The 72,089-nt window shown below is 43.9% G+C and overlaps 1 protein-coding gene across 5 annotated transcripts; it reads right to left on the bottom strand.

Moving 5' to 3' along the window:
* Nucleotides 1–14,564: 14,564 nt before the first annotated feature.
* Nucleotides 14,565–58,598, bottom strand: LOC128835634 (B2 bradykinin receptor-like). Of its 5 annotated transcripts, none has more exons than XM_054025212.1 (3): nucleotides 58,505–58,598; nucleotides 22,285–22,368; nucleotides 14,565–19,023 (listed from the first exon to the last, which is right to left on the bottom strand). In XM_054025212.1, the coding sequence occupies exon 3, from the start codon at nucleotides 19,014–19,016 to the stop codon at nucleotides 17,883–17,885; it is 1,134 nt and encodes a 377-aa protein (XP_053881187.1). In that variant the 5' UTR covers nucleotides 19,017–19,023; nucleotides 22,285–22,368; nucleotides 58,505–58,598; the 3' UTR covers nucleotides 14,565–17,882. The 5 variants fall into 5 exon arrangements, with proteins under 5 accessions (XP_053881187.1, XP_053881190.1, XP_053881188.1 ...); XM_054025215.1 differs by having other exon boundaries at nucleotides 14,565–19,020; XM_054025213.1 differs by lacking the exon at nucleotides 58,505–58,598 and adding an exon at nucleotides 37,243–37,261.
* Nucleotides 58,599–72,089: the final 13,491 nt, after the last annotated feature.

The following is a 72,089-nucleotide window of genomic DNA, read 5'->3' as shown; positions in this document are numbered from 1 at the left end:
TAGATACACTGGAGGGTAGGGATAGCATACAGAGGGACCTCGACAAATTAGAGGATTGGGCCAAAAGAAATCTGCACTTGTCTGTGTTGAACCTCATCAGAGTCCTGCACTTAGGACGGAAGAATCCCATGCACCCCTACAGACTAGGGACCGAATGGCTAGGCAGCAGTTCTGCAGAAAAGGACCTAGGGGTTACAGTGGACGAGAATCTGGATATGAGTCGACAGTGTGCCCTTGTTGCCAAAAAGGCTAATGGCATTTTGGGCTGTATAAGTAGGGGCATTATCAGCAGATCGAGGGACGTGATCATTCCCCTCTATTCAACATTGGTGAGGCCTCCTCTGGAGTATTATGTCCAGTTTTGGGCCCCACACTATAAGAAGGATGTGGAAAAATTGGAAAGAGTCCAGCAGAGGGCATCAAAAATGATTAGGGAGCTGGAGCACATGACTTATGAGGAGAGGCTGAGGGAACTGGGATTGTTTAGTCTGCAGAAGAGAAGAATGAGGGGGGATTTGATAGCTGCTTTCAACTACCTGAAAGGGGGTTCCAAAGAGGGTGGATCTAGACTGTTCTCAGTGGTAGCAGATGACCGAACAAGAAGTAATTGTCTCAAGTTTCAGTGGGGGAGGTTTAGGTTGGATATTAGGAAAAACTTTTTCACTAGGCGGTGGTGAAGCACTGGAATGGGTTACCTAGAGAGGTGGTGGAATCTCCTTTCTTAGAGGTTTTTAAGGCCCGGCTTGACAAAGCCCTGGCTGGGATGATTTAGCTGGGGATTGGTCCTGCTTTGAGCAGGAGATTGGACTAGATGACCTCCTGAGGTCCCTTCCAACCCTGATATTCTATGATCTGTAATGCAAGCAGAAATAGGAGCCAGAAGCCAGAGACTTTTACATCTGCTTAATGCATTTATAAATAAACACTTTGCTTTGCCCTCATTGGTATTGTGGATTAAATCTATTGATCTGAGACTCCACTAAGTACTGTATAAAACCATTCTATTTGCAGGAAGCTAGGAAATCAAATTGTCATTTAAAAATCCCAGAACTAAACCGTTCATAAACATGTTAATCTCACACTGTTTGGTAGCTATGTACAGCTGAAACAAACTGGGCATTCATTTAGGGTTTGATACAGTGTCCATTGACATCAATGGAAGTCTTTCCCACTATTCTTGGGGACCTAACAAGGCAAGAAACTTTCCTCTTTTCGGGCTGACTAACCCTCATATATTCATGTATATGTAGACATCTAAGGGGGAAATGCTTCTTACACAGAAGTTAGGGAAAGTGACACATCCATTCATACCTTTTTTTTTTTTTTTTTTTTTTTTTTCCATTCTTTCCACTTTTCCTTTTCTCTCAATGATGCTCCGTGAGTAAGTATCCCTTCTTTATTTTTAACTGAATGCAGTGTATCTGGGTGGACCAGAAGCAGATTTTTGCTCACAAATGACTCACTGGAACAAGTGAGCAGTTCACATTGATCTCACACATGCCAAAATGAGTAAAATTCACACTGTTATAGGTAATCCTCATTCCATGATCACTTAACCCAGTCTAGTAATCAGATAGGTTTCAGTTGTGGGGCTCCCCCAACACCTCCAAAAGGCTTCCTTTGCTGAAATGAAAAAGGATCCACAGGAAATGAATTAGGTCAAGATTTAAAAAACCACAAATCAATGGAATTAGGGGAAGCTGGAGAGATTTCTTAACCAAGAACCATTGGAATCGTTCTCATGAGTTACCATTTTTATTAAAAATGCTGATTACTGCTGTGAGTAGAAGGATGTTTTTTTAAACTGATTTCTTGATCTGTTGAACACATACAGCTGTATTGTATTTGCCCTTTCTCCTCTTTGCATTGTTCTGGGTTCACAGACTTATTTTCCTTTCATAGTGATGCAGTTTAAGTGGTTCCAAGCACATAATCTATTTCTTTCTATGGCTTGTAAATATATAACCTTCTACTATAATTGGGTCAGATCTCCCAACTGGCAGCTTGTGCCTGTCCTACAGGGGTACATGACTGAAGAGAAATTTCCCTGCTGCCCAGTGCCGATTTGGGATATAATTACTATTTATTGTGGTAACACCTAGGGACTCCAATTGTAGACTAGGACCCCATTGTGCTAGGTGCTGTACAAACACAAAACTGCCTTTTTCCCCACAGAACCAACCATCAAAGTATAAGATGACATAACAAATGCAATAGACAGGGAGCATAAGGAAAGAATGAGACAAAGTACATTTTAATTTTGATTCATACTAACAAAAATAAAAGTGCATATCCAGAGCTCTGGGTGTCTTTACCAGATATTAAGAATATAGTAAACTATTACGGAAACAAATGCAACGGGTACAGATTTCTCCATCTAGACTTTGGAGAAAAATCAAAAGAATTCTTGTCTAGCTGACAAGCCTTTGAATGGAGTCCTTGGTCATATTAGCAAAGTACTAGAGTGTGATCTTCAGCTGGTGCATAGAAACATCACTCCATGGACTAGAGTGAGCTCCCCTGATTTACACCAGCTGAGGATCTGGTCAGAGATTCTCTTTAACAGCACAGTTCATCTTTGTAATATTACAAATATTTTGTAATTTTTGTAATAATTCAAAATAATAATTGAATAATTCTTCTCCTGCAAGTAGTCATACTTGCTTCATTGGGGCTACTCAGATGAGTAAAGTTACATAATCAAACGCTTAAGGTTAGGATTTCCAAGAGAGTCTAAGTGAATTACAACAGAGGGTCCTGTGGCACCTTTAAGACTAACAGAAGTATTGGGAGCATAAGCTTTCGTGGGTAAGAACCTCACTTCTTCAGATGCAAGTGAGTTGCATCTAAAGAAGTGAGGTTCTTACCCACGAAAGCTTATGCTCCCAATACTTCTGTTAGTCTTAAAGGTGCCACAGGACCTTCTGTTGCTTTTTACAGATTCAGACTAACACGGCTACCCCTCTGATAAGTGAATTAGGTTCTCAGTGCCATTGAGTTCACTTTGAAAATCTCGGCCTACATCTCTGTAAGATTGGCCCCCAAAAAGGCCATTTGTGTGTGTGTTTTGTTAAAAAAAAGTCAGGTATGCTCACCTTATGGAACACTTTCATGTAGTGTACAATATTTATGTATCAATGATATTAGAAACAACTATCAAACATTACATCACTAAGACTATTAGTAAAAATAGCAAAGATTAAAAATAACAGAGCCACATCCTTAGCTGCTGTAAACTGTCATAATTCCTTGGAGCTACACAGATGTATACCATCTGTGGATCAACTCCATAATTACTTCTACCTGTTTGTAAACATTGTACAGTTTCACACATTGCAGTTCAGGTGTATACAGTGGTTAACACTGAACTCTACCAAATGGTCAATAGACATGATGCAGTACAATTTTTAACCCTTTGGTAATTTTTCATAGGTAGACAATTGTTCTGATTTCCAATTTGAGGGATTTTCCTTTCCTGTGACTGATAAATGAGCCAGCTTAGATCAATGGTGTTTTTCCATGGTCTCTCTAAGAAGCCATCCAAGCAGAATGTGACATAAGGACGAAATACCCTTTTTTGCTGTGGTACAGTGCAGATGGCATCTTAACTTTCATGCAAGACAACTTGGTGGGCTCCTCATCAACTCTTGAAATGTCCCCCTTTGCTATCTACCTGTGTTTGATAGCTAAATTCTGTTTTTGTCTTCCTGTGAGCTAACTACTCAGTTACAGAGGCTGTGCTGGGTTTCCTGACCAGAGAGGATTTTAAAGCATCCTTCCAATATCTGTTGCATATGAGTTTCTCTTGGGTGACACTGTGTTAATCATCTATATTGGGTGAAAATGTGGTATTTGTTCATTTGGACACATAGCATAGAAGTTGAAAAACCATGGAAAAATAATTAACCCATGGGATTTACTCTAGTTAAATATGCATTCAATATTTACAGGCCAAGCTAATCCTGGGCAATTCATGTCACATTTCTCAGATATTAAAGAGATTAACATCAAAATGAAGCAGAATTCTTGTGTTCAGAACTTGTTTCAAGCTGGATGTAAAATATGAAGATTTCTCTCGAGGTGCTAGGCCTTTTCAAGGAAATCAGCTGGGAATAAATTGTATATAAACTTTAAAAACCTTCTCCCTGCAGTACTTCCCAACAAATACATAAATCCCAGGGTTAAGGCAACTCTTGGTGAAAGCAGGAGAAAATTAGGAGCCAAAATTGAACAAGTCTCGGGAACAGCCCTTGGCAGCTTCCATTCCTCAATAAGAAAACAAAAATGTGATAGTCCAGCAGAAAAGAAATGTAAGCATAACTGTGAAGATCAACATGGTGGCTGTTGTGTTCTTGTGGTCCCTTGGCCTCTTGTGTTTTCTCGTAGAGGATGAATGATGTGGCAGTTAAAGATGATGATTGCTAAAGATGGCAAAGCAAACCCCATGATGTTTAATGTCAGGTGAGCAGTTGTTTCCCAAGGTTTGCTGGGGAAGACTAGTATGCAAGAGAAGATATTCAAGTCTTGTAGATATTTCAGACCAAAATGTAAATGTTGGGATACTCAGACTTCTAGAGACCCAGGCCAGCAGACAGATTGCTTTAGCCTGAGCATTACTTCTAGTTTCCCTCTGCTTTTCAGGGTGTGAACGAAAACTAAATAGCAATCCATGCTGATTGCCACTAATGAAGATGCTGGTGTATGTGTTCATCTTGATTGATGTGTTTGGTGCTATGACAAAGGAAGTACCAAATGGCCAGTTGTATTTATTCCTGATGGTCTCAGCCCAGAAAGGGAGGCGCACAAGGAAGACCACGTCAGCAGCTGCTAGATTTAGAAGGTAGATTTTAGCACCCTTATGTAGCAAATAAATAGAAATGCCACATATTTCAAAGAACACCTGCACCACAGACTGTCAATGTCAATACTATACAATACACATCATCCTACCACTCCTCTAAATCTGGACAGTGTGTTAAATTGCTCTCATTTTCACTCTGGCTTGAGGAAATGAAGGTCTGCTGGAGCACTTGTGGCCATTTGTATTACTCTGAAGTAAATATGAATGTCATTGATATACTGGAGTAGAACTGTGCTTTGAAAGAAGAAAAAGAGATGGGGTCACCTAGGGGCAGGGAATTCTGAAAACATTCTCCAAGTAGTGATTCCTGATGGCTATTTTCCACTAAAAATTCCTTAGAGGTCATCCTGTTTTTATAAGCTAAATCTGTGTGAATCAGAGATCATATTCCTAGTACTAACACAAGCTAAACTCCCTCTCCAGTCTGTGATATTTCCTCTTTAAACTGAGATTGTTTCCAATTGCACAACAGAAGGAAAGGGCCCATTTAGTATGTGTCATAACATACAGCCCTCCCAGGCTGAGGGCAGGAATAGATGTGGCAGTGAACCACGGAAGTGTCCACCCCCTCATTAGGACATAAGGTGGGCTCAATGAATGCCATTAGTAGATGCCTAATTGCTACAAACTGTGCGGAGGTTTAGCAGAGTCTGTCTCTGTGCTGACCGATGTATACATATGGGCTTTTTAAAAAAACTTTTTAATAAGGAAGGAGCTAGCTTGATGACCCTGGAGACCAAGCTCTAGCTACAGTACTGGGCTTCCCTACACAAGTTTCCAGGGGTTAAGCCCAACCCACCTTCCCTGCCAATGTGCCTCATCCTGCCGTGGAGAGTGGGCACAATTTTGCATCTTGCTGAGACGCAGCCACTTCAGCAGTGCCAAGGGGCCCTGAAAACAGCAGATCTCCCCATCAGGGAATGTCACTTGCAAAGGGTATTCCTTGGATGAGCCAGTGCAGCTGGTTCTGTATTGCCCCCACAACCACCGGCATGGTCCAGCGAGATGGGGGTGGGGGGTCAGTTGACAACTGCATTCAGGCTGGTCTTGGTTGCAATGGTAGCCAAGTGTATGCTAGAGCAGCCCTAAAGCTGCAGTAATTTACTCGAGGCGCCAGGTAGGCTTCCCGATTTGCCCCAGGACATAGGGAGGCACCATAATGACCTACAGCCACCCTTTTCCGCCTCCTCACCCTGCTCCATTCCTGTGCTGAACATGTTTTGGGCAGGATCTCTCTGCTAGGTCTAGTGACATCATAACCCTCCCTCCAAACTCCTTCCTACCCCCTCCTCAAACACTCGGAAGGATGATGGACTGTGCACCGTGTCTATAAGCTCTGGAGGACCAAGGAGCAAGAGACAGGATATGATCCCATGCAGATTGTCTGCCAGCAGGCTTCTCCCATTTATGTAGAGGGACCTGCTGCTCAAGGGCCTCTGGTCATCTCGGTCTGCTCAGGTCTAATTTTTAGGCCCAACCGAGACCCAAGCCCACCCATCCTGAATCCAAGAGGGTAGAGTCATTTTCCGACCTGATCTCGACCCTTCCCCTTGACCCTGAGTTAGTGCTGATGCCTCCTCCTGCCATGGGATTGGCTCTCCTCCTTCTGCCCATGGGATCAGCGTGGTTGCATGCCCCACTCCTGCTGTCCATCACCTCCTGCTGCGCCATGTGCTTGCTGCGACTCCTTGGCACACTCACTCTGCCGCGCACACAGCACAGTGAGGTGCTGCTGGCTGGGGAAGCAGGGCATGCAGCCTCTGTGGTGCCACCCCCATGGGCAGGACTTGGAGAGTTGACTCATTGTGAGAGGGTCCAGTTGTTTTCCCACGTGGACCTGACACTTGCAGTCTCGTCTCATGGGGTTTGGGTTGGGTTGCAGGGCTCTAATCTCAGCTCGGGTGGTATGACACTGAGAGAGAGGCAATCTCTCAAGTAATTGAGTTCCAAACCATTTAGCCCTTTCACCAGTGACAATACCTTTATCTCCACCTAGCAATTTACTGACAGCCAGTGTAGAACCTAGAGCACTGGTGCTCTGTGCTCCCCACATGAAATTTTGCTTCATAACCAGGCAGCTCCATTGTATTGTCTTTAGTTTTCTAGGAGTCTTATTATAGTTATCTAATCTCAAAGTCCTATTACAGCAATCTAGCCTCAGAACTGTTCTATAGGAAAAGAGTTTGCAGATTTTAGGGCAAGGCAAAGAAATATTTATCTGCTTCCTACACAGTCACAGATTATGATCTCCAAAGGAAAAAAAAAAAAAGTCAGCCAATCTTAATATAAGCTTTCTGCTGCTATTGTTTTAGCTATGTCCCTTCTGCCTGGGGCATCATCTTTAAACCACAGAGAGATGGTATTGAGGGGCTATTGTACATCTAAGATATTTATGTGGCCCCCTGTCACCCTCACAATCTCTAATGTAGTTGTCCCCACAACACCCTGTGAGGTGGGGAAGTGCTAATATCCCCCTTTTACAGATGGGGAAATGAGGGTCAGAGAGACTGTGGCACAGAGGCAGACCACTTGTGGAACTGAACTGAACCTGGGTTTTCCCCAGCCTAACCACTGGCCATTCTTCCTTTCATGACAGCAAACAAGGGTGCCACAGAGATGGTCTGAAAATTTGTCAAAATGAAATTTATAAGAAAAATTGAGTAGGGGAGAATTGTGAAAAAGCTCACAAAAAGTTGCAAAACTTTCACTGAAACACAATTTGACTAAAAAATAGATACAAATAATTTGCTTGTTTTCCCTCCTTCTTTGTTTTCTGACCAGTTGTTGGTACCAATTAGTGCTAATCATGCTGGTGTCTTTTACATGTGAGCTGAAACCTCACATGCATTTACTATGGACTACTGAAAGTAACTGCAGGAAAGTAACTTTCTGTTACAACCTGAGTTTAAACCACAGCTACAATTGACTTCGTATCCCACAATCAATTGGAGGCCTATGCGCTTTCTAAAGGCTCTGTGGAATCAAGGAAAGCACCTCAGATTCCCCAGAGCCTGCTTGCTAGCGAACAGCTCCTAGAATTAGCACTGCTACAACATTTATACAGTATAAGGTTTAAAATTCCATATGTTTCACTGAGAATGAAATAAATGTTCAGCTACTCAATTCCTTTTTTTATTTCGTCCAAGGTAGTTTTTCTTTTTTCTGTGAGTAATTTTAAATAGTTTGGCTCTGGCTGACCACAAATCAGAGGAGTAGTTTTTAACCAATGAGTTGAACACATTCCATAATTACCTCCTTTGCACATCATGGTACAGTGGAATCCACCTATTGTGAACTCGGTTCTAGTGAAATTCCATATACAGTGAAGTTAGTATTGTGATGGGACCCCCCAGAGTGTAGCCTGGGACTGTGGGACTGCTGTGCCCCCTTAACTCTCTCCAGCCTGGGCTGTCTCTCACAATGCCTTGCTAGTGACCAGCAGCAAACCCCACCAGGCACTGTGATCACTCAGCACAACAGCATGTGGAGCCCCACACCCAGCTAGATTGCATGAATGCTCCCAGAGCCACTCATGAATCACACAGAGAAAGGCACCAGAGTCAAATCCTCCCAGCATTGTACCTCAGGAATATACCGTCTTGCACTGCTTAAGACGAGCAATGCAGATTTATTAATTGGTTCACCACTTCAGCGATGGAAAGTGGACGTACATCAGCCTTTGCAAGACCTGAGATTTGCCACACACTTCATTCAAACTCACTGGTAAAGATAAAGAGTTAAACAAATTCATTGACTATAAAAGACAGATTTTAATTGATATTAAGTGATAGACAAAAAGTCAGAGTTAGTTGCCAAAAGAAATAAAATATAACCGTGCAGTCTAAACTCTCAACCCTATTAGATGGGCAACAACTAGATTAAGCAGTTTTTCTCACCCACTGGATATTGCAGTCCTTAATATACGGATTGGCCCAGATTTCAAGGGTGAAATCTCCTCTATTGGAGTCTTGTCTTCTTCTCAGTGTCTTAGTTGCTTGCAGCATAGGTGGGGGCAGGAGAAGGGCCACTCTGTTCACTCTGTCTGTTTTATAGACATATGCTTGGAAAACACCAGTCCAGGCATGTCTGGGTGGGCCTTGCTGAGTCTCTAGGCAAGGCTGAGCAATTCCTCTGGTGTGGCCTCATGCAAGTGAGTCATTGCATTGTAGCTCCCTTGCTGGACAATGGCTGTTGATGGGTTGATTGATAAACCACATGGGTGTTGGCTACTTTCCTTGCTGTAATCCCTGGGGAGCTGTCTGATTCCCCAATTTACAGCGTGTTTTAGTGATAACCATACAACACAATTCTCATAACTTCACACGCATTAATGATATACACACATGGATAGAGAAATGACTTTCATCCAATCATAACCTTTCTCCTGATACCTTACAAGACATGCTTTTTGTGTAAGATCACAATTATATAAAAATGAGGAATATGGGGGTTCCAGGATGCTCCCCCAAGGCATAGAATGTCACAAGTATTTATTGGGGTAGTGCCCATTTTAGGCTGGGTGCTTGGAAATGCCCAAATAGGCTCTGAGGTCTCAGATACTCACAATCTGAATGTAAACTCAGGAATAAGATATATCTTTGAGAGTAAAGATTTGCAGATCAACCAAGCAAACAAGGCCTATATATACATGGGGTCCTACCAACAGCAGGTTCTTTGTGTCCTTTCCTTGCCCCCTGTAGGCTCTGTGTGTTTCCTTCACATACCCAAGCCGGGAGCCCTCTGTATCCATCTGCTCCCACATCCCTCCCCTTCCACTCTAGGGGCTCTTTGCATCTTCTTCCTGCTAACAGTGGTTATTTGTCTCTTCTTTGTGTCCCCAATGAGGGAGGGTCTCTCCTTTCACCGAGGTAGCTGGACTGGAAGGTTGCTTAGGGAGAAGGGTGGGATGGACTCAGTATTACCAACCTCAAGAGATCAAAAATTATGAGTCAGACTGTCCCAATCATGATTTAAAAAGCATCCAATAGCACGTTTTAGCTTGTCTTTTGTCTAACTCCCCTCTACTCCTCTGCCAATGGGTGCATGACAATTCCAGGTTGAAAAGTCAAACTTTAATGCACTCAACACCACCTTTCCCTGGCTACCGAGATGGAGGCTCCATTTACCCTCTCCTCACCTGTAAGGTAGGGGAACTGCCCTCCATTCCCTATTACTCTCTTGACTGACTTTCTCCCCTCCTAGCTTATTTCCCTTGATAAAAGAATGGCTGAATGGTATAGAGTTTGAGACCTACTGACCTAATTAATACATCACGAATCACACTCATACATAGAACTTATGTTACTTTGTAGGGCTGGTGAGTTACAGATGCACATATTAAGGAACTTTAAACTTACGTCAACCACTCACATAAGTGAAAATATCACAGTAAACACCATGGGATTGGTTTAGCCTTTTGCAAGAATCAGCACTTCCCTAACTGCCCCCTTGATATCTCTGCCCAAGGTTGGCCAGTGCAGCCTCCCACACTCCACCTCTGGCTACTCTGAAGTCCCCTCCTCACACTGTCCTGCCTCCCCCTTCTTTGGACCCCTCCACGCCACCTCTCCCTCCTGCACCCCATTCCCCTGAAACCACTAAATCTCCTTCCTGCTCTTCCAGTGCCTGTTCCCCTTCATTCTCTCCCTTCGCCTTTCCCAGTGTCTCTGCTGCTCCTCGCAGTCGGTGTCCTGTCCAGCCCCAGCAATCATAGAGTGGCAGCTATTTTGCCTGTGGGTGTGCCTTCAATCTGACCAAAACAAGTGGGACATGGCAGCCACCTTTATTAAGGTTATGCATCTCATGCCCACATGTGGATCAAGGGCAGGGAAAGGGCAGCTATCTTGCTCGCCTCAGCCCCATTGACAGTAATAGAAGATGGTGGCCATTTTGAATAAGGGAAAATTTGTGATTTGGCAGCCTTTGATCATGTTTTCATGAGACAGGTTAAAAAGACACCCCCAAATTGGTAGGAGCATGTTAAAAGTGTGAGAGTTGACAATACTGGGGGTCTGGCTGGCCAAAATCCATTCTGTAACCCCCCCCCCATACCTAGGAATGTGGTTCTCCACTGTCTCCCCTGGTAGCTGAGCCTAGCATTGCAGAGCAGAGCCCTCATCTCTGCTCAACAGCTGCTGGGCAGGGTTGGATGAAGTACAAAGAGCAGCTGGCCGTGGGGCTCACCCTCCTCCATCCCTCTAAACTGGCTTGAGAGCTGTGGTGGGAGAAGCAAGACCATCTTCCCTTACCATGCTGAAAGTTGGAAGGGGGGGGATGGTCCTCTGTCCTTCCTAGAATTATATTTCAGACCCCATCTTTCCCTTGCCCTATGGAAACCCTCATATGGGGAATAGTTTGCATAGACTTTGGGCTCAGGGTTGCTGGAATAGATGCACTAGAGTTGAGAAGCAAAAGGTCAGGAAAATTGGCTGGGCTCCTCCCAATTCTTCCCATCCCCTCAGCACTGGGGAACACAATGCAAGGAAACACAGCCTGCCTCCCTGCCTTTGCTGTGGGACTTCTCCCTTTGGGGGGAGCTGTGTGTGACACTGCACCCCATATTCTTTACAGTAATATTATTATAATATGATTATGACATAATCATGTATTTTATGCAAGGTAGGTCATGTGAGGTGTCATTGGAAAGATTATGATGTACTGAATATGATTATCCTATTTGTATACATGTATCATTTTTGTATCTGAAGTTAGGAATATTGACTATATATCTGTATTAAAAATGTGTTTACACCTGGGGAACACCCACTAGACAAAAGACTGTCAATCTAGATGGCTGGCTGGGAAGGGCCCATTCAGGTTAATGAGCCATTAGAAAAAAACTATAGGCCTTAGAAGAAGTTTATCTCCCACTGGGGAGCCGTCCTGAGGATGCTAGAAACAGCCTCTGTCTCATGGCTGCTAGGACACTACAGGGCCATGTGATCAGGTCAGCTGGTGCTGGATTCCATCTTGGGATAGCTGTGTTTTTCCACTGACTGGCATGGGGACCAAGCTTGGAAACAAATGGTTCCCACCATATGCAAAGGCTATATAAGGCAGAGGAGTGACATCATCATGGTTCTTCACTGACTCCCTGCCCAAAGAGACTCCTAAAAATACCTGAGGAACAAAGACTGAACTGGGGGAAGCGCTGGACCCAGGCTAAAGGGATTTTTAGCCTGTGAATGAAACACCTGGGGATTCCAACCTGTAAATTACTGAAGCTTGGCCCTTAAGAATCTCTGCAGCCTGTTTGAATCATCATTTGGGGTGAGAATTTGCTACTCATATTCAATCTTTTCAGTATATTAAGCTTAGTTTGTGTTTTTTGTTTATTTGCTAGGTAATCTGCTTTGATCTGTTTGCTATCCCTTATCATCACTTAACATCTATCTTTTGTAGTTAAGAAATGTGTTTTGCTTTGTCTAAAGCCAGTGTCTATGGAAATCATAACTTGCAGCAGAAAGCTGTTGCATATCTTTCTCCACATTGAGGGAGGGGGCAAATTTCATGAGCTTACGCTGTACAGTTCTCTGTGCAGCACAAGATGATATAATTTGGGGTTTACACTCCATGCCTTAGGGACTGGGAGGTGCCCTAGCTGTGCCTTTCCATGCAGGGGCTGTGTAAAGAACCTGTGTGTATGTAACTGCAGCTGGGTGTGTCCCTACCTGTATGTGTGCTGGTAAAGTGCAGGCTGGTCACAACAGTACAGTGTAAAGGGAGCCCAGTGGGGCTCAGTGATCCTACCCTTTCAGTGGGACAAGTCCCTCATCTTCCTATGCATGGGTAAGAGTGGCAAACCAAGCCCCCTTTACCCCCTTTCTCCCTCAATGGAAACATTCAATGTGTTACCCTGTGACAGAGAGCTAGCTGTAGCACGGAGAAGGCTACAGGCACAACTGGAGCCAATTAACCTGTTTCTAATGGGGATTACTAACCCTTGGTGGTAACTGTTGGGTTAATGAAGTAATTGGTTTAGTAACTGGGAGGATACATATTTGGGAGGAACAGAGAGCTCAGAGGTTGAGCTGGGTGGAGGAGAGAAGCTGGGTGGAAGGTGGCTTCTCCTGTATACATGTACTATGCCCTGCCCTGTTTGAAAACAGAGGATTAAAGATACATGTGGTGGAAAAGAAATAGACTGTATTTGTTTGTGACTGGGGACCACGGAAGCAGACTAGACATACCCTCTGAATTCCCACTTCCCAGTATGCTTTGCTATTGGGGAAGCAGTTGGAAATATTATGAAAGATTTTATGTCATTCATGGCTGTGCAGTGAGTTCTCATGATTAGAGCTGGTTGGAATTTTTCAATGAAACTTTTCCATTGGAAAATGCTGATTCATCAAAAACAAGACTTTTTGCCGAAACATATTGGTTTTGATTAAATTTTCATGAGGAAGATTTCTGAGGATGGAGTGTTTTGATCACCGAGAGAGCAAGAGTCCAGAATAACCAACAGTCCAGTGGTTATGGCACTCACCATTACAGAATGAGAACAAACGTCAAAACATCGCCATTTTTTTGCGAAACAGAATTCTTGTTTTCTGGCCATCGTGACTCACTAAGGTAAGCGTAGCACAACCAGAGTCATGGACTTTCCTATATTTCCCTTCACTAATGTTGGTTCATTTCTAAGTGCAGTCATTTTTCAGAATGTAAGACGTGAATAATAACATGTCAGAGTTTTAAATGGCTTTTGAGTCTTTTTGGCCTCATTTGGCCAGGAATCTGTGTCTGAGAGCAGCCAGTGCACATGCACTGAGCATTACGCATTGCAGCTGTGTTTGAACTTTTACTGACTGAAAAAACATTTCTTTGTTCATTTTCTAAACTGGATCAAAGAATTATTGTTTCCTGTCTCCTATTAGTTTTATTGTAACCTTTAGAATTTTTTGTGTCACACTCAGAGGAGGAGAGTGATTCCAATGAAAGATTAATCCTGGGGAGCATGTACAGAAAACCTATGTGTAGGGTAGATTGTTGAACCAACACATTCTATTGGCATCTACTGATCAATAGGCAGCTTATACTGAACTGTAGGGCCTATGCTACAGATTCACACATAGTGGGCCTGCTTATCTACTGCTTTGCACCTCCTGTACTCATTTAAAGTTGTGCCGAGTGCATTGTGATTGGGTAGCATTCCACACAGATATAAAGACTTTACAAGGCATGGGCACTAGAAAGAATCATGTCCAGTAACTTCTGCATTATAGTGTATGATGTGAAGGGTTAAGAGCACTCCTTTGGCTACAGTTTCATAATGTAACTGGCCATTGCCTTTCGTCTAAGATGCATATGTATAATACATTTGTTTATATCTTATGCTTATACAGGCACTCAGATAAAATGAATTAGGACTTTCTTATAAAGTGCTCATGTCATCTGAGGATCTAAAAGCACTTAACAATCATTATCTGAACCTCAGAACATTCCTATCAAGTTGGTAAACTGAGACATAAGTTAACCTCTTTGTCTCTACTTATCTATTTGTTTAAGTTACTTGTCCAAAGTTTACAGAATTCAAGTAGCAGAACTGAGAAAAGATCCCAGAAGTCTCAGACCGATACCCGAATCATTAGAAATGATATTCCTTCCTAATAAAGGTCTTGTGAAGCTTTTATGATCTTCCATATAACATTATTGCTACAGTATAACAAAATGATGGATAATACTATGTTCTTTATTAAGATCCTCTTCAAAATCCACTTGTGACAATTTGATCACTTATTCTATGCCCAGTAAAAAAAGTTTCCTGCATACACACATCATTTCAAACACAGTTCTTAGCCTATTTAGATTTCCATACACATACAGCTATGTGTCAATGTACAGTAATGGTTGAGAACTTAAATGAGAAATAATAATACTTAACACTTTTATATAGTGACTTACAAACATTAACTAATGAATATTAACCACTTCCCAATGAGAGAATAAACAAATGTTATCCTTATTTTACAGCTGTGGAAGCAGAAAGAGAGAGGTTATGTTATTGGCCCCAAACCACACAAGGAGTGAGTGGTGTATAGACAGGAAGGGTAGCCCAGTGGCTAGTGTGATAGCCTGGGTCTTGGAAGACCCAGAGTGAATTTGCTGCTCTTGCTACAGATCTCCTGAGTGACCCTGGACAAGTAATGTAGGCCCAGATTTTAAAGATCTTTGAGTGTTGTTCTGCCCAGCATTGAAGTAATTTAGATGGCTAAGATACTCAGACCTTGCAATGCTGAGCAGAACAACACCTAAAGAACTATAAAAAGTGAGTCTTGATCTCTTTGTGCCTCAGTTCTCCATCTGTAAAATGGGATGACAGAGAAGTACTATCTCACAAGAAGGTTGTGAGAATACATACATGAAAGTTTGTGAGGTGCTCAAATACTGTGGTAACAGAGGCTATATAAGAGCTGAAACAGATAGTGTAAGAGCCTAGAATAGAACTCCCAGTCCTGTGCCCATTATGTACTGTTCATGGCTTTTATTTATATGACCAATAGTAAAACTGTGTTGATCCTGCCCACATTTTTCTCCATGAACTTGGTGGACAACAAACATAAGCTTATTGAGATGATAATAGGGCTCTGCAGTTATTATGGGCAAAATTCTGCCTTCACTTTCTCTAAGCAACCCCACTAAAGCTACTTTGACATGATAGACTCTAATGGTTTCCAAAGGCTTATGGCAGAAAGTTCTGTGGTCTTTAGTGACGTCAGTGAGGATGTTAAAAAAAAAAAAAAAAGGGATATATTTTTTTTCTTATCATTAGAGATGGCCAAAATGGTTCAAGTTTTGGGCAAAGGTTCAGGGAGATTCTTATTTTATCAGAAACAAACCCAATCCCAAAGAGTTCTTAAGGTTCAAAAAAGGGTAGCTTTTTTCCTGTTTTAAAAATAATAATTTTCCCCACCTCTGCATAAATTATTCCTCATCTTACTTCTCTGGAAATTCTTCCTCTCACAAACCTGCCATGCTGCTTCTGCTTTTATCTAGGAAGGTAATCAGAGAAGAAAACTTTCTATTTTGATGTCAGGCTAGGGTGTCCTTCAGTATTCTTTCATTTAGAGCTAGTCCAAACTTGGTATATCCTTCCCGTGGGAAATTTTGACATTTCAGTATTTCCTGTGAAATGAAATTTTCAAGAACAATTTGTTTTCAGTCAGTCAAAAAGTTCTGTTTTGATAAAACTGAAACATTTCAGTCTGATTTTGACTTTTTTATTATATTATGGTTTCTAATATAATATCAAGCAAAATACATTTGTAAACAATAAGCTAATAAACAAAAAATTGAAAATATTCCATTGCACCATTCTTGAAACAGTTTAAATTTTTTTAAATGAAATTTTGTCAGAATTGACATATTCCCACAGCACATTTTACATTTGTTAAAAAAAAAAAAAAAAAAAGGCATATTCTGAGGGAAAAGCTTTCCATCAGAAAATTTTGAACCTGCTCTGCTTTCATTGTAATTTAGGGCCACTCTACTTATGCTTTTCATAATATGCATCTTGGCTCCCAGCAGCACTGGAGTGAATCCACTGTATGAGTAAATAACACTTGCTACTGCATAAGGACTTGAGCCTGCAAGCTGTTGAGCACTTACTGAAAAAGGCTGAGTGTCATCAATTGACTTCAGTTGTACTCTAATGTCCAGAGCCTAGTTCTGCAAAGCGCTGAGCACTCTCATCTCCAGTGTTAGCACAATTCAGCAGCTGCTAACACAATCACTCTGTGCAGCTCAAGACTCGTTTTGCAGTGTGGCTGCTTTCACTTGAGCTAGGCTTACTCATGAGGAGTTAACTCATGTAGCTAAGTTAACTCTACAGTGCAGATATAGCCTATATTACATGATAAAGAATATGCTCATGCATTCCTTAATCATTCAGGTCTTCCACTAGCATCAGTTTGATTTCAAAGGCAGTTATTGTGTGTTTTTTTTCCATTATACGTCTGTTTTTCTTTTTTTATGAGTATACCTCACGTATGTCTAATCTGTAATCTCATGTATTAATTATACAGCATCACAGACGTGAATTATTCTTTACAGACAGGTATAAAATACAAGTCTTTGCTCCTGAACAGTTTACATTTCTACATTGTCAACTACATTCATTCACTCAAATTGTGCTCTCAGTTACACCTGTGCAACCCTTGTTGTTGGGGGTTACACAGATGTAAAAGACTAGAAATTGTCCCACTCTAGGGAATATAGGATTCCACTCCATTCCTTTCCACCCCATCAAAGTCAGAGCAATCCCCAAAAGGTATAACCTGGCAATCATGTAAACAGCAATTTTTGGATTGGAGCATTTGGAACATCTTATTAACCAAAGGGGGAAAATAATGTGGACACTAAACATCAATTTAAATTGAAAGGGGGGAGGTATAGCTCAGTGGTTTGAGCATTGGCCTGCTAAAGTCAGGGTTGTGAATTCAATCCTTGAGGGGGCCATTTAGGGATCTGGGGCAAAAATCTGTCTGAGAATTGGTCCTGCATTGAGCAGGGGGTTGGACTAGATAACCTCCTGAGGTCCTGTCTAACCCTGATATTCTATGATTAATGATCCTATAAAACCTTCCATTCACTATAGTCTCATTCAAAAATGTTCCTTATATTAAAAATGTATTCTTTCAAATGTATGGGTACTGTGGTTAGCTTCATAATACTGACAATAGCTGTTATAACATGGCTTTACTTAGAGAACTATATTCTGATGTCAGACACTTATCTTCATTAGCAATATAAATATTTAAAATGATAGTGTGTCAAATATACTTCAGCCATGAATATATAAATATATCATGAAATGTGATTCAGTCATGAAAAATGTTATCCATTAGCTGGTAGAAGTAGGTGCCTATCATGGAGTTTTGTATTGAGATTGGCTCCCCAAACTTTCATGCATCATGAATGCAGCCAGTGCATACAATGGGGTGCCATAATCAATGGATATTAAGGACAGTTTACGCACTGATATGTTGAAAGGTTTTCTTGTAACTTTGCAATAAGCAAAACAGTGCTATCGTGCTAATGAAGAAGCAGACTTTTTCTTTGGGCATTCAATCGAAATGGACGTTCTCAGAGTATCCAAAGAATTCTCCATCTGGAGGGACTCTGATTTGTTGAACATCCTAGGCAGGCAGCATTTGTAGAGTTCCCTGGATTTCTTTCTGAACTGCTTGCCTACAATGACATACAATACTGGGTTAAGGCAGCTGTTGCTATAAGCACAGTATGTAGCTACCTGGGTCACCAATTCACTGACATCTTTAGTAATGCAGTCAGAAATGATGTGTACTTGAATTAGTATGTCAATGAATGTGGTGACCTGGAAAGGAAGCCAGCAAATGATAAACAGCAAAAGGACAGCAAGGACCAAGATGGTGGCTCTCTTCTCAGTCTGGGTTTCTGTGAGTCTTTGTATTTTGTTGTCTCGTAAGGCTTTGATTATTTGAATAGTACAATAGGTAATTACACAGAGTGGGATCAAAAAGCCCACAGTATTCAGCAAAATGTGTGTTGCAGTTGTCCAGTGTGTGGATGGATACTGAAGAATGCAGGCTCTGCCCTTGGCTTCTTCCACATAACTGACAGACCTGAACACTAGAACAGGAGAACATATGAGCAATGCAGACACCCAGATGACAAGGCAGTTCCATCTGGCACATGTATCTCGTCGCATACGTCCAAGAGACATGGTTTTCACCAGGGCCAGGTAGCGATCGATGCTCACCATCATCAAAAAATAAATGCTAGAATATAAGTTCATGTAAATGATTGCATTGACAACCTTGCAAAGGAAAGTGCCAAAAGGCCACTTAAACTGATTAGCAATATTAATGGCCCAGAAAGGTAAACCGCAAACTAACATCAAGTCGGCAACTGCCAGGTTTGCCAGGTAAATTTCAGCCACCGTGCAGCGACTCTTGTGGAAACACAAAACGCTGAGGACAAAGCCATTCTCTATCACTCCCAGGACAAAAATGATCCAGAGGAACATAGGCTGAAATGTATATAACCAATCCCATGCATCCAAAATAATGCAGGTAGAGCTGCTGCTGTTTTCTGATGTGTTGTGTGAAAAAGACTGATTGATTCCAAGCTTCCAGGTAGTCATACCACTGGAAATATTTTCTGCTCTGATGGAATCCATTTCTCTGCTGGAAAATAAAATGTGAAATAAGATAATTGTATACTGCACATCACTGCTAAAGACATGATAAATAAAGTAAAATCGACTGTTTATACTCCGTAGGAGCATGTCTTTTAACAGAATACAGACTGACAATTAATTGTATATAGCATGTGGTTTACCCTCTTACAGATACTGCATATCTGCAGAGGCTTTGAGACAGTAACCACAGGAGCATCCCAGGTGGACCTCGTTCAAGTGACTGAAAACAGAAGAGATGAAACAGCGGCAGATGGGGGGCGGGGACTGTGGTTTGGGATGACTGAGGCTGGGACAAAATGTTTTTATGGATCATTAATTCTAGCAATATAAACTAGAGCATTTTTGATACCTTGCGCAGGCTGTTGGTTTTCTTCATGGTTTATCTTTTTGTAGGGTTAAGTGTAGTCTCCTATAGGACAGACTTGTATTCTCGCTCTCTTTCTTGATAGTTTTATGGTGTGCAGGTGTTGTGCTTGTGGCATCTCACTTGTTATTTTATATCCTTCCTTGAAAAGTGGTGATTTGGTTTCTACAGGACATGATGATCCTCTCCCCCTCTTTCTTTAATGGTTTTTAGACTACAGTGATGGAATGAATGTTGTCAGCTAAGCACATTTTCAAAAGCAACCACTTAATGTGCAACTGCGATTTTGGACAGGTAAATTTGTGAGTGCAAAACCTGCATCTGCCAGCAAATTGGGTTGCTTGCCTTCTAGTGGCTGGATTCACATGCCTATTTTTTGCATCTATAATACCCTGCCTGATCCACAGAGCGTATGAGTGTTACAGCCCCAGCAAGAGAGTCCTGCTTTTAGTCTGAAGGACCCTGTTTCAATTCCTGGTCTGATGGCCAAGATGATGTCTGTCACATAAGTTCGGGCCTGTCCAGGATTTCTGTGGGACAATTTTAATGCCACGTGACAATCTCTTTGAGAATGTGGCCCTGTGTTGTTAATATTGCACAGCTTGGAATGCCTTCATGTTTCACGGGAAGCACTTCAGAGGCACTAATGTCAGTTAGGTGCCTAAATTCTGATGAGTTCAATTGGAAGTTGAGTGTCTAGCTGCCACTCTGGGCCTTTGAAAATCTGCCCCTTGCTTGTTACTGTTATATTCATAGGTTCCAAGGCTAGCAGGGACCATTGTGATCATCTTGTCTGACATCCTGCATAACACAGGCCATAGAACTTCCCCAAATTCTTTTAAACAAACATCCTATTGAGATTTAAAAATGGTCAGTGATGAATAATCCACCACTACCCTCGATAAATTGTTCCAATAGTTAATTACCCTCACTGTGAAAAATGTATGCCTTATTTCCATTCTGAATTTGCCTAGCTTCCAACATCCAGCCATTGGATCATGTTATACCTTTCTCTGCCAGACTGAAGAGCCCAATGTCCAATATTTGTTCCCCACATAGGTTATAGACTGCAATCAAGTCACCCCTTAGTCTTCTCTTTGTTAAGCTAAATAGAGTGAGCTCCTTGACTCTATCACTATAAGGCATCTTTTCTAATCCTTTAATCATTCTTATGGCTCTTGTTTGAACCCTCTCCATATTTTCAACATGCTCTGGAACAGTGGACACCAGAGCTGGACACAATTTTCCAGCAGCGGTTGCACCAGTACCAAATACAGATGTAAAATAACCTCTTTACTCCTACTAAAGATTCCCCTGTTTATGCAGCCAAGAGCATACTGTGATATTTTTAAACTGTAAGTATGCCCTTCCTGGGTTTGAGTGTAGCTGTCAAGACTGAGTGACAGGTATGGAACTTGCCTTATGCCAAGTCTTTAAAATGCCATAACTTTTATTATAGTTTTATTGGCAGCTGTTTCAAATGTATTTGTAATCAAGGCAGTTGCTTGATACAGCTGGTAACTTGACAGCAAAAGGACAACTATAGATCTCATTGAAGGGCTCAACTATCTGCAAATATAAGCTATGCTCCGGTTACTGCCTTTTCTAGCTGACAGCTGGAAATGTACATAAAACATACTTGCTGGAAGCAGGATCACTACAAAACTGACATTAATTTATTATTACTGTAGTATCTTAGAACCCTCATCAAGATCGGGATTCTTTTGTACAAGTTGCTGTAAAGGCAGGTAACAAAGAAGATAGTCTCTGCCCCAGAGAGTTTATAATATAGTTGTCAGATAGGGCGGGGCAGGACAGGGGAATGAAACAGACAGAGGGAGCTGGGCAGATGACACTTTAAAAGGAACAGAGTTTAGCAGACAAGTAGATATCATGGTCATTTAGGGTGACCAGACAGCAAATGTAAAAAATCGGGACCGGGGTGGGGAATAATAGGAGCCTATATAAGAAAAAGCCCCAAATATCAGGACTGTCCCATAAAATCAGGACATCCGGTCACCCTATGGTCATTTGTGTATCCATCCCCCATGAGCAAGATAAAGTTCAGTATCCATTAAGTTTTATGGTGAGTGCAGTGTTCTCAACTGTCCAGAATTCATGTTGTGCAAAATATAACACCTTCTCATACCCATATCTAAACTCAGGAGCATATACCCATCCTCTGACATCATCACTGGCTCTCTGTCCTCCTCAGAACCCATTCAAACAACCTCCCTCATTTTCTTCAAATTCCTGCCTGGTTTTGGCCCCTTATCCATTTTACTATTGTCTGAAGAATTAGTGGCATGTCACAGTGAGTTACCCTGTGACCGAAGGTCTTGGGAACACCTTGATTTTTGGAGCTGTTTGGTACAATTAATTTTGATGTACTTCCTATAATTTAAAACCAAACACACTCATACCAGGAGTTTTATGTGTAACATTGTACTTATTTTGATTGCAGCCTTTCCTCCCCCCACCCTTAGTTTGTTGCTCATTGTCTTATATTGTAAAAGCTGTTTGGTGCCAGGATCGTGTCTTTGTGTGAACTCCCTTTATGCAGTACAGGTATAATGTTAAGGCTCCAGGATCGTGACATCCACCATTCTAAGCAACCTCATCACTGCAAACTCCTCTATACCCGCAAAAGGGCTCCCACCAGACTTCTCTCTCCTGCTCTATTCAGCGCCTTCCTGCAAAATGCTCAAGTCACTGAGCAAAAGTTCAGTGTTGGCAGTGGCAATTTCTCACCTAGTTTCATATGACACCTGTATCAGGATACCAGTGCTAATAAGCTAAATATCTGAGAGCTCTGAGGATGTGGTAGTCCATTTAATGTTTTGCAAATAACTTTGCTTTACTCCCTCTTCCTGTAGCACTTACAGATTTATGCCATAAATGTACTCGGCAGACTGGTGGACGAGTACCAATCAATTGGTCATTCCTGAACAGATGTCCCGTAGGATGCTGCAATTAAACAGAAGCTGTTTATCTTCATGTTAGTAACATAAAAGGTTCTGACTTGGTGAAGAGCATTATAAGAGTCCTTTATTTTGTGCTCTGTGGTTGGACATATGCACATATTTAAAAGGCATTCATTTGCAATTCAAAGAAAGTTCATAAAGGTTGTGACATTGCTTGGCAATTTCTTATTCCTCCTCCTCATAATTATGACTAGCAGAGGAAGCCTACCCCACTGCAGAATGTTAATTTTACAGTGAATAGCAGCACAATAAGGAGAGAGTACATGTTTAGGATATTTCTCCCTCACCTCATCTCTTTGGGATTACATTTTTAGAAGGGAAGCATTTACAAAGACCATTCTGTAAAATAAAGTAAATTATTGGCATTGTAGCCTATGCAATGACTATGATTTTGTCTTCTGTGTACTGGACCCCTCATACTGCTTGAGTTAGCTAGCTTCCATTTTGTGTTCAGTTGAGATGTAGCCTGTTACAATGGAGATACTATGTGTGAAATCTTCTCCCACCTCAGAACCCTAATCCACAGGCTACTTTGAGGCAGGTTTCTTTCCTGCATGAAATACTGAGAGAGCCAAGCTCTCCCCCCCCCTCCAATATATCAGGCAGAGTGGGGATTTGAATCTTCTAGATTCTAACTGAGTGCTTTAGTTACTGGGCCATAGGCACCATTTTCTCTATCAGCTATATTTTGTATATGTCCTGATCAGGTAGGCATGTTCTTAGACAGCCTCCAAGCACCCCTACCCAACAGGGCTCCAAAGGTGAGATATGTGGGGGAACATCTAGTTTGTGAATCCAGCTGCAGCTTAGATATGAGTTAGGTGTCAAGCTGCTCTTAGGTGGCTTTGTGGCATGTCCACTGACAGACATTTAGGCACCATGGAGAATGTAGTGGTGGAAACTTAAGAGCCCAGGGACTTCAGGTACCTCCAGGGCTAGGTAGCAACAGAGTGGTGGTTTTGTGAATGCCAGCGAGCCTAAATGTCAATTTTAGGCAACTAACAGGAAAGGTGCCTACATCCCCCTGTGAATCCAGTATTAGCTGATTCATCCAAAATTCTACTAGAGATGCCCAGGCAGTCACCATTGAGCTTTGCTCAAGCTTGAAAGGAATGCAGTACACTTCCCTCAGTGACCAACCAGCTTTGTTACCTGTGTGGAGTGGAACCATGATCCAACCCTCATCCTCAGCCTGGTCTATCACATTTTGAACTCAATGGAAAGACTCCCATTGACCTCAGTGGGGGTTGCATCAAGCTGCCTCTCCTTCTGTGCTCTCTTTGAGTTACCTAGGGCTGAAGCAACCAGAGTCTAAGTTCCTGGTGAGGATTCTGACCAATCCCTGAATTGAGCCCAAAGATAGAGGAGCATCTTGGGTTCTACCTTACTCCTCCCATCTGTGAGCATCCATGCAGCAGTTAGCCAGAATCTGGCCCAATGTTAGTTATAAAGCTTTGGAGATGAAAAGCACTTTGTAAGAATCAAATATTGGTATAGATGTGGGAGTAATTTATGAATACTGCATAAACCAGGATTTTGAGATCAACTTAGGTAATATATTTAAATGCTGCAATGTTATGCAACATGTTCTCTGCAGTGTAGACGAGCACTCATTTGATTTTACCACTTGTTTATATCATGCATTTACTGAATGATCCATGGTTTACACAGCTGTGGAAATGGTAAGTGTCCTTAAGCCATGGTTTTCAAACATTTACAGTGACCTCACACGACCATTAGCTTATTTATAATAAATTATGTAACAATAAATAATAGTTACATGTTTACACGCAGGGTGTAAATATTGACCAGGCAGGATACAGAAAGGCTAAAAGCCAAGACAGTGTCTTTCCAAGGATGGGTTGGTTTCATTTCTTTGTTTAAACACTGTCCAATGCTAGAAAACTATCACAAGTAAATATAAGTGGCTAGGGAACCTCAGCTGAAGTAACCTGGCAAACAGCTCAGGATTTGACTCAGAGAATCTGATGTTCATCTCGCCTCTGCTGTGCTGCAGATTTTTTTGCACAGTTCTCTGTGTAGCTCATCTCTCACAAGGACAGGCAGGCATTAACAGTAATTGCTTTCTTTGCTCTGAAGTCACTCTTCAAATTTCAGACTGAGGAACTACTGGAATTTAATTGTTGAACACAATGCACTATTTCTAGAGCGCTTAAGGTCTCTAGTCTCCTAGGGTTTCTCTGATTTTGTAAAATAGATGCATATCCTGAAATGGCTGTTTGCTTACATCAGCTGGAGATTTAGGGCTGAACTGCATCACCATAGGCTTCCCTGACTCAAGCAATAGATAGATATTCCTTGCCTTTGATGCCATGTGGTGGGGTGTAAACACCACCGAGGTGAACAAAGGGTTAACAGAAGTCTGAGAGCTTAATTAACCCCTTTTGCTCCATCTGGAGGGTGTGTCAGGCTTGATTTGTTATCAGACCTAGCTGAGGCAAAGCTAAGTCGTCTACATAAAGGAAGGAAGTGAAAGCTACAGGAGAGGCCTAGGAGGAGAGTAGGTTGGAGTTTCCCTTCACTCTAGGAAAGGACTTATGGGGAAACTGTAGGAGAGGAGTTAGCCCCACTGGTAGGCCCTGTGAAAAGGAGCCCAGGTAGTTGGTGTTCTGGATCTGGAGAGGCAGCTGGGGAGATCCTAGTAGGACTAAAAGCTCAAGTCGGACTTGGTGGAGATAGCCTTAGTTTGGTTTGTTTGGGGTTTTCTGTGCCCTGTTGGGAGATACAGGGAGGAAGCCTAGGAGTCTGCTGCTTTGTGAGAAAAGTGGAACTGCAGAGGAGCCTGGATGGGAATAAGATGCTTTGTTAATAATTAGACTTCTGTGGGACACTAATATCCTCCAAAGAGTAAGACTTTAAGGTGATCTGGCTGGAGGGCTGTCACCAAACCAAGCGGACCGTAGAGGGCCAAAGTGGCTGTTGGCAAGGACACCGGGTGCAGAGAGCCTGCTGTGCCATGCCCCGCCATGTGGAGGTCTGTTGGCCAGTAAGTCACTCTTCTACATGCTGCCTGTGCAAGTATGAATAACTTCCATCCCCTCCTCACCCATAATTAAAGAAGGAAGAGACTGTATTTTTAAAGTAAAAATGTCCATTGCTTGACAATGCTGGCTTGCACTAACTAGGTATGTCACAGCTAAATTGCTATGATCTCAGACTTGGGTCCATTGAGAAGTAATGGCAATTGATAAATCATTTTCTGTGTTTGTATAGAGCCTAACACACAATGATACCCTAACCCATGACTGGGGGGTTACTAAGCACTACTGTACCACACATAATAAAAAAAGTATAAAGGAGAACACACCTTCTGCTGTGAAAGCTCATAACATTCTTTACCTATTTAGAACCCAGTCCTGCAATGTAGCTCATCCAGGTGGTCCTCTTTGCCCATGCAGTGAAGTCAGTGGGGTTCTAGGACAGCACGGGAGTCTGCTAACATATAACTCATTGCAAGGTGGTAGCTTTTAAATATACTTTAGAAATATTTTGTTCCACAGTGAAAAGTGGCCATGTCTGTGGCTTTTGGAGGTGCTGACCTGCTCTCGTGGGGCAAAGACACACAAGAGCACATTTTTGAATAGGAAACACTGAAACTTAACTGTTATTACTACTACTACTGCTCTTCCAGCTTTGTTCACTTAAGAAAACAGTGGCCAAGTGATCTTGTTTGTTGTAAATTATTGCCTTCTATGACCTCTTAGTATTGAGACCAGTGAAGGAATCACTGACATCTCTTTAAGACATTGGTCCAAATTCAGCACTGACATAACTTCACTAGAGATAACAAAGTGTCAACTTGGTCCATTGATTTCTTCAAATTAGAGGATTGGGCCAAAAATAACCCTGATGAGGTTCAACAAGGACAAGTGCAGAGTCCTGCACTTAGGACGGAAGAATCCCATGCACTGCTACAGACTAGGGACCGAATGGCTAGGTAGCAGTTCTGCAGAGAAGGACCTAGGGGTCACAGTGGACGAGAAGCTGGATATGAGTCAACAGTGTGCTCTTGTTGCCAAGAAGGCTAACGGCATTTTGGGCTGTATAAGTAGGGGCATTGCCAGCAGATCGAGAAACATGATCGTTCCCCTTTATTTGACATTGATGAGGCCTCATTTAGAATACTGTGTCCAGTTTTGGGCCCCACACTACAAGAAGGATGTGGAAAAATTAGAAAGAGTCCAGCGGAGGGCAACAAAAATGATTAGGGGTCTGGAGCACATGACTTATGAGGAGAGGCTGAGGGAACTGGGATTGTTTAGTCTCCAGAAGAGAAGAATGAGGGGGGATTTAATAGCAGCCTTCAACTACCTGAAGGGGGGGTTCCAAAGAGGATGGAGCTCAGCTGTTCTCAGTGGTGGCAGATGACAGAACAAGGAGCAATGGTCTCAAGTTGCAGTGGGGGAGGTCCAGGTTGGATATTAGGAAACACTATTTCACTAGGAGGGTGGCGAAGCACTGGAATGCGTTACCTAGGGAGGTGGTGGAGTCTCCTTCCTTGGAGATTTTTAAGGCCCGGCTTGACAAAGCCCTGGCTGGGATGATTTAGTTGGGAATTTGTCCTGCTTTGAGCAGGGGGTTGGACTAGATGACCTCTTGAGGTCCCTTCCAACCCTGATATTCTATGATTCCCTTCTGCTTCTCTGCTGCCAAGACCTGAACAGGATGGGCTGTATCATTGCCAATACCATAATGTGAGATGCAGTCACAACATCCTGAGCATAACTCAGCTTCTCTGCTCCAACTGTCTCTGTATTTTTAGTCATACAAGATATCTTATTTCCTGTTTGACACCTGGATTAAATTTATGGTGAGCATATACCTCTGAACTCAATGGAATGACTACTACTTGTAAGGGAAGGCATCACTTGGCTTAAAATGACTGGAGATGTTAATGTACTGGATTTTGTCAACAGAGTAGTGTTATCTCAGGAATCTACTCATGACTCTGAGTTCTGCATTGCCTCAAAATGTTAAAAACACAGCATGGAAATATCTGTGATTAGTTAGCTTCAGGCTCCATTCAGGAAACCCAAGATAAGCTTTCTTGTCTCAGTCCTCATGTGGACAAAACTCCCACTGACTTCTGCAAGATTGTGGTTAATCAATATGAACATCTCCCACCCACCTAAGCCTTTACCAGTTCTACCACATCCCATCTGCTGGAAGATTATCATTTCAGTCGTGCCTCCGAGCCTCTAGTTATGAACCAGGACCACATTTGCACTGTACAAACACTGAAGAAAAAGATGGTGCCTGCCCAAAGAGTTTGCAGTCGAAGTATAAGACAAGAACCAGCAAGTGGATACAGACAGAAGGGAGAGCACAATTTAAAAATGAGAGAATTCTGGTCAGCATAATGGGCAGTGGTCTCAGCACATGCCAGCTACCTAACTGTTCTCAAATGAGGATAACAGTTAATCATAGAAATGTAAGGTAGGGCTGGAAGGGATCTCAAAGTCATTAAGTCCAGCGTCCTGTGCTGATGCAGGACCAAGTAAACCTAGATCATTCCTGACAGGTGTTTGTCCAACCTGTTCTTAAAAACCTCCAATGAGGGGGATTCCACAATCTACTCCAGAGCTCAATTACCCTTATACTGTAATTAGAAAGTTTTTCCTAATATTTTAATCTAAATCTCCCTTGCTGCAGATTAAGCCCCTTTCTGGTTGTCCTACCTTCAGTGGACATAGAGAACAATTGATCACCCATCACCTTTATAACAGCCCTTAACATATTTGAAGATTGTGATCAGGACCTCCCCCCCCTCATCTTTTCTCAAGACTAAACATGCCAATTTTTTTACCTTTCCTCATAAGTCAGGTTTTCTAAACTTTTTATCTTTTTATATTATTATTGCTCTCCTCCGGATTCTGACCAATTTGTCCATATCTGTCCTAAAGCGTAGCACCCAGAGTTGGACACATTACTCCAGCTTAGGCCAGTGTCAAGTAGGGAGGGACAATTTATCTCCCATGTAAATACCAATGCTGTTAATACCCCAGAAATAGAACCAGGTAGGTACCCGCTGTATGTGGGCAGGGGTGGAGGGGATCCTGTTTACCCCCTCCCCAGCCCTGCCGCGCTTGCAGTTTACCCCTGACCCCTCCCTTGCTCCAGAGACCAACCCTAGCTCCTGCCCCACTGTGCTTTTACCCCCGGCCCCTTTTACAATTATTTCCCAGGGGGGGCCTACAAATATGTTTGGCCTTTGTCTTTACTGAATTTCATCTTGTTGATTTCAGACCAATTCTCCAATTTGTCAAGGTCATTTTGAATTCTAATCCTCTCTTCCAAAGTGCTTGCAACCCTTCCCAGCATAATATCATTTGAATATTTTATAAGCATACTCTCTACTCCATTATTCAAGCTATTAATGAAAATATTGAATAGTACTGGACTTAGAACTGACCCCTGTGGGACCCCAGTAGAAACGCCCTTCCAGTTTGCTAGTGAACCATTGATAACTACTCTTTCAGTATGATCTTTCAACCAGCTGTGCACTCACTCTATAGTAATTTCATCTAAACTGTATTTCCTTAGCTTGCTTATGAGAATGGCATATGGGAGTGTGTCAAAAGCCCTACTAAAATCAAGATATATCCCAACTACTACTAACCTCATATTCATTAGGCCAGTAACCCTATCAAAGAAGGAAATTAGGGTGGTTTGGCATGATTTATTCTTGATAAATCCATGCTGGCTATTCTTTATAACCCTATTATTGTCTAGGTGCTTAAGATTGATTGTTTAATCATTTCTTCCAGTATCTTTCCAGGTATCTACATTAGGCTGATTGATCTGTAATTTCCTGGGTCATCTATGTCCCCCTTTTAGGATAGGTACGATATTTGCCCTTCTCCAATCCTCTGGGACCTCACTCATCCTCCATGAGTTCTAAAAAGATAATTGCTAATTGTTCTGAGATTGCTTCCTAGTTTAAGTACTCTGGGATGAAGTTGATCAGGTCCTGCCAACTTGAATACATCTAATTTATCTAAATATACTTTAACCTGATCTTTCAGATGTGGTAGCTCTTGTCCCATACGTTGCTGCCCATGTCTATTACATACCAATAACAATGGTCTGATTGTCGTTTCTCTTACAACAGCTTTCCACTTGTGTAACTCTGTTAAGTACCGTGGCATTTTCCCTAACTTACACCAGTGTAAGAAAGAGAAGAACCAGTCGTGGTGTCCCTTACCTCCTCACCTATGTGCTATTCTTCTTCCTCCTACCGTAGTCCATGGCAAAACTCCCATGGATTTCCCTGAGAGAAGGACTGGGCATTTAATTTTAATATGGAATATAGCTGCCCACAAGTCTCACTCATACATTTGAATAGGAAGCAGTGCTCCTGTCTGATGATGGCCACAACAATTAACCAGGAAGTGGAATCTCCCACCATCTCTGTAAGTTTTCCATCCAGTGTGGTGCGTTTCCACAGTTCATGACCATTCACAATGAATTTGGCATAGATGTTAACATATTATTTAGTCATTTGTGTCTTAATAAGGGATGGGTTCTGCTGTAATATTCAATGGGAGTTCAGTGCATGGTAGGTATCATGTCCAGAGTGAGCCTATCTGCAGTACACATAGTATCTTACATTTACACAGGAGCTACAACAGGCCAAACCAGCATTCTGTGCATCCCAGATAAATGCCGCTAGCTTTACAATACAGCTGATTGTCATGGGCAGCAAAATACTAGGGGCAGGAGGAAAATCTGGTTCGCAGCTGTTTATTATTCTGTGAATAACTGCAGGCTCCGAAGGGCAGACATTCGCCCAGGGCAAAAACCCTAGAGCTGGTGCTGTAAGTATGTGTTTAGATCTAAGTTACATGACAAATGTAGGGCAGAGATATCAATACTGGTACAAAAATGATATTAATAAAATTATGTATATATTTAATAGCAGGTTATTAAACTTGCTTGTGTCTTAACTGAAGCTTACAATATATTTATCATTTCTTTCATACATTCAGTGCTTGGATAAAAGTATGTCAAATGCAGGTATTTTTGTTTAATTATATGAAATATTCAAGCTAACCAAAGGAATTTTAGGAGGCTTCTACCTTATCTCCCAAGGACAAGCAAATATTCGGGAAGATAAACATGGCTTTACAGATGTAAAATGTTTATTACCTCCAAGTCTTTCCACACTGACCTTGGAATGCAGTTTTATAACTTCAATTTTGCTTTAATACTCTATACTATTTGCTTTTATACTGTGTAGGGTAGGGATAGGGTCCATAGTGACCTAGACAAATTGGAGGATTGGGCCAAAAGAAATCTGATAAGTTTCAACAAGGACAAGTGCAGAGTCCTGCACTTAGGACGGAAGACTCCCAAGCACTGCTACATTCTGGGGACCGACTGGCTAAGCGGCAGTTCTGCAGAAAAGGACCTGGGGATTACAGTGGACGAGAAACTGGATATGAGCCAACAGTGTGCCCTTGTTGCCAAGAAGGCTAATGGCAAATTGGGCTGCATTAGTAGGAGCATTGCCAGCAGATTGAGGAAAGTGATTATTCCCCTCTATTTGGCACTGATGAGGCCACATCTGGAGTATTGCATCCAGTTTTTGGCCCCCCACTACAGAAAGGATGTGGACAAATGGGAGAGAGTCCAGTGGAGGGCAATGAAAATGATTAGGGGGCTGGGGCATGTGATTTATGAGGAGAGGCTGAGGGAACTGGGGTTATTTAGTCCACAGAAGAGAACGGTGAGGGTGGGATTTGATAGAAGACTTCAACTACATGAAGGGGGATTCCAAAGAGGATGGAGCTAGGCTGTCCTCAGTGGTAGCAGATGACAGAACAAGAGCAATAGTCTCTAATTTCAGTGGGGGAAGTTTAGGTTGATATTAGGAAAAACTATTTCACTAGGAGGGTGGTGAAGCATTGGAATGGGTTACCTAGGGAGGTGGTGGAATCTCCATCCTTAGAGGTTTAAGGCCCGGCTTGACAAAGCCCTGGCTGGGATGATTTGGTTGGTGTTAGTCCTGCTTTGAGCAGGAGGTTGGAGTAGATGACCTCTTGAGATCTCTTGCAACCCTAATCTTCTATGATTCATTATTGTGATTCATGCTTTATACAGAATATTTGATAAGAGTCTGTAATTACAATTGTAAATATACTGCAAATGGTAGATTGAAAATCTAGAAACCATTTAGTCAGAAAACCAATCAACCAATCAACCAGAGTGTCTTATCAAAGAATAGGACATATCTCCCTTTGTATACGATACTAGCTTGATACAAAGGTAATCCTTATTTCAAGAAGAAAAAACGTAAAATATTCATGTTTTACGAAGAGACCTGATTGTGAAAGGAATGTAGCGCAGTGGTTCTCAAAGCTGGTCCGCCGCTTGTTCAGGGAAAGCCACTGGCTGGCTGGGCCGGTTTGTTTACCTGCCGTGTCTGCAGGTTCGGCCGATCGCGGCTCCCACTGGCTGCGGTTCGCTGCTCCAAGCCAATGGGGGCTGCGGGAAGGGCGGATAGCACATCCCTCAGCCCGCGCCACTTCCTGCAGCTCCCATTGGCTTGGAGTGGCAAACTGCCACCAATGGGAGCCACGATCAGCTGAACCTGTGGACGTCACAGGTAAACAAACTGGGCCAGCCTGACAGGGGCTTTCCCTGAACAAGCGGCAGACAGGCTTTGAGAACCACTGATGTAGGGTATATTATCAGATTAATTAATCTAAGCATACTAGAAAGTATACTAGAAATATCCTAATTGAAATGAATTTTATAATTGCTCTTAAAAACTACATTCAGAAAATACTCTAGGAAAAACATGTGTAGTTAGAAGTGTTTTAAACCTTGTGTTTATTCCTTAAATGTTTAAATGGCAAATACCTTTGTGAAACCCACACTTTCAAATATCTTAACTAAATGCAAAGCTCCTAATATCATTGCTATGTGAATGGTAAAATGCTTTATGTACCTTCACCAAACTTGTAAAGACAAGAAGAACCTCTACAAAGATTGGTAAAAAGAAAAGACAATTTTTTTTGATCATTTAAGAATTTGAAAAGACTATTTTGAGAGCTGACTTCTATACAGGAAACAAGAGTATTTGGATTCATTTGAAACTGAATTTGAACTCCTATTAAACTCTGATGGAACTAAAGGGATATCTCAGAAAATGGACTGAATAAAAAGAAAGAGCTAAGTTATCTGATGCTTCCCACCACAAGAACAAAGAACAAAGCCGGTTTCAAGCGGAGTGCCCCAAGGGTCGGTCCTGGGGCCGGTTTTGTTTAATATCTTTATTAATGATCTGGAGGATGGTGTGGACTGCACTCTCAGCAAGTTTGCAGATGACACTAAACTAGGAGGCGTGGTAGATACACTAGAGGGTAGGGATCGGATACAGAGGGACCTAGACAAATTAGAGGATTGGGCCGAAAAAAACCTGATGAGGTTCAACAAGGACAAGTGCAGAGTCCTGCACTTAGGATGGAAGAATCCCATGCACTGCTACAGACTAGGGACCGAATGGCTAGGCAGCAGTTCTGCAGAAAAGGACCTAGGGGTCACAGTGGACGAGAAGCTGGATATGAGTCAACAGTGTGCTCTGGTTGCCAAGAAGGCTAACGGCATTTTGGGCTGTATAAGTAGGGGCATTGCCAGCAGATCGAGGAATGTGATCGTTCCCCTTTATTTGACATTGGTGAGGCCTCATCTGGAATACTGTGTCCAGTTTTGGGCCCCACACTACAAGAAGGATGTGGAAAAATTGGAAAGAGTCCAGCGGAGGGCAACAAAAATGATTAGGGGTCTGGAGCACATGACTTATGAGGAGAGGCTGAGGGAACTGGGATTGTTTAGTCTCCAGAAGAGAAGAATGAGGGGGGATTTGATAGCAGCCTTCAACTACCTGAAGGGGGGTTCCAAAGAGGATGGAGCTCGGCTGTTCTCAGTGGGGGCAGATGACAGAACAAGGAGCAATGGTCTCAAGTTGCAGTGGGGGAGGTCCAGGTTGGATATCAGGAAAAACTATTTCACTAGGAGGGTGGTGAAACACTGGAATGCGTTACCTAGGGAGGTGGTGGAGTCTCCTTCCTTGGAGGTTTTTAAGGCCCGGCTTGACAAAGCCCTGGCTGGGATGATTTAGCTGGGAATTGGTCCTGCTTTGAGCAGGGGGTTGGACTAGATGACCTCTTGAGGTCCCTTCCAACTCTGATATTCTATGATTCTATGATTCTAAAGAACCGTTGTGTCTTGATCAGGCCGACTGCATATTCAGGAGCTGCAGGTGTCACCTAAGCCAACACAGAAGACATGAAGCCAATGAAAGAGTGACAGCAACCAACTTTGAATCTAAACAGGCCTGAAAGAGGAGCATTTTCATAATTTCATGGAAATAGGAAGGAAGAGAGCAAAAAAAAAACCTCTGAAGTGAGCACCTTTCACACACAAGCCTCTGCTACCCTGCTTAGACAGCAAGCACTCCACAATCTTCCAGTCCATCTCTACAAGCAAGTTGCTACACATAGGTAAGAAAACAGAGGAGACTCCAGAAGAAACCAATCCAAAAAAAATCTCCCCAAAACTTCAATGTGGGTTGGTGAGAGAAAGTTAATTAAGACACTGATAAGGGATCACATTGAAACTTGTATAATTCTATTGGGCTATTGAAATGTGGTTGTAACTTAAAATATTAAGTTTCTCCTGATAATCACAAAGTGGTTAGCCCATGTATTCCTGAAGACTAGACAGGGGCTAAACATTGCTAAACAGAGAAATAGTGGGATTTAATTGGATTTAAGATTCTTAATATTGGTTAACTGACCTATCTCAAAACAGCTCCTTAAATGGCTTCTTCTAAAATATTTTTTTAAATTTCATAGGACGTACTTAAGATTGCTTACTTTACCCAACGATAAATTGGCTGGTTATTTATTAATAATTAACAGATCTACCTGCCCTGAAATAAATTGTTTTTCCCGTCTATCAACATTCTTAATGATCTAAGGATATACTAAATAATGGATTCATAATAATTTCGGGAAACAGTATACTTTGGTTTTAATTTACCAGGAGAAAAGTGCCCCCAGAAGCAGTTCACTCTCAAGTGTGTAATTTCTGTTAAAGGCTCTTCACAGAGAGACATGCAGAAGAGATTGTACGGGAAGTAACCAGTTTATCATTTGTGTTTTGTTTAATGTTTTCTTTTCTTTTCTTTAATGGCTGTGATGATTTTGCTTGGTCTTAATCCTGGTGTCTGTAAGGTATGTAAAAGAACCCCTGTGACTAAATTAGTGGAGTCACGATTCCTGAAATAGTCTTATGAATAGCCTGTATCAATCCATCTCTTGATAGGCTGTTGTTAGATTTGTCAATAAGAGGAACAATTAGTAAAAGCTAGCATACCATTTCTTGTTTCTCAACACAGCCTTTCTCCCTGAAACTGTTTTCCTAATCAACCTTCTGCATTTACCGGTCTCACAGCCTGTATGCAGAATGAATATTTTCATTGTGATTGTGTATTTCCCATAGAAAATGACCTCAGTTTGTGGGTTCATCTCCTTAAATCTCTCATGTAACATGAGCCTGGCTAATATAGTCGAATCTCCCCGGGAGAATATTTATTAATTTAGAAGACTTGCTCCTTTATGTAAACATTAAAACTGCAGCAAATATGTTTATCGAGGGGCCATCTGAGCTGTGGAAAGAAGACTATATATACTAGACAGAAGTGTTGTGATTAGAGTGAATAGTAAAAAGAATCCTAGTTAAAAGCTGGTTTAAGTAAGGGTGACTCATCCTGCAATATTATACACAGAAAAGACTGTCTTCCACTGATTCTATTTGTACATAGATTCCACTGTTATGCTGGCAGGCCAGAGGCCAGCTCTTGCCCACGCTGCAGGCATTAGCTAAGACCTGACAGCCTCATAAATGGAGACCAGACCAAGTCACCTGTTTGTTAGCTTTGCTCAAAATACTGTAGGTATTAGTCTTATAAAATATTTTTAGTGTTTAGACTTTATGAAATGCTGGTATGTTGCTACATGCATTAATATGTATATCCCATGTTATAAGGTAATATTTAAGTGTTTGCTTTGTAAATGTAAAAGTGTTTGCTCTGGTGAGAAACATTACCAAGTGTGAAATACTAGTTTGCCACAGGAGATATCCTCTCCTGACCAACAAAAGAAGGCCCATAGACACCAGATAAACCATTGTGGAACATCAGAGGACAAAAGACTTTGTTGATTGCTCCCCCCTCACTACGAAGAGGAGATGTGCACATGAACTCGACCCATTATCCTGAACTCTGGGGGAAGGGCATTAAGAAGAAATTGCATCTTTTTGGCTGCTGGAACTCTCTAGGGCCAGAGATTCCCAGGGGCTGCCTCCTGGTCTGCCATGAAGGACACTTTGAATAGACAGATCACTACAACTCTGTCATTCTTAGGATTTAGATGGTAACTCATTTGTATGTATGTGCTTGCTTGCTTTAACCTGTAAATAACTCTCTTATTACTTTTTCCTAGTTAATAAACCTTTAGATTATTACAGGATTGTCTACAGGAAGTGTCTTTGGTGTAAAATCTAGGGTACTAATTGATCTTGGGTAAGTGACTGATCTCTTGGGACTGGAAGCAACCTGAAAATGGTGTGATTGTTGGTGTAAGTGACAATTTATCACTAAGTCCAGTTTGTCTGGGTGGCAAGATAGACTGGAGAGACTAAGGGGACTATCTGTGATGCCATGGTAAGGCTGTTCTAGTGATCCAGGAGTTCACATTTGTTACTGGTTTGGTGAAAGCTAATTATCGACCCCACCACTGGTTTGGGGCCTCAGCTGTGTTCCCTCTAAGATGCGCGGCTGCACAGGAACCCATCCAGGGCCATGCACCTGATGAGGAGAGCCATGCAGGTGTGCAGCCATAGGGGTCTGGAAAGGAGAGAGGTGTAGGGTGAGGTGGAGAATAGGGGGTGGGTGGGGAACTTGGGGCATGCAGGGCTGCAGTGGAGGCTGTGGTGGTGGGGAGAGCCGCCTTTCCCCCGGCCCTAGTGCCAGAGTCTTTTGGAAACAGTTTGAAGAATAGGAGTTTATGCCTAACAGTCCCAATGATAAGAACATTTAACATCTCCAACCTATGTGTAAGTTGTTCTGATTTTGAAAGTCTTTAAAGATTACAAAGGAGACCTTTCTGTTACACATTAGATATTGTTTGCTGTTAAGTAAGACTACATGAGAATTAAAAAAGTCATAGTATGTCATAGGTCTAGTAGTGCAACCAATCAAAAGCACCAAAGCAGAAATAAAGGAAAAGCAAATAAAAAATCTTTCCCTATTTCTGTTCCCTTTATAGGAAAACAGTGCACATCAAGAAATAAAGAAAACATACAGCAATAATACACTTCAAAAACTAAATTTTAAGAGCTCCCACAGCATGTAATCTGATGGCACAGTGTGAAATTACAGCTGTCACATCGCATCTATAGGTAAGTGCATTGAGTTCCTTTATTTTTGGAAAAGATGAAAAACAATTACGTCTATTGTTTTTAAAGTTGTCTCGGTAGCAATGAATCCAGTGGAAAAAAACAAGTTGCTAAATTTCCCCCAGGAGCAATCCATTCAGTTCTGATGCTGTTCCTTTCAATTACCTAAAGGAAATGTGGAATAGATGCAAAACCCATCCTGCTGCAACAAAGTAGTACGGAAAATTATCAGATAAAAGGGAAATCTGGAAAAGTCTTGCCTTTTATTATTTCCAACATAATGCCTTTTATGACCAGGGGATAAAAACTATGGAGTCTGATCCTGTTGTTACCTGGGTTTTTTCAGAACCAAAAGCAGTGGTAACTTAACTGTTTCTCTCCAGGTGGTATCAGGAATAAATCAATGGGATCACAGTGCTTCCATCTGAGAAATGATTGATACAAAAAAGCATGCTCTTATCTAAAACTACTATTCGATATTAAGCGCACACACATACACGATAGGTTTAGGACAACCTGGACATGGGCGGCGGGTATAATAGGCAAGTGGAGGCGTTGCCACCCCTAGCAAGCCGTACCTGCTGCCCGACACCTGGGCCATGGTGCCCCCACCGACTTCTGCTCCCACCTGTGGGTGCTCGACCCCCCTCTACCCCCAAACCGCCCCGACTCCACCCCTTCTATGAGGCAACGTCCCCTCCCACCCTGCCCTGCCCCCATTCCAACCCCTTCCCCAAAGTCCCCGCCCCAACTCTGCCTCCTCCCTGCCCCTATTCCGACTCCTTCCCCAAATCCCCGCCCCGGCTCCGCTTCCTCCCCTGAGTGTGCCATGTTCCCGCTCCTCTCCCTCCCTCCCGGAGCTTGCTACACCACCAAACGGTGGCCTGGTGGGAAGATCTGGGAGGTAGGTGGAGGAGCGGGGAGGCGGAGGAGGAGGTGGGGTGGGGTGGTGAGAGGGGATCTTGGCTCCCCGCGGGTGCTCCAGCCCACTGGAGTCAGCACCTATGCCCCCAACCTGCCTCTTCCCCTATCTGCTCTGACCCTTCCTGGAGACTCCTACAGCCTGCTGCTGCCTGGTGTGAGTCTTCCTTGTCTCCTCCACTACACCCTCCTCCCCCTTCGGAGGAGCTACCGGCGTGTCCCTCCTCCTCACCTTCCATCTCTGCGGGGTGTGGGGTGTGTGTGTGAGGTTGCGAACAACAGGCGGGGGGTTGGGGAGGGGAGTAGAGGGGATCCCTGAGTAACTTTACACAGACCAGAGACCTAGTAGCAGATCACTAAAACTGTTAAGGACCATAAAATGGTAATGAAGTCATTTAACAGTCATTTGCCAACGCCCAGGAAGCCTTTGGCGACATTCAGCTGTAGGAAAATGTGTTCTTGGGGTTAAAAACAGTTTCCAAATGTCCCGTCAGTTATTCTTTGTACCAAGAAGAAGTATTTTTGACTAACCTGGCTCAAGGAGGAGCTGACATAGTCAGTGAATTTATTTCTTGATCTAGTCATTTTATTCAAACCCAGTTTAAGTAAGCGAGTCTGGCAAGGAATTCTGTGTAAGAAAGGTCATTAAACTACTGTCCTAATGCAGGCTGTCAATGACAAACACTTTTCAAAAGGAGAGATTAGGCTTCAGTTTGGCGCAGGTAGCCTGACTTTTCATCTCTCTTTATACAGTATACACCGAACTCCCTGCCATTCAGAGGAGAATCTATCTGGCAATTGATCTGTAGCTCTTCAGTTCCCACAGGGGAATTTTACTGGTGCGTTAAAGGTGAATAGGTGGTAGGGTCTCTTGGGGGAGGCGGGGGGAGTGGCAGGATGAGGAGGTGAGTGGCGAGCCAGCTGCATGGCTGGTGGTGGGGTCTCGTGGCGGGAGGGGGAGTCTGGCAGGGGGATGAGGAGGTGAGCAGCAGATGGGCAAGTGGCAGGTGGGTGAGGGAGGAGGTGAGCGGAGGGGGGACCTGATGGGGGGGATGAAGAGGTGAGCAGCAAGTCAGCGGTGGGGCCTGGGGCAGAGCAGGGGTGGAGTGTGGGCAGGGCTGTGGTGGAAGAGGCAGGACAAGGAGCTAGCCTCCCCCAGAGGAAGTTGCATCCATTGCCCATGATCCCAGATATAGTTACTCACGTCTGAGATGGTTTTGAGTGATCACGTGCCGGGCTTACAGGGGTCCTCCTTCTGTCCCAGCTGATGGGGAGTTTAGATGTTCGCTCCTTCGCTGAAGAAAAGCTCCCTCGGATTTCTCTGAGATACTTACTTTTACCTAATCTTTTATAGCAAACTAACAAAACACATAACCCAAAGTGACTCATTGTGGGTCAGCATAATAACCTCTACTGGGTCACCAATTCTCCTAATTTGAACAAACTACTCATTATCTCAAAACATTTCTAGTATTTCTAGCCATAACAACAATATGTCGGGGTACCTAAAACCAAGGTCGCTGTTCAGTCTCTCTTCCATAACTTTCTATCCCATCCTCCCATTCTGATTAACAAACTGCAAGAATGCAGCTGTCTGACCTTGTCTCGCAAAGACCTAAGATTAGTCCTAGCTATGTGATGTTAAGTTTTCAGGTGGCAGTGGCTGAACACACAAAATGTCTGACTGCAGTACTGTTTCCATTACATCATTTACCAGCATGCTACGGGAAGTCAGCCATGAAAACCCTTGGTCTCTATGTGCTTGACACCAGGTCAGAAATAGCAGTCTGCAGCAGTGAGTACTATACCAATTGTAAATTGTCTTTTAAAAAGTCCCAATAAAACAAATGGGGCCCAGAGACTAACCTTTAGCGTCTCCTCCCATCTATCAGCTGCTTTAATGTTTGCCACTTTTATTCATGGTGAATAAACATCATTACCCTTCGTTATTGCATCTCGTAACCTAGCTTCCTTGCCAGGGTTTAATCTCTTATGGTTTTTTTTTGCGGGGGGGGGGGGATCTTACTCACTTAAAATGTAGCTTGAAATATCTATCACTCAATCTGTCCCTATGGGTGGATGCAGTATGGATACAGAGCCCTTAGAGAGACCCTCTTCACCATTGTTCACTTCTTGCAGCAGCTAACCTGGTGCAGAATGGCTACAGGGCAGGCGTAGGAATACCCTTGGTGAAAGGGCTTCTACGCTGGATCCAGAACTGTCTCCAACTGTGCAGAATGTTGGTAGCAGATACAGGCATAGGGGGTGTTTGGAAACGGGGGCAGAAAGGAGGCTACTCGGCTGCTGGAGAGGCAATTCTGCACCATTGTAATAGCCTGAATAGGAGAAACAAGCTGCTTCCCTCTGTCCCCAAATCTGTTTCATCACAGGGATGGATCAACCCCCGCTATGCCTGTAAGTGGCTGTATTATGTTGCCCATACTGCTCCTAGATACATATTCTTTATGTGCCCTTGTGGTGGATACCTGTGGTGTCGATCTGTAAGACTTTTGATTTAGTCATGGAGGTCTGTGACTTCCAAAGACCTCCTTGACTTCAGTCAGCGCTGGCTGGGAACTGCAGGGATCCCGGTCAGTGGAGCAGCAGGGCTAAGGCAGGCTGCCTGCCTGTCCTGGCTCTATGCTGCGCCCTGGAAGTGGCCAACAGATCCCCCTCCGGGGGGGGGAGGCAGGAGGCTCTGCGATGTGTGCTGCTCTTGCCCGCAGGCACTGCACCCCTAGCTCCCATTGGCCAGGAACCGGCCAATGGGAGTGCAGAGCTGGTGCTCAGGCAGCGCGCGGAGCCCCGCGCTCCCCACCCGCCTATGGGCCAGACCTGCTGGCTGCTTCCGGGGCAGAATGAGGAGGCGAGCAGCAGATGAGTAAGCGGCAGGTGGGTGAGGGAGGAGGTGAGCGGAGGCGGGATCTGATGGGGGGATGAAGAGGTGAGCAGCAAGTCAGCGGCGGGCAGAGGTGGAGCCCGGGGCAGAGATTCTCTTCCAACGCTAATATTCTATGATTCTATTCTATGATTCTAAGTGTACTGTGCCTAAGGAAAATTCTACACCGGGCTTCAGGTTGACTGGCTCCCTTCTTCCCACAGACAGAGGAGGTGGTTATGGTGTGAAAAATGGAGAAGTTATTTGCAGACCACTGGTTTCCTGTCCCTACATCCAGAAGATCACAAACACAAGGGAAGGGAGGCTGAGACTGTGGCTGTGCGGGAGGGGGCAGCCTGGGGGGAATTGGCAGGCAAATCCTGCTTAGTGTTTAGGATGAAAACTATGTGAAATATGACCATTTTGGATAAGTTTTTGGGATGGGTGAACTAAAACCAAAGTTTGCAGCAACCCCCCTGTGAACTGAAGTCACAATTTTGTGCGTCCCTAGCTGAAGGGCCTGACACAAAGTAAACTAATTATTATGTACTTCATAAGTAGCTAGAAAACCATATAGTGTCTCACTCACGTGCCTTTTTCCTCAAGGACTTGTGCTCTATGTTTGGCTCATTGCTGAGAGAGATGGTCAGCCATTAATATGTCTTCCTTTCCAGTAGCTGGCTCGCTGCCTAGCTTCACAGTGTCTTTATAATCACATTGTTCTGCTAACCGTGTTGTGTGGGAAGCAGAGGTCAGTGCACATTTGCACGTCTCTGACAGAACAGCGGGGGATGGTTAGTAAAACACTTCTAGAAGAAAAAAATTAAAAAGAGTCTTGGCATCAGGATGCTCTGCACAGACTTCCTCTTTTTCACATGTGACAAGTGTGTGCCTGGGGAGTCCCAGCCAGAGCCATAACTAGGCATTTGTGTGCCCGGGATGAGCAAGCATATTTGTGTCCCCTACCAGAGGCCACATGCAGCCCCCCCATATTTTTTGGTTACATCCCCCCAACCCAGACAGGTTAGGTGGCTAGGTGGCCCGCTGAGGCGAGTCAGGGGGTGGAGGTGGCGCCCCGACCCTGAACCCCACCACATGGGACTGGCTCCATAGGCAGAGTTTGACTTCTGTATTTGGGGAGCATAGGGCTTAATAAAAATGTTTATAGATAGAGAATATGGATGTTAGACACACCAGTGTGTATACGTAAAGTGCTTGCACATTCATGCAATCAGAACAGAACAGAGCTAATGTGGTATGATGTATCTGACACACAAACACCCCCTGACACTTTCTCCTACTCTTTATAATAGCACCAGTATAGCACTTCACATCTCCAAGGTGTTTTACAAATACCTAATTAATTCTCAGAACCTCGCTGGAAGTAGGCAAATTTCCCCATCCCTAATTTACAGATGGGGAAACTGAGGCACACAGGGTAATTGGCCTTCCAAAGGCCACAGAGACATCAGTGTCTGAGGCAGGATTAAAACTAAGGAATGGATGGCTCCGAACACCAGGCCTGGCCCTTTTCCCTTCACCATCTCCTCCTAAGCACCTACTCTGCATATGAAGTTGTGTGCATGTTCTGAACACATTTGATAACAGCTCTTTGATCATTACTCCTTAAGAGGGGAAAAAGTGTCAATTCATTTCTGATTCAACTCCACCTGTGCCACTGGAGAAGGCTCCTTCTTCACTCTCCATTCAAAGGGCTTTGCATTTGCAATTCCTGTATTACTTCCTCTGGCTACATTACAGTCACTAGTATTTTACTCATCATTACATATAAGTCACAAAAGAGCCCTGCATGAGTCATTATTCAGTGCTCCCCATTCCTTCCCTCCTCAATAAAAATATAAGCCTCTACTCCCTAGTTTACGGTGCTCTTATCAGTCATCTAACCCTGCGCAGCAGTTAGTGCGGAAAGTACCTAATAGCATGTCACGCTCACACTGGAGCTTCACTGGAGGGAAAGCAAAAGCCAAAAGGAAGGAAAGAGAAGTGAAAATCAGTGGCTGAAAGTTCTTGAGACATTCACCTTCTCAAAGCAGCTGTAATAAGTGGTATTTCATTATTCTCCATGCCAGGGCAGAGGCTTTATATAGCAGTTCAACTACATACACAACTCCACTTAAAACTCATCAAGAAGCACGTTGGTGGTGCCTTTTTTTGTCTCTCCCTTCTGTCAGACTGCACATAAAATACACTGTAACTCTTACTGCAATTTAGCTCCTCTCTGGTAGCAGCTGAAATGAAGCTCTTTTCCCTGGGTGGGAGCTTTACGGCTCTCCTGACTAGGCAGAGTGTGATGGTCTAATGGCCAAACAACTTTTGCCGGTGTCTCTTTCTCTGCACATTGAATATTTCATGGAGCGATCTGACTTTCAGATGAACTGGCTGTAAGCACTTTGCTAGTGGTACCACATTGACACGGTGCCAGCCCCTAATAGAAGAGGCTGGAATTCACTTCATCCCTTGCCTACCATCACTACAGCCAGATATAGGTGCCATTGAGGGTGGCTGCAACAATGCCGCACACTTTTACACATCACTAATAGATTTTCACACATGACTTGTGCACAGCTGCAGTTCCTCAAGGGAAATCTGCTTGTCACTATTAGCTAAGGCAGGCTAGTGTCTAAAAGCTCTAAGGCCTCGTCTACACTACAGAGTTTTGTCAATGCAGGTTACGCCGATGTACAGCCACTGTTGCATGTCCACACTATGCTCTTTGTGTCAGTGGAACGCATCCACAATAGCAGCTCTTGAATCGACACAGAGAGCAGTGCACTGTGGGTAGCTATCCCACTGTGCAACTGGCCACAAGGTGCTTTGGGAAGGGTTTGCAATGCCTCCTGGAGGCAGGTACAGCATCACATGATGCAGGTTTCTCAATCCCATCATTCTATGGGCATCCTAATAGATTGCCAGCTGCTTTTCAACTGCCCTGGTAACCTGCAACTCAGCCATCTCGGTCAGAAAGCATGGATCCTGCACTGCTGTTCAGTATTGTGCTGTGTGTTATGAACACAAGGCTATAAGAGGAACTGAACGGGGAGGCTATTCGGCTGCAGGATGCCTTGAAGGAGCATATTAACACTGAGCCACAGTAATGTGTGTTGCTGTAGTGTGCTGAGCTTGGCATTGTTGGTTTGCACCATGCTATGAACCTTGTAATGGGTGTGTGCCTGAAAAGTAACACTTTTTAAAGTAGCACTCGGTAATATGACCAAACTGACATTGCTAAACACTAACAAAAGAAGCCCACAGAAGTGTGCGTGTGTGTGTGTGTGGTCGGCTTTAGGAAGTGCGGGGCCCAATTCGAACATTTTCGGCGGGGCCCCGGCAGAGATGACTAAAAAAAAAAAAAAAAAATGTAAAAAAATCTCTTTAGTTTCTTCCATGTATTATTTACTTTCCATAACTATATAAATAATAACAAAATTATATATTACGTACATTGCTGGCTGGAGGCAGGGCAGGGACTGACTGGAGGTAAGGTCTGGCTGGAGGCAGGGGAAAGGAGTGTGGGGCTGGCTGCGGGCAGGGCAAGGGGTGTGGGGCTGGCTGGAGATGGGCTGGCTGCAGGCAGGGGTGCGGGGCTGGCTGCAGGCAGGGCAGGGGGTGCAGGGATGGCTGGAGACAGGGGCTGGTGTGGGGCTGGAGGCAGGGCAGGGGGTGATGCAGGGGCTGGCTGTGGGCAGGGGGTGCGGGGCTGCCTGGAGACAGGGGCTGGTTGTGGGCAGGGCAGGGGATGTGGGGCTGGTGCGGGCAGGGGGTGCAGCAGGTGTGTGTGTGTGAGAGAGAGAGAGAGAGAGGGAGTGTGTTGGGGGAGAGTGAGTGTGTCGGCATGCTATCTCTAAGTTCAGACACCAGCTGGAAGCAACCAATCCTGCGGCAGAAGCTTTTGCACATACTGTTCGTGTCTCCCTGTTCCCACACCCCAGCTCCGCAGAGTCTGGTACACTGGTGGGGGGAGGGGAACACCCCAACATCAGCCCCCGGCTCTGCACAGCACAGCACGTGTATGCTCTTTCCCCCCTTCTCCACAACAGTCTGTCCTGCCTGCCTGCTGCGGTGGTCCAAGTGCCAGGGAGAGCAGGATTCCGTGATAATGTTTTGATTCCGTGTTTCCCTCTGAGTTCTACCACAGGCCCCTCTCCCCACTGACCAAAGAGAGCCACCACCTCCCCTGTAGTCCAGGAGTGTGTTTGCTGCCTGGAGCTGACATGCTCAGCTGGGCAGTAGCTATGTGAGCTCTCCTCGCTGAGCTGTTTCTAAAGCGGAGGGATGCATGCCTGTATAGCTGGATGCAGGGCAGCTGATTTCAAAACAGTGAGCAGGGCGGTCATGGTGGGCATTGTCAGATACCTCCTACAGGCCAGTTATGGCGATGTAACGAATGCAGTGTCTACACTGACGCTTTGTTGGTCTAACTGTGCCGCAAAAATCTCTACACCTCTCGTTGAGGTGTTTGGTTTTTTTCCTCAGCAAAGCAGGAGAGTTTTGTCGGCCGGAGGAGCAGTGTAGTGTGTACACCTCCACTGCTTTGTAGACAAAAGCTGCCTTTTGCCGACAAAACTGTGTAATGTAGACAAGGCCTAAGTATTTAAGAATGGCTGCCCGGTGTGCCTGGACTCATAATCTCTTCCCTCAGAGTTACAGTCTTCATCAGTTCTCATCACACATGCAGCTGATTTCTCTAGTCCCCACTGATCCTGGGACTGGTCCAGTCCCTGGTGCAAGTTAGAGCAGTCTGATGGCTGTTATAACTTATGTTCAGATGCCTACAGCCCCAGCCATCCATGCCAGGGTGCAGAGATAATCCAGCCAAAGCCCTTTTTTCCCCACTAAGACCCATGCTGGCAGCTCTATGGAACCTGAGGAGTCCACCCAGGCACAAGGAACCCTCAGGGACATCGCAGCTAGAGTGGAGGCCAGAAGCTGGCCCTCTCTGTAAAATAATAGTTACATTTTATTAAAGTTAGTTTAAAATTAAATATACACAAGTTAAGAGGGAAGGTACTGTACATCGGGGGTCTGGCTTGAGTTATGAGGGATAACAGGTATTGGTTACAAGGATGAAAAGATACATACATATCACATAACCAGCACAGACCCAGATTGGAGTGCGGGAGTTTTTAGAGCATCAGTGGATAAGTGGGCTCGGGTACGCCACCCATGGAATGTATTAAGAGTCCAAGTCAGTATCGCACTCCTACAGTGCCTTCCTTCCGAGGATAGATGGCCTAGGTTTATTTGGTCCTTCCTCATTGCAGGGAGCTGGACTTCTCAAGGTCCTTTCTAGCCCAACATTTCTGTGATTCTATGACAACTCATCACTGTGTGATCCAGCACTTTTTAATAGTGTATAATAATAAGACAATAGTTTAAGCTAGAAAGTGAGGGTGAATATACTATTGTCAGTTGAAACTACAATGGCAATTTCAGGTTGCCAGAACTTAATTAGCCAAGACAGAATTTGTCCTGTACACTACACTTAATATTGCTACCTTAGGCTATGGCTACACTTGCAGATGTGGAGCGCTGGGAGACTGTAGCAGGGAAAGCACTGCCATGTGTTTACACTGTCAGCTGCAAGCACAGTGGCATGGTCACATTAGCAGCTCTTGCAACGCCACAGAGAGAAGTGCATTGTGGTAGCTATTCCATTGTGCAAGTGGCTGCAGCGTGCTTTTCAAATGTGGGGGTGGTGTGACAGGGAGTGTGTTGTGTGTAGGTGGGGGGAGAGACAGTCTGTTTTGGGGGGCAGAGAGTGTGTCAGCATCCTGTCTTGTAAGTTCAGACAGCAGCAGATCCCCCTCCCCACCACTTCTCTCTCACACACACGCACACACACCTGCCTCTGCAGCAGCAGCATTCCACAGAATTGGTTTGCTTTGTCCTGGAGCAGATAAGCATGCTGGCTGTCAGAAACAGAGCTTTGAAAGGGGATATCCACATGACTGCAGCTGCGTTCAAAACAATGACCAGAGTGGCCACTTGACTTCAAGAGATTATGGGACGTTTCCGGAGGCCACTCACAGCGCAGTAATGCAACACGTCGTCCACACTGACATCCCGGCGTTTCAGCCAGGGCGCAGCAAGCTCTATGCTTCTCGTGGAGGTGGATTACCAGGAGTGCTCTAGCCGTGGAGTCCAGGCGCTCTAAGTGCCTTGCCAGTGTGGACACCTCAAGAGTTAGGATGCCTGGGGCTGATTTAATACGCTCTAACTTGCAAGTGTAGCTAAGCCCTTAGTAAAATGTACCATGGGTTTCTTAATGATCAGAGGGGACTTGCTGAATGTTTAATCTATAGGACCCGCTAACTTCATGCCAGGGAGTCAGAATCTACTAAGTTACCTTAGACACTGAAACATTCTCCATTTCCTGAGAAGTCTCTCTTTTCTTCGGATAACTCCCATCAACCAGGCTCAACCCTGCTTAGTTTGTGAGATATTGTATAATGCAGGTACCAGGTATTTACTGCATGAATATCAGGTAGATTTTTACTCAGTGATCTGTTTTTTAATCTTTTGTTTCATACCCTCTTTGCAGATTATTCAAATATAAAGGATGGCAGAGTAGACACTGGGGTAAAAAATCCCTTTTCAAGGAGAGTGTAGCCTTGTACCGAACTGTTTCTGACATCTTGAACTATGAACTGCAAAAAACCATTTTTCTTTACACTCCCCAGGTTGAACACATCCTGTTGTGCTATCTCTTGAGCAGCTGGGGCAGTCATGTCACATTATTTTGATGTCTCTGGACCCAACTGATTAACGCAACTGGACTTGATGCCCCAGTGTTCGTGAAAGAGGACATAGTGTTCAGAATATTATGGTTAAAAATACCAGAGTGTATAGGGGTTTTTTTGGAAAGTTTTCTGCTGCAGAAGGGAAGGATGTGGGTGTATTTGAAGTTTTGAGAGTAATTACAGTGGTCTAAAAGGTTTGCAAAGATATTAGCCGTAGCAGGTTAAAAAACGGCCTGGGTCAAAATCTATGCTGTTTTACCACTGTAAATCCAGAATAACTCCAATGACCTAACAATTCAGTAGCGTTACACTGGATCTCTCTGGGCATAATTGACAAAAGAATTTAGCCATTGCTGATCAGACTCAGTTTATTTATGTTTATAACCAACATAAATGTTTGTACTAAAGCTGAACTGTTTGGATGGTTCATGAAAAGTTCAGGTGCTACACTGGTACAGCTGTGTAGTGACAAAAGGGAGTTTGACTCCCACCTTTTGGTAGCTGCACTGTATTCTCCCCCCACCCCTGCATCGTTTCTAGCATTTTGGGAATAAACTGTATTTTTGTGGTGGTGGTGGTGTTAGCAGATGTTGAGGCTTTGCAGGTCAGCTTCCTATTGAAAAAGAAATCAGTGATGCAGACTCTGGGTATATTGTGAGTACAATTTGTTTATTTTTACCCTATATCTATATATATCTATATACAGCATGGATTTGTCAAGAACAAATCATGTCAAAACAACCTGATAGCTTTCTTTAACAGGGTAACAAGCCTTGTGGATATGGGGGAAAGCGGCAGATGTGGTACATCTTGCCTTTAGTAAAGCTTTTGATACTGTCTCACATGACCTTCTCATAAACAAACTAAGGAAATGCAACCTAGATGGAGCTATTATAAGGTGGGTGCAAAACTGGTTAGAAAACGTTCCCAGAGAGTAGTTATCAGTGGTTCACAGTCATGCTGGAAGGATGAGTGGGGTCCCACAGGGATCAGTTCTGGGTCCGGTTCTGTTTAATATCTTCATCAGTGATTTAGATAATGGCATAGAGAGTACACTTATAAAGTTTGCAGATGATACCAAGCTGGGAGGGGTTGCAAGTACTTTGGAGGTTAGGATTAAAATTCAAAATGATCTGGACAAACTGGAGAAATGGTCTGAAGTAAATAAGGGAAATGCGGTGGACCTAATTTACCTGGATTTCAGTAAAGCGTTTGATACAGTACCCCATGAGGAACTATTGGTTAAAATGAAAAACATGGGGATCGATATGAAAATCCAGAGGTGGATAGGGAATTGGTTAATGGGGAGAATGCAGCGGGTCGTATTAAAGGGTGAATTGTCGGGTTGGAGGGAGGTTACTAGTGGAGTGCCTCAAGGTTCGGTTTTGGGACCCATCTTATTTAATCTATTTATAACTGACCTCGGGACAGATTGCAAGAGTGGGCTGATAAAGTTTGCGGATGATACGAAGGTGGGAGGAGTTGCAAACTCGGAGGAGGATAGGGATACTCTGCAGGGAGACTTGAATGAGCTTGTGAATTGGAGTATTAGAAATAGGATGAAATTTAATAGTAAAAAGTGTAAGGTTATGCACTTGGGGACGAATAATAACAATTTTAGTTACAAGATGGGGACGCATTGGTTAGAAGTAACGGAAGAGGAGAAGGACCTAGGGGTCCTTGTGGACCGCAGGATGACTATGAGTCGGCAATGTGACGTGGCGGTGAAAAAAGCCAATGCGGTCTTGGGATGTATTAGGCGAGGTATATCTAGTAGAGATAGGGAGGTCCTGCTTCCGTTGTATAAGGCGCTGGTGAGACCTCATTTGGAGTACTGTGTGCAGTTCTGGTCTCCAATGTTTAAAAAAGATGAACTCAAACTGGAACGGGTGCAGAGAAGGGCGACTAAGATGATCAGAGGAATGGAAAACCTGTCGTATGAAAAGAGATTAGAGGAGCTTGGGTTGTTTAGTCTGACAAAGCGAAGGCTGAGGGGGGATATGATTGCTATCTTTAAATATATCAGAGGGGTTAATACAAGGGAGGGAGAGGAATTATTCCAGTTTAGTACTAATGTGGACACGAGAACGAATGGATACAAACTGGCCGGGGGGAAGTTTAGGCTAGAAATTAGACGAAGGTTTCTGACCGTCAGAGGGGTGAAATATTGGAACGGCCTTCCGAGGGAAACGGTGGGGGCGACGGACCTGTCTGGTTTTAAGATTAAGTTGGATAAGTTTATGGAGGGAATGGTTTAATGATAAAACATAGTAGCCAAGGAAAACCAAGCAATGGTACATGAACAACATAATGGCCAACAAGGGTCAGGCTAGAGACTCTTGCCTATATGCTCGGGGTATTACTGATCGCCATATTTGGGGTCGGGAAGGAATTTTCCTCCAGGGTAGATTGGCTGAGCCTCTGGAGGTTTTTCGCCTTCCTCCGCAGCATGGGGCAGGGATCACTAGCAGGAGGGTCTCAGCCGATTGAAGTCACTAAAACACAGGACTGGGGACTTCAACGGTAGAGTACAGGGAAGGGTCTTGCGGCCTGCAGCATGCAGGGGGTCAGACCAGATGATCATAATGGTCCCTTCTGACCTTAATGTCTATGAGTCTATGAGTCTAAATAGGATGAAATTCAATAAGGACAAATGTGAAGTACTCCATGTAGGAAAGAAGAGTCAGTTGAACACACAAAGTGGGAAATGACTGCCTAGGAAGGAGTACTGCGGAAAGGGATCTGGGGCTCATAGTGGACCATAAGCTAAATATGAGTCAACAGTGTAATGCTGTTGCAAAAAAAGCAAACATCATTCTGGGATGTATTAGCAGGAGTTAGATTTCAGAGTAGCAGCCGTGTTAGTCTGTATCCGCAAAAAGAACAGGAGTACTTGTGGCACCTTAGAGACTAACAAATGTATTTGCGCATAAGCTTTCATGGACTACAGCCCACTTCATCGGATGCATGCAGTGGAAAATACACAGTAGGAAGATTGTGTGTGTATATATATATATATATATATACATACATACACACACACACGTACACATACACACACACACAGAGAACATGAAACAATGGGTGTTACCATACACACTATAAGGAGAGTGATCAGTTAAGGTGAGCTATTATCAGCAGGAGAGAAAAAGAACTGTTTGTAGTGGTAATGAAAATGGCCCATTTCCAGCAATTGACAAGATGATGTGAGGAACTGGGGGGGGGGGGGGGGGAGGGGAGGAATAAGCATGGGGAAATAAGCATGGGGAAATAGTTTTACTTTGTGTAATGGCCCATCCACTCCCAGTCTTTATTCAAGCCTAAGTTAATGGTGTCCAATTTGCAAATTAATTTCAATTCAGCAGTCTTTCATTGGAGTCTGTTTTTGAAGTTTTTTTGTTGTAGTATTGCAACTTTTAGGTCTGTAATTGAGTGGTCAGGGAGATTGAAGTGTTCTCCAACTGGTTTTTGAATGTTATAATTCTTGATGTCTGATTTGTGTCCATTTATTCTTTTACGTAGAGACTGTCCGGTTTGGCCAATGTTCATGGCAGAGGGGCATTGCTGGCACATGATGGCATATATCACATTGGTAGATGTGCAGGTGAACGAGCCTCTGATAGTGTGACTGATGTGATTAGGACCTATGATGGTATCCCCTGAATAGATATGTGGACAGAGTTGGCTTTGTTGCAAGGATAGGTTCCTGGGTTAGTGTTTTTGTTGTGTGGTTGCTGGTGAGTATTTGCTTCAGATTTGGGGGCTGTCTGTAAGCAAGGACTGGCCTGTCTCCCAAGATCTGTGAGAGTGATGGATCGTTCTTCAGGATAGGTTGTAGATCCTTGATGATGCACTGAAAAGGTTTTAGTTGGGGGCTGAAGGTGATGACTAGTGGCATTCTGTTACTTTCTTTGTTGGGCCTGTCCTGTAGTAGTGTGGCAGTAGTTGTAATCAAGACAAGAAGTAATTCTTCCGCTCTACTCTGTGCTGATTAGGCCTCAACTGGAATATTTTGTCTAGCTCTGGGCACCACATTTCAGGAAAAATGTGGACTAATTGGAGAGTCCAGAGAAGAGCAACAAAAATGATTAAAGGTCTAGAAAACATGACCTATGGGGGAAGATTGAAAAAATTGGGTTTGTTTAGTCTGGAAAAGAGAAGACAGAGGGGACATGATAACAGTTTTCAAGTAGGTAAAAGGTTGTTAGAAGGAGGTGGGAGAAAAATTGTTTTTCTTAACCTCCGAGGATAGGACAAGAAGCAGTGGGCTTAAATTGCAGCAAGGGAAGTTTAGGTTGGCCATTATGAAAAGCTTCCTAACTGTCAGGGTGTTTAAGCACTAGAATAAATTGCCTAGGGAGGTTGTGGAATTTCTATCTGTAGAGGAGCAGACTCACCCCTGTGGCAACTCCTGCTGGTGACTTCTGGGAATTAGCTCATTCCAGCTCCAGAGTGCCCTCTGCAGGCTAGTGATCTGCCTGTCCTCTAGTCCCCCCCGTCCCTCCCTAGACCCTGGTGCCCTTTTACCTGGGGTGCTGCCCCCTGGCAGTAACCCCTCAGTCTTAGGGTCTCCACTCCCTAAGGAACCCCCACACACTATTCCTACCTTACCTCAGTATAAGGCTACTGCCAGTCATTGTCTAGCCCCACGCCCTGGGGCAGACTGCAGTATCAGCCTATTCATCACTGGCAAGGATTGGTTTGGACCTGCTGCCTTGGCCTACCCCTGGGCTGCCCTCTGTACCTCCCAGTACCTTTTAGCCCAATGCCAGACTGGAGCTCCCCAGCTCCTCTGCCTTTCCCCAGCCCTGCTCCACTCAGGTACCCTGTCTCTAGCTTCCTGCAGCCAGGCCCTTCTCTCTCTGAATCCAGAGAGAGACTGTTGAGTGCCTGGCTCCCAGCCTCTTATATAGGCCAGCTGTGGCCTGATTGGGGTGTGGCACAGCTGCAGCCGCTTCCCCAATCAGCCCAGCTTTTAGAGCTGCAGCCCTCTCCAGGGCCGCTTTTAAGCCCTTCCAGGCAGGAGCAGGTGTCCAGATAATATTTAGTCCTGTCATGAGTGCAGGGGAGTGAACTAGATGACCTCTTGAGGTCCCTTCTGTCTTGATATTACAGGGCATCCCATGCCTCTCATCTTTATAAAGCCTTTTTGGGAGTGTACCATTCTTAGAGACAGACCCTGGGCCTCACTCTGCTGAAGACTCCACTCCTGTGACTCCACTACTCTGAGACTGGGTCTCTGGCTTCAGCACCTCTGTTTCTCAGTATGGCTCTTTCAGTGGGTTTGGACTCCAGTTCAAGACTTCCCCTCTTTGGAGCTCTGTGACTGAGAGCGGTTTGCAGTGACACAGGACAGCCTCTTCAAAACAAGATTTTCTTTATCAGTCCACGGGACAACAGTATTCAGGAACACTGGGTTAAAATGGTAAAGAAAAGCCTAAATGCACAACTCTCCCCTAATCTGTCAGCATCCTCTTGCATGATTAGGAAGGTCCCTCTTTGCACAGCTTGGAAGATTCCTGTCTGCAGCCAGCCTCCCTGGCCTTGCCCAACAGTTACTGGATGGGATTACCTTCTTCTGTTCTCTGAGCAAGTCTTTTAACAGTTCAGTTCTTTCTCTGTAGTTGCATTCATGCTTTTTTTCACTTGTACCCTTCCCTCCTCCTTGAGTTTAGGCAGGGCAGGAGCTGTGTTTAGACAGGTAACCACCCACCATGTTCCACAAAGTTCTCTTGCCCAGCAGGCATTAAAAGTTAATGGTCCAGTCATGGGTCTCCATGGTATCTGTAAGGTAGTTGTAGTCACATGTTGACAGTTCTTGATTGTTCATTCACACCAACCCAGACATGCCAAAAGGATACACGCTCAGTGAGAAATCTCTGGAAAGAAGTCTGCTTCCTGAGACCAAGCAGGAAAAGTGAATGTGTAAACTGAATGAGACACAATTTTCATAATCAAGAAATTTCCCACATTCCCCATTCTAGAAAAAGAGAGAATATGAGCTCTGGAACACAGGACAGGGGAAACTAGGCTGTAAAACAAGCAAGTAGAGGGGGGAATGCTGGGCTTGCGAAGGGAGAGAGAGATTTTTAATGTTCAGAGATGGGTTTATGACAAAGTATGGACCAGGATCCAGATCTGAATTATGAACATCCCAAAGTTTGGATCTGGGATGGATTTTGGTTTGGCCCAGTATAAAACACAACTTTGGTCCTTAGCTAGGTTTAGAGTTCAAATACCCTGAAAGTTTAGCAGTGTCTAGATCTGGTATTTAAAATCAAGCCTATTTTAATGTATTTCCCCCTGTACATGATGAGAACTCATTCATTCCATCCTAACAATTTTTTTAAACTTCAATTTAATTCATGTACAATGGAATCTATATATACAGTGAGCTTGGCAGCAGATAAGCTTCTTGTTATGTGCAGCAGAATGAAACCCCCTCATATTTAACAGCATTGCAATGAGCATAGTGGAACTGTAGGCTGAATGACACTGTATAGAGTGTGGCTCTTGTGGGAGAAAACGGCTTATTGGGTGGGGAGTCTCACTGCATTTCACTAAAAAGTGAATATTTCTAAATCACTGAATGAAACATCTAGCGAAGTATTTTTAGCCAAACTTCATACATTGCCCCTCTCTCTAGCTCAGGGAAGGAGGTCCATTGTTGAGCCAAAGGGCGGGGATTTCTTGGTTGTGAGGTATTCGATTTTACAGGAAAACTGGCACAATAATGTGTGGGAAATTCTCACTCTTTTCTTCAGATGAATGATGTAAATGGAAGCTTTGTCCAACATGTCTCTACAAACTCCTTTTGTTACCATATATATATATATCTCAGCGTACAGCATCCTAGACATGCAAGAGCAGCTTTGGTGCCTGACTCACTCTGACTTGGCATTAAACTATGATGGTGTAAAACCAGGCCTTGCCACTCTGAAAATGAACTGGCAACTCACAATTTTAAAAAAAAAGCCCCATTTGGAAAGTTTTTCAGCTTTAAAACATTGCCTTAGTTTTTGTGAAATCCTAGCTTGGCTTCTTCCACACTTAGAAGCCTAAGAAACCCCTTTCCCTTATGGTACTTATCACAGATCTCTGCAAACAATCCCAGACCAGTTGGATGCTTGTTTATCAGCCAACATCACTATTTGCCATCTGGACATTTTAGTATTGTTTAGAAGAAAGAAAATAAAAGATCCATGTCCAAACATGGGAAAGGAAATAAATTAGCAAATCAGTTTTGATCCTAATAAAAGGAGACATCAGAATTGTCTGATGAAAATAATTCCTGATTACTTTTTATCACGGAGGATGGTTTCTTGGGGGCCAGGAAATAAACAGTACAGTTGCCCGAGCACCCCACCACATTGTGTTAACTCAAGAGATGGCTACAGAGCAGGGCTCCATGCTGATGCAGCTGCAAATGGCAGTATAATTTACCTTCCTATCAAGATGCTACATAATTCTCTGCTTGTGCTGCATATATCTACAAGGAGGCCATTTACCTCAGCTTGTCCACTTGCCACTTCACCGTCCTTCCCCAAATTTCTTGTTATTTGCTGTCTTTTTCCCCCAGAAAAAGGAGTTTGGTGTGTTTCCAATGCTGTCCTTACTAGGACAGAATGGGATGTAGCAAGAATAAGACCCTTCAGGGCAGTAACAAGGAGGAGAGCAGCCTGTTCAATGGACCATCTCACAGATAGGAAGGATAAAGAAGTCTCCTGGAGGGAGGTCTCTAAAGACCCTGCATTGTCCATCTGCAGGGTTTAAATGTAGAACCTTCTGCACTGAAAGCAAGAGTTTGGAAATATGGCATATATATTTTTAATGACGAGAATAATTAACCATTGGAACAATTTACCAAGAGTGGTGGTGGATGCTGCATCACTGACCATTTTTAAATCAAGATGGGATGTTTTTCTAGAAGATCTGCTCTAGGAATTATTTTGGGGAAGTTCTATGGCCTGTGTTATACAGGAGGTCAAATTAGATGATCACAATTGTCCCTTCTGGCCTTTGAACCTATGAATCTACCCTACAGCTCAGGGTTTCATAGATTCACAGATTTTAAGGCCATTAAGGTACCATTAGATCATCTAGTCGGATCTTCTTGCATAACAGAAGCCATAGAAACGTACCTAGTAATTCCTGCATCTACTCCAAGAACTGATACAAATTAAAGCATGTCTCTTTATATTGTGTTTCCCATCTCACAGAACTGTTTAGCTGTGATGGGAATTAGTGATGGGCCAGCTACATTGATTTCTGATCCTTCCTGGCCAGACAAGGAATACAGTAAAAAAAAGCCTTTGTCACGATATCGCTGGTGCTGAAACATCTTCTGTACAAGTTTTGTTGGCTTAGCTGAGCCCTGGTTTCTGGGAATGCTCTCCCCAGATGACAGGAGAATGGAGTTATAATATAAACTGGCAGCAAACAGCGGCTTTTTATTACCCATCCATTTCTAGTAAATAGATCCCTGGGACCAAATCTCCAGCTTATAAATGTCACAGCTCAACTGAAATTGATGGAATTATGCCCATTTACACCAGATGATGATCTAGCCCTTGGTGGTAATTGTATCAGTTGATCCAAAGCCCACTGAAGTCAGTGGGAGTCTTTCTATCTTTCCACTTCAATGGTATTTGGATCCGGCCCTAAGTGGACATTTTAAGGCTTTACAGTTGTTTTTTTCCACAGGATAAGGGAGGCTCAGCCTACCCTTTTTAAAGTGCTATTTGCATGCACAGTTGCATAGCAGTTGCAGTCAGGTAGTTTGACACACAGGTTCCTCTTTGTGCCTGCAATTCAACTTCGGGAACAAATATTGCAAATGCAATAGGGAGGCAGATCAGCCCTTTTGAAAACCTCTTCTGTGTATCTGTCTAGGAAGAGATTTTCAAAGACACACAGGGCAGTCAAGGTGGGATTTTCAAAAGCACTGACTGAAGTATAGGGCTGGTCAAACTTCTTTTTTATTGAAACCGAATTTTTTTGTTTTCCTTGAATTGTCAATTTATTCTTCTTATTATTTTATTTTTGATTATTTTATTTTGGGGGAAATAACCTCCCTTCCCCCCCTTTTTTTTTTTAGTTTTCAGCAGCTTTTTGGACTAATTTTTTTTCTTTTTTGACTTTTGGTTGCTGAGAATTGAAAATTTGTAAAGTATTTGTATTTTTGACAAAATTCAAAATTTTGCCACTGAAAATGTGTACCAAAATGAATTTAAAAAACAAACCTTTGTTTTGTGACCAACTCAGCATAGAAACACAAGACCCATTGATTTAGGATTTGTGCCCCCAAGTCACTTAGATGCCTTTGAAAATCTCTCCTTTATTTTCAATCCCTCTAACTGTCGTTTGTGCCTTTGAAGATTTCCCCCTTACAATCTATCTCATAATGTTTTATTTTAAGACTAGATCAGTGGAAACTGACACAAACTCTTCACAGGCACTATATTGAAACCTTACAAAACTCCTGTTGTTTTTTGCCTGAGGAAGGACTTCAGATATATAGTGCTGAAAGTTTCCTAAAGTTATGGCCCACATTACTGGTGAGCTCCTCCAATCAAGGACCCTCATTGGTCATGTCTGGATTGTGGAGTGTTCAGGTAGCGCTGACTAAACTCAAATCCTGTTTAACATGCATTGGGCTCATTGTAAAACCCGTGGAAATTTTTCTGGGGCCTGCCTCTTCTTCTTCCAAAGTCTTGGCCAGGAATTTGGCCACATCTATTCCTGGATCTTTCTCTTTCCTTCAAGTCTGTATAGTTCAAAACTTGACAATACTGAGGACAAGTAAACCTGGGACAATTCTCAGTTATGAAGAAACTCCCATTTAAACATCTTTCTCTCTTTCATCTGCAAATTTCCACAGAGCAGACAACAATAACAACAAAAATCATATTATTGATATGACTTGCTATCCCAAGACTTTTAAAATAGCATGTTGGAATATGAGACTTTTGGGGATTATGGAGTGTAAACAGAAATTTTTCTAACACATGCATTTTAGCCTTAAAATATATCATTGTTTAAAATAATACATATCCAACAATGTAGTGAAAAGTAATTCAAAGTTGGGGATCCTAGTGACAAACTATTTGAATTCCCCTGTCCTGGTGTTCTGCTGTTGTATTACTATTGTTATAATGCTGAGACATCTCTAAAAGTCACTGCATGCTGCACCAGGAGTGACTTAAAATTTCTAGCATATATTGTGACATTGTTACCTGCTCTTTCTGCCATATCTTCCTAGAAATAACTCCAACTCTAAGCTTCTTTTATTATCATCAGCTTACAACTCACGTTTTTTGACACTTTAAAGCTTTTCCTTTACTATAATATAAAGCAAGATGTAATTTTTAACAAGAAGCTTGATAATATTTAAAAGTAAATTTGAACTCTGTCAGCTTTGCTGTACATTGCACACACTTTAGATTTTCATATTTGCCTTCTGTTATTTATTAAGCACAGATAATAAAGCTCAGCAATGCAAAATACACATAAAAAGACAGTCCCTGCCCACAAAGCTAACAATCCAAATAACAAGCACAGAAGACAAGATACCCGTAAGAGACACAAAAGAGAGAGTTCACTCAGTATGTTTTCTCTACAGTTTGTTAGGGAATCTCTCACTGAAGACAAACTAGGAAGTTTGTGGTCTGAATTGTTTTGCACTTTTGGGAGACACAGTAAGTGACCTACGGTTACAATGATCTGCCCTCTGACATGCAGTGTAGTCACTTGGCAACTGAAATTCCACTGGGTCAGTGACACCTTAGCTGCTGTCAAGGGGTGTCATTTTGGGCTGCAAATCCCATTAATCATCAAGACTACTTTTGAAAGATAGAGTCTAACATTAAAACAAAATTTGAAGCAATTTAAGATTAAGAAATAATCATAATTAATAATAATCCTCCCTTGTAGCATAATCTCTTTTGTAACTGAAACAGAAACAGAGAAAAAAAATATCAAGGAATTTGTCTGAGGAAGAAAAGAAAGATTGTGGTGAATTTGAATAATTGAGGGCTTTTCATATTCACTTAAAGAGAAGCAGAAACACGTACCTTCACGCCAAATACACCTCAAAGGAGGTAAACGTTGGTAAAGAGAGAGATTTCTGTGGACAGGATTTCTGGCTGTTCTATGAACGATTCCAACTTCTGGTTTTCTGCTCAACTCTAGACAGAATAAGCTCATCCCACTGTTCATGACATCAGACTCCTGGATTTTTTTTTTCTCCCTCCTGTAATCTCCTCCAAGATCACAGTTTGGCAGCTGTTTTCAATATGAGATCACTGGTATTTGACTAAAACTTGTGAATAATACAAATCAAGCTATGGAAGTGCAAGGAAAATCCCTCTCCCTTCCTGCCTCTATGACTTTAGGCTTGATCCTGTGTGGTGCAGAGTGCTTTCTAATCCTGTTGGCTTCACTGGGAATTGAAGGTGCCCAGCTCTAGAGCTGGTCAGGAATTTTTCTGGGAAAATGTTTTTTTTCCCCCCCCCCCACTGGAAAATGCTGATTCATCAAACTTGAAACTTTTTGCGGGAAAGGGTCAGGTTTGACACATTTTTCTACTAATTTTTTTTTTAAATTCCAGTTTTCTGCTTCAAAATGACTTTTGGTTTTGAAATTTAAGCTAATTATATTTTAAAAAATCAAAGCTGAAATTGAAATGTTTTGATTGAAAAAAAACCCAATTGGTTTGGGTCAGTTTGCAAAATTTTTGAGATTTTGACTTTTCATACTGATTTGAGACAGAAACTTTTCTTGAAATCTCAAAAATGTTCCTAGGAAAGGCAAATCATTTCCCACCCAGCTGTACTGATTGCCTTGCAGGGTTGGGACCTCTGTGAAATTCTTGAAATCAGAACAGATTAAATACCCCCTGTGCCACTGCAAAGGCTTTCTCTCAGAGGGATAAATCTATTATTTGTGTTTTCACAGACTTCATAAGACTCAGAGAGATTTACTCTCCCTCAGGAGAACTGCTAGTGACTTCCTCTTGTTGAAATATGTTTGCTGTTATGTTTTTCCTTTTCATGAAAGGTGAAATTCTTTGTAGAGAACTTGTCTGAGTTTTGTGCATCACTTAAGTGGGATTTAAGTGTTCCATACAGCCTTGTGCTAACCCGCTGCGCTGGTGGATTACACCCAGAGAACAGAGCCTGGGTTTTTCTGTCTAGATTAGAGAAAACATCAAACTAAGAAAGAACGAATATCATGTCTCCATGAAAGAGACATTATCACCTTGTAATATTGCGCATCTGAACTGAAACAAAAAAACAAAAAATGGCATCTACCATTGCAGAAAGGCAAGGAGGCACCTCTTTATTTAAAGCTACAGCATGCAGAAAACAGAATGGCATCGCCTTTCAATTACACACACCAAATTCTTCCTCCATAATTTAAAAAAAAAAAATCAAGCAAACATTTTTGTTACTAGCTTAGTCTTATGAGAGGTCTGTCTTTACATTGTGATCAAAAGTACCTGCCGGAAAGGGCATTTAGCACCTGCTCTTTTTTCCAGTTCTCTATCTACTTCCTTCAACTCACTCTCTAGAGTAACATTATTATTTAAAACTTCTTCAGGCAAATAAGAAGGACAATCATTTCCTTTCCGGTCTACTGTTAGCAGCTTGTTTCCCTTTCTGAAACCCTTGTAATAGCTTGCTCAGTATGTTTCTGTATTGTCTTAACCTCTACCAGGTAAAAAGAACAGGAGTACTTGTGGCACCTTAGGGACTAACAAATTTATTAGAGCATAAGCTTTCGTGGACTACAGCCCACTTCTTCGGATGCATATAGAGTGGAACTTAATTGGCCTCTCAGAGTTGGTAAGACAACTCCCACATGTTCTCTGTATGTGTGTATACATATCTCCTCAATATATGTTCCACTCTATATGCATTCGAAGAAGTGGGCTGTAGTCCACGAAAGCTTATGCTCTAATAAATTTGTTAGTCTCTAAGGTGCCACAAGTACTCCTGTTCTTTTTGCGGATACAGACTAACACGGCTGCTACTCTGAAATCTACCAGGTAAGTCATCAGTCCTCATTCCTTCATGACACCGCTATTTCCCCCAGTTCCAGCCCTCCTTTCCCTGTGCCAATACTCTCTGGTCTAAGCATATAATCCCAGAACTCATAGCTGGACTCTTTACTCTGTGTTTTTCATTCAGTCGTTTTGTTAAATCTTCGCTCAGTAGAATCTAGTTTGTTAGGGACATTTTAGAACAAACTCTTCTGGGGGTTTCTCTGTCGTAGAGGGTGGGGGAGATCTGTATGGTAACAGGAAATGTGCAATACAAATGTTGCAAACTTCATTATTTAATGCCCTTTTAAGTACCTGTGCAAGGGGTTCTTCTTGCCCATTTGTTGCTGAATGAAAAGCGGCAGATCTAGTGTGCTGTACACCATTAATCCTGAGGAATGTTTGAAATTTCTCAGAAACCAGTTGAGGGCTGTTATCTGACATGATCCAGGAAACCCACATGCAGTGTACAGATTCCCATATACTTTGACGTTTCATTATGTATGGTGCTCTACTTCTGGCCGTCTGCCATAAGCACCACAACCCTAAGTACATTCATTTATTCTTCTCTGCAAATTCAGTACTTTGGCCAGGGCAGAGTGGCCCATGGCAGTGAATGACCGGAAGCAGTTTCAGTATTATGGGGGAGGGATAGCTCAGTGGTTTGAGCATTGGCCTGTTAAACCAAGGGTTGTGAGTTCAATTCTTGAGGGGGCCACTCAGGAATCTAGGGTGAAATAAGTACTTGGTCCTGCTAGTGAAGGCAGGGGGCTGGACTCAATGACCTTTCAAGGTCTCTTCCAGTTCTGGGAGATAGGATATCTCCATTAATTTATTTATATATTTTTATTCTTATCTTCTCTACAATAAGACACTGACCTTTCTATGTCCTCATCTGAGTCTAGCCACCAAAAAGAACTTCTGGGTAATTTTCTTTATCAGTCGTCTTTGTAATGTTCAAGTAATTCAACCAGTATTCTCACTTGTAAACTGTTTGGTGTTATTCCACTGTAAACAATCATCTTGTACTGATAACTACATTTTTCTAACAAAGTAGGGATAAAGTCTCTATTTCCTTTCTGATTTCCCCATTTAGAAAAGGATGTGTTGAATTACTTTTAATTAAAACATTTCTTGTTTAGTATCCATAATTATAGAGTTCTCTGGATGTAATAGGAAAATCATCTAGGCAAGAGACCTGTGCACAGTGATTTCAGTTCTGGATGTGGCTCCACTCTCGTAGCTATTGTGAGAGCTTTTCGGCATTAGCATGTTTTACTGAAATAAAAGGCACATTTAAAAAAATCTTGTATCAGTCAGTGAAATATTATTGGTTTGAACAGGTGCATTCCATACCCTGTAACAAGAAGGCTGCTGGAACTGGTATTAGCTTACTTTCAGAAAAAGGTAAACTTTTTTTTTTAATTGGGCCCTCTGTCCTTGATGTTGTGCTGATACACAGTCAGAAACAGAGCCCTTCTCTCTGTCCTAGCTGCTGTTAGAAGTGCGATATACTTGGTGCCTTTGGACCTAGTAGGCTAGATTCTGGCCTCCTTGGTGTAGAGGGCACAAAGAGACGTGGCCAAGAGTGTGTCATGCTACCGTGATTCCAGGCTGGTGTAACCCATCGCCTTCCAGGCAGTGACATGCCAGAATAATTAGGATGTTCTAAATTACCCTGGGGGTTGAACTAACCCCTGATTGCCCCAAGAACTGGTAGACTGCTGTGATGTCATAAAGCCATTATTAGTCTTGCTTCCAGCCTTGCACTGAGAACAGCTTGGCCAGATCCAAGGATCAGTATGTTTACTAAAGACTTGCGGGGATATTTTCCTGACAAGCACTCATGAAATGTAATTATCCCCATAATAGTGCCAAGCCTTTCTTTTTTAATGAAAGTAATTCCTCAGCTTTTTATATGTTCTGGAAGCAAATGTTATGTTTATCTTTCCCCCTTTATATATTTGTGGAATGATATTTCCTAAGCCCATGGGAGAGACAGTGCATGCTAAGAGTATAGGAAGCTCTGAAATATAATGCCCCAGTACACAGAAGCTTTTCAGTTTTGCTTTTGCTTCTTTTTCAGTTTTATCTCTTGAGCTACACTCATTTCACATTTTCTTCTTAACTTTGCAAACTGTTGGCTGATTGAAGTTGATTAATTTGGAATGAATCTTTCATAACCATTCAGCATTGCTATAAAAGATCCAAACTCTAAAATATTTCGGGGTACAGCCACGTTCTCCAGAACTGGTTATTTTTCAGGGGATGTTTCTGCATCTCTGCTATGCCCCGAATAACTTCCATACAGGAATAAAGCACTTTTTTCTTTTTCTACCGTAAAATTATATTTTTACAGTCTTCTCTGAAACTCTGAGGATTCTTACACTTTCTTCAGTATCTTTCCCAATGCTCAGTGTGGCTTCCAAATGACAGATGACCCCATTTAACCCCTGCAGCACCTAATGTACGATTCTCTGAATACTAGTGTACTAGCTATGTCCTTCAATTAAAAATATCCTCTTCCACAACCTGCTGATATGATTGAGACTAATGAAGCTTTATAAATGTCACCCCTCTTGCCAAATTAGCACAGAATTCTTCTGCTTTTGGAATCAGATATCGATTCACCTCCAACCAGGAGTTTACCGGGACTTTATAATCCTCACAAATTCTGAAATGCCCATCAGTTTCTGGAACGTGCACAACTGGTGCCGTTCATTCCCTGAACTTGCCAGGTGAAATTATATCCTGCTTGTGCAATTCTTCTACCTACCCATCTACTGGCCCCTTAAGTTCTATTAATATTTTTAATTTTGGCATCACAGACCCAGGCTTCACAGGTTATTAATTGTGGTCACACAACAGCAGGATTCACAGTCCATTTGTTGTGCACTCATAGACCTATTAGAGTGCTACTACTATATAATATGTGTCATGGAGAATATTCCTAGAGGCATTAGAGAGCTAAGCCAATGGTATCAGACATCATTGCCCCCAAATGCCAATGGCGAGGGGGCAGTCATGTCATCTACTCCTAAGAATGAAAGGAATGCAAGCTTGAAAGCGCTTGTGATATAACGAGTGAGTATCTGCACATTCCGATTCATATCTCCTCCACTAGTGACCATACACCAAAAAAGCCTGACTCCTATCCTTCTACAAGGGACTGCTTCTCCCCACACCGGATGTGATTGTGGGCATTCCTTGGGAGGAAAATGGGGCCCCGAGAACCTCTCATCGCAGATATATACTGAATACGGGGCTCTCTCTGTCTCCTTTCCATTTCCAGTGTGTTGGAGAAGGGTGATGCATCTTGTCCTTTATTGACAGAGAGGGAGTAATATTTTGAGCATAAATAGGATTTGCTGTAAGCACCACTGAGCATTTCCTATGTAAATGAGAGTGGGACACTGGCAGACCAGGTGCCAGCTCTTGCCAGGGCCCCTAGGCCTCAACTGAACATTGACAAATACAGAGCTGGAGCCAGTCTGGTTCACCTGTGTGTTTAGACTTCATGAAGTGCTTGTAAGTTGCTGCATGCATTAATCTCACTTCTAATATCTGTATCCCATGTTATAATGTAAGAGTTAAGTGTTTGCTCTGTAACTGTAAATCACCAGAAAGGAGAGAAGCATTAACAATACTAGTTTCCAACTGGAGATGTTATCCTCTGACTAACAAAGGAGGCCCATCAACACCAGATGAAGCATTGTGCACGTCAGAGAACAAAAGATTTTGTTGATTGCTTCCTTCCCCACCACATGAAGAGGAGATGTGCAAATGAATTGCTCCCAACGGTGTATTTGAAACTTGATGTAGAAGGGAGAAAGGAATAAAAAAACCTAACAAGGAGGAACAGTATCTTTTTTCAGAGTAGCAGCCGTGTTAGTCTGTATCCGCAAAAAGAACAGGAGTACTTGTGGCACCTAGAGACTAACAAATTTATTAGAGTATAAGCTTTCGTGGACTACAGCTCACTTCTTCGGATGCTGCTTGGACTCTACAGGGCAAGGATTACTAAGCATACACAAAAGATGCTTAGTGCTTGGCCTGGGTTAGCCCTAAAAGACATATAAAGCTTGCTTATCATAGAAACTTCTGTTACATTTTGAAATTTAAGATTGGAACTCATTTGTGTGTATGTTTATTTGCTTTAACCTCGTAAATAGCTCTCTTATTTCCTTTTCCTAGTTAATAAATCTATAGATAGTTCATTATAGTGCAGACTACTGTTGTATTTCCTGGATAAAGTTAAGGCAGGAAGATGCTTCTGTCATTTCCTGATCTCTTCCAGTCACGGCCAGAGCTGAGAGTTAGGTGTTTTTAAGTCACCAAGCCAACTTCTAATTATACACCTGGCCCAAGGTCAGCACCCTCTTCTGGGCTCCTCTGAAAGCCATGGAATGTTTTCCAGTTGATGATGTTTTCCTCATGTGCTTCCTGCTTCATAGGACATGGCCACACAAATATGTCAATGGCAGGAAATTGCTTTGAAATATATAAAGTAGCTTCTCATTGGCTTTTCTGGGAGACAGGTCTGTGCCGTCCAGGCTTCCTTGGAGTTTAACTTTGTAGGGAAGCCAGTAGAGCCTGTTCCTCATGCCATTTGCAGGGCAGGGAAGGAAGAGCTTCCTGAATGGCATGAACAAGCTCAGAATGACATGTTACTATGAAAACCTGCCAAAGCAGAGCGGCGGTTGTGAATCCATTTGGGATGCTGCAGGGTTGGACTGTTTCCACAGCTTCTGGTTCTAAAAGCTAATGCTTTTCTTCCAGCAGCGGCTACAGTCCTGGGGGAATTATATGTTTACAGCAGGGCTCTAATCTTTCATATGAAAGCTTTGGTGGTTTTCCAGAGATGGTGAACCACAAGCTCTAGTGGAGAAAAAAAATAGATCCCCAGACATTTTTTTATGGGATGTTCAGGGCGAAGTGCGTCAGTAATCTGTTTAAGCTTCAGTTAGAGAAGGGCCCAGGACACAGTTCTGTACACAATGTACTTTGGGGACGTTCAGATTCCAATCCAGATGCAAACTTGGTGACCATGGGTATAGATACACTGTACTTCAATTTCAGCAGCAGGTAGGGTGCAGGAAGCTACATACCACAGTGAAAAGCAGGCTGCGTCCACACTGCTGTGTGTAACCCCATGTGGCAAAGACAGGCTCTGGCAGAGGGGAGGCAGGAGAAAGGGTTGAGCAGCTGCTGGAGCCTTTCACTGTGGCACGGAAAGGCTCTGTCATGGGGGGGTGGGGGGGGCAGCAGGGAAAAGCCTCCCCCATTCCCGAGCCTTTTCCTGCAGTGGGGAAAAGCTCCAGCAGCTGGGAGGCAGCTGGACACTACGTAGATGGGAAGGCATGGCTTGGGTGAGTAGAGAGCTGTGTAGGGCATTGTCACAGGGCGGGGTTCCCTCACCCTGGGTTCTTACTGTAAACCGTCCTTGCATACACCACTGGCATGTGAACACCAAGTGCTTTATTTACAATGTGCTTTATAAACGTTTGTTGCTTACAGCATAAGGCTTATCCCCAAGGGTCAGGGGAGAGATCTCACCTCTCTGAGCTCTTGGGCTTCTCTGGCCCTTCCTTCGAGCCTAGGGTTGCCAACCCTCCAGGATTGGCCTGGAGTCTCCCGGAATCCCTGGCATCGATCTCCCAGTGACTATTGAAAGCAATCCGGGAGATTTTAATAGGGTATTTTAAGAAAATGACATTACACCATGTTGCTGGGGGAAAATCTCCTGGAATAGTTGGCAGACAGAGTTGGCCACTCTATTCCAGCCATCTTCCTGCCTCTTTTAACTGTTTCTAGCTGACAAGCTGAATCACTTAGTACTTAAACTACCTCATCAATTTACCCCATGTGGTGACACTTCCAAAGTACACAGAGTGGTGAGTGTGCCTAAGCGACACAGTTATACCAACCTAACCCCCAGTGTAGACAGTGCTATGTCTACGGAAGGGTTTCTCCTGTTGATATGGCCATCACCTCTCGAGGAGGTGGAGTACCTAGGTCTGTGGGGGAAGATTTCCTGTCGGCATAAGTAGTGTCTTCCCGCACTACAGCAGCACAGCTGCAGCGCTGTAAGGCTATGTCTACACTAGCACTTTTGTCGGTATAACTTATGTCACTCAGAGGTGTGAAACCCTCCATTCCCCGCCCCCCCCCCAAGCAATGTAAGTTACACCGACAGAAGCACCGGTGTGGACAGCACTATCTTGGCGGGAGAGCTTCTCCTGCCGACATAACTACCGCTGCTCATGGAGGTGGTTTTATTATGTCAATGGGAGAGTTCTCTCCTGTCAGCATAGAGCGGCTACACAGAGATCTTACAGCAGCGCAGCTGCATTGGTACAGCGGTGCTGCTGTTTGCTCTCTGGTGTAGACATGGCCTAAGTGTAGACAATCCCTTAGGCTCCTCACACTGTCACGGGTACCTACTCAGTTCATACCCCACCCTTCTGGCGTGTCTGTACTCTACTTGCCTAAGCTGTGTCTCGCCGTCTATACTGCTACTTAAACCCATGCTGGGGGGGCTACCTGAGTACATACTCTACTCACTGCTGAAAGAAGCATTCAGTGTAAACGTAGCCTCTGTACTCTAAATTCAAGGGTCGTGTTGCCACTAAGGATCTTAAACATAAGGAATTCCTTCACTCTCATCAATCCCAAGCTTCTGCAGTGTGTTTCCTTTATTGTTTCACACTCTCTTGGCACCAGTTTATTTTGTGTTTCTAATGTGTACTGTTGTGTTCTTTAGGGCCCAGTTCAGCCAATGCCTGAGGACAGAGCCTCATCTGGTATCAATTGTCATAGCTCCATTGAAGTCAATGCCACTATGAGAGTTTACACCAGATTGTGATCTGCCCCCTGGCTTTCATGCAGGTGTATGACATGGGCCTGATCCAATATCCACTGAAACCAATGGAAAGGCCCCCATCAAGGCTTGTGCATCTGAGTGACCACGCCCTCCCTTGTGTGGTTTACTTGTAGGCCAGTTAGAACTGCACTCCCTGAGCAAAGGACAAGAACTTCTCCTTACCTGCTCCTCTAGCACCCCTGCTGTGCAAGGCGACGTGAACGTCACCCACAAAATGCAGGAGCAGGTGTGTAGACTGTGTGCCCACAGAAGCATTCTGTTTGGCAGAACATGTCTGCTCTCATTTCTTGAGTCCCACAAGTCATGGCCAGGGATGGCAGCTTGGCGTTTTATCCCACAAATCAATCAAAGAGCAAGGGGTTAAGGAACAGCTCTGGCCCCACCCAGACGCACCTGCAGGGCTTGCACAAGCTGGAGGCAGGGCTTTAAAAACAGGTGCAGGGCACTTCAGAGGGAGGCAGTGTAAGGGAGCAGAGGGTGGTTCTGAAGGGAAAAATATTACCCAGGAGCTCATTGCCTGGGACCTGGCAACGCAGGCCTGTGCAAACCAACAGAGCAGAAGCAGTGACTGAGACTCCAGTCCAGAGTCTTGATTAGAGTGAGTTATTCTGGGAAGCTAACGGGGTTTGGGGTAAGATGTAGTCTAGGGGAGGGCAGTAGGTTAGCACTCCAACAGAATTTCTAGGCACCTTGATACTGCCGTGGTGCCATGGCGTCAGAACCTGCTACAGACAGACAGAGTCAATGAAATCTGTCTCAAATGGCCACTCTAGGGACTGACAATTTTTTTAAAACAAAGATGACCTTTAGATAAAGGTGGAGCAGAACTGAATACAGTCGCCCTAATCTTCTGTTGTTGCCAGATAGGGCACACTGCACATTTCAGGAGGGGCAGGGTTGCAAAGGTGAGTTCAATCCACCTCGGTGCTCCTCAGGCCAGTGGGCACTGAGCTAGACTCCTGAAGGCTGCTTTATCTTCCACTGGCTGCCGATGGCCACCAGGGTGGCAGATGCCCGAATGGTCATGGGGAACTGGCTTAAAGACATTTCCTGAGCTGCACCAAGCACTCCTCTGTCTCAGCTCAGAGTCTAGGCTGTTGTCTTCAGTGCGATCAGTCTGGCATTGTTCACCAACATCCATTCACTAAAACTCTTTAGAAGGCAAAGGTACATAATGCATACAGTCAGTAAACTACCAATAATATCTATCTAAGAAGTGCTGGAGCTTTAGGGAGTTTCCATGCCCGACAAAGTATACCACCTTTGTCAGCTATTGCTTGGAAATGATGCTAATTGTGCTGTTCTCTCTTTCTTTTTAAACTGGACACCAATAAAGGTCTCAGTGCTACACCATCGTATAGGTAACAGGGTCCCAGGAATAGAGTAAATGCTAAATTCATTTTCATCAGTCTCATTGTTTGAGCCTCTTGAACTCTCCCTTACTAGGGAGACAATGCCTTTGTGCTAGGCAGCCCTGCATTAGCAGTCAGCCTGAGCAAATGGAAATACAGCAGGATTTTAAAACCACGTCCTTCTTGTGTGACTAAAACAAGACACAGGACATTACAGTCTGTACCCTTAAAAGGCTTGTAATCTAGTTAGTTGCAGGCAAAACAGTTCAGACCCAAATAATTAGAGCTGGATAACTCGTTTAGTTGGTAAATTTCACTTTACTATTGTTAGCAAGCAGTAATTATAATGTAAGTGGCCTAACGCTGCTAGGTATGGTGGAAGAGGCATGCTTTAATGAGTGATTTTAAGAAGAGAAGGTGAGGGGCTGCCTTTTGTGCCCAGGTGGCAGGAATTCTAAATAGGAGGGGCTGCATGGAAGAAAGCATGGAGATGGAATCAGAGAAAGATACACAGGAAGCCATGAGGCTGGAGGCTCTGAGGAAGTGTAGAAACAGGAGGAAACGAGAGCAAAGAGGTGAGACGGTTTACTTGCTTATTTCCCAAGCTAGTCACACTAATAGAGAAGGCTGTGGATTAGTGACAATAATAAACCCAAGGTTAAGTTATTCTTGATTCCATTCGAACAGTGTGTAGGTCTGGATAGCATCATCCATATCCCATTTAGACAAGCAACAATATCTGATTGCAATAGAAGTCAGGAAATGAAAGAAGGGAAGTGGCTTTTTATCCTCCTAAATATTACCAGAGGTCATAGAAAGGTAAAGATTCAGTTATTGCTTTTTGTTTGTTTGTTTGTTTGTTTAACATATGTTTTTTACACTCCTAGCCTGCTGTTTCCTGGCCAAAGGCTTAGTGGCTGAGTCAAATTGTATTTACTGTAGCAGAAACACTACAAGGCAACTGAATGGCATAAAGTGGGAGGGAAGGGGGAAGAGATGTCACCAAAAAGCTCATCGCTTCAATCAAGTCGGAATCATTGAACTAAAACCTCCCACGATGGGGAAATGTTTTGATAAAAAGATCAGGGCAAGAGGCCTGGAAAAATACATTGCTTACTAAGGCAAGGCAACAGAGTGGAATACAATGCAGGATTAGAGAGCATGACAAAATGCAGCTGTGGAAGGGAGGAATACAGCTGGTTGTGTCCTGCTGCTTCGAGCTGCAGTCCCCGTGTGAGTACCCACCACATTGCCCACAGCCAGCCCCTGCTGCACCCCCTGCCCGCAGCCACCCCCTGCCCACAGCCAGCCCCTGCTGCACCCCCTGCCCACAGCCAGCCCCTGCTCACAGCCAGCCCCTGCCACACCCCCTGCCCGCAGCCACCCCCTGCCCACAGCCAGCCCCTGCTGCACCCCCGCCCGCAGCCAGCCCCTGCCCACAGCCACCCCCTGCCCACAGCCAGCCCCTGCCACACCCCCTGCCCGCAGCCAGCCCCTGCCCACAGCCAGCCCCTGCCCACAGCCAGCCCCTGCCCATAGCCAGCCCCTGCTGCACCCCCTGCCCGCAGCCACCCCCTGCCCACAGCCAGCCCCTGCCACACCCCCTGCCCGCAGCCACCCCCTGCCCACAGCCAGCCCCTGCCGCACCCGCTGGCCGCAGCCAGCCCCTGCCCACAGCCACCCCCTGCCCACAGCCAGCCCCTGCCACACCCCCTGCCCGCAGCCAGTCCCTGCTCACAGCCAGCCCCTGCCCACAGCCACCCCCTGCCCATAGCCAGCCCCTGCTGCACCCCCTGCCCGCAGCCACCCCTGCCCGCAGCCAGCCCCTGCTGCACCCCCTGCCCACAGCCACCCCCTGCCGCACCCCCTGCCCGCAGCCAGCCCCTGCCGCACTCCCTGCCCGCAGCCACCCCCTGCTCACAGCCAGCCCCTGCCCACAGCCACCCCCTGCCCATAGCCAGCCCCTGCTGCACCCCCTGCCCACAGCCACCCCCTGCCGCACCCCCTGCCCGCAGCCAGCCCCTGCTGCACCCCCTGCCCACAGCCACCCCCTGCCCACAGCCAGCCCCTGCTGCACCCCCTGCCCACAGCCACCCCCTGCCGCACCCCCTGCCCGCAGCCAGCCCCCGCAGCCAGACCCTGCCCGCAGCCAGACCCTGCCCGCAGCCAGACCCTGCTGCACCCCCTGCCCACAGCCACTCCCTGCTCACAGCCAGTCCCTGCTGCACTCCCTGCCCACAGCCACTCCCTGCCCGCAGCCAGTCCCTGCTGCACTCCCTGCCCACAGCCACTCCCTGCCCCCAGCCACTCCCTGCCCGCAGCCAGCCCCTGAGGCACCCCCTGCCTGCAGCCACTCCCTGCCCGCAGCCAGCCCCTGCTGCACCCCCCTGCCCGCAGCCAGCCCCTGCCCGCAGCCAGCCCATGTCGCACCCCCTGCCTCCAGCTAGCCCTGCCCCATGCCCCTGTCTGCAGCCAGCCCCACATCCACGGGTGCCCTGCAGTTCCCAGGGCAGTAACCCTGCACACCTGCTTCAATGAGGGGGGCAGGGAGCAGCTGGGACCCACACATGTGCACATCCTAGGGTGACCAGACAGTAAGTGTGAAAAATTGGGACAGGGGTGAGGGGTAATAGGAGCCTATATAAGAAAAAGACCCAAAAATCGAGACTGTCCCTATAAAATCGGGACATCTGGTCACCCTAGCACACCCCCAGGGAGTGGCGGGGACCCACACATGTGAAATGGAACTCATTTCTAGTTCAGGCCCATCTTTTTAAAAAAAGAACTTTAGGTAGGGTTAACATACATCCGTATTTTCCTGGAGATGTCAGGCTTTTTGGTTCTTAAATCGCCGTCCGGGAAAATACAGACATATGGTAACCCTATTGGTACAAAAAATACATACTGTGGCACATCCCTTAAATCAGAACTTTTTATAGGGAACTGGTTGTTAAGATTTTAGCAGCTCATCATTGGCTAGAATCATAGAGGATAGAGGGCAAGATTTAGAAAGTATTTAGGTACCTAAAGATGCAGGTAGGTGTGTTTGTAGAATTTGCAAAAGTGCCCAGATCATAGAATATCAGAGTTGGAAGGGACCTCAGAAGGTCATCTAGTCCAACCCCCTGCTTGCTCAAAGCAGGACCAATCCCCAGACAGATTTTTGCCCCAGCTCCATAAATGGTCCCCTCAAGGATTGAACTCACACAACCCTAAGTTTAGCAAGCTGATGTGCAAACCACTGAGCTGTCCCACCCACGAGATGAGCTAGGTGTTTAATTCACATTGGCTTGTAATGGGCGTTAAGTGCCTAACCTGCTCAGGTGCTTTTGTAAATCCCGCTATGTGCCAATCTTAGTAGAGCTGGTCAGGAAAATTAC

This window comes from Malaclemys terrapin, chromosome 4 (genome assembly GCF_027887155.1).
Source record: "Malaclemys terrapin pileata isolate rMalTer1 chromosome 4, rMalTer1.hap1, whole genome shotgun sequence".
Classification (NCBI taxonomy): Eukaryota; Metazoa; Chordata; order Testudines; family Emydidae; genus Malaclemys; species Malaclemys terrapin.
Note: the sequence above shows the minus strand (reverse complement) of the source record. Positions and strands in the feature narration are given on the sequence as shown.

Excerpts from the sequence above, each read along its gene's own strand:
- LOC128835634 (XM_054025212.1), bottom strand. The coding sequence starts at position 19,016 with ATGGATTCCATCAGAGCAGAAAATATTTCCAGTGGTATGACTACCTGG.